At 36.3% G+C, this 58,595-nt stretch overlaps 4 protein-coding genes and 1 long non-coding RNA gene across 5 annotated transcripts; 3 read left to right on the forward strand and 2 right to left on the reverse strand.

The window, feature by feature from the left end:
• LOC109728049 (probable sodium-coupled neutral amino acid transporter 6) lies at nt 600-6,754 on the forward strand. The gene is made up of 5 exons (XM_020258328.1): nt 600-1,061; nt 1,154-1,306; nt 4,116-4,319; nt 4,710-5,193; nt 6,285-6,754. The coding sequence occupies exons 1-5, from the start codon at nt 659-661 to the stop codon at nt 6,430-6,432; spliced, it is 1,392 nt and encodes a 463-aa protein (XP_020113917.1). The 5' UTR covers nt 600-658; the 3' UTR covers nt 6,433-6,754.
• On the forward strand, nt 9,948-14,895 carry LOC109728051. The gene is made up of 3 exons (XR_002220903.1): nt 9,948-10,696; nt 10,889-13,366; nt 14,380-14,895. It is a non-coding gene; the product is annotated as an uncharacterized LOC109728051 (long non-coding RNA).
• Nucleotides 15,419-29,366, reverse strand: LOC109728050 (regulatory-associated protein of TOR 2). The gene is made up of 23 exons (XM_020258329.1): nt 28,632-29,366; nt 26,117-26,219; nt 24,924-25,006; nt 24,676-24,834; nt 24,438-24,554; nt 24,143-24,300; nt 23,864-24,018; nt 23,640-23,784; nt 23,475-23,553; nt 22,874-22,975; nt 22,034-22,117; nt 21,835-21,945; nt 21,296-21,649; nt 20,713-20,902; nt 19,381-19,998; nt 18,746-19,075; nt 18,523-18,643; nt 17,481-17,605; nt 17,254-17,399; nt 17,068-17,169; nt 16,592-16,677; nt 16,422-16,506; nt 15,419-16,185 (listed from the first exon to the last, which is right to left on the reverse strand). Exons 1-23 carry the CDS (start codon nt 28,947-28,949, stop codon nt 15,847-15,849), a joined length of 4,110 nt encoding a protein of 1,369 aa, XP_020113918.1. The 5' UTR covers nt 28,950-29,366; the 3' UTR covers nt 15,419-15,846.
• LOC109728129 (alanine--glyoxylate aminotransferase 2 homolog 3, mitochondrial-like) lies at nt 37,315-42,687 on the reverse strand. Its single transcript, XM_020258459.1, has 9 exons — nt 42,266-42,687; nt 39,701-39,931; nt 39,433-39,603; nt 39,192-39,335; nt 38,834-39,013; nt 38,177-38,402; nt 37,956-38,069; nt 37,662-37,748; nt 37,315-37,565 (listed from the first exon to the last, which is right to left on the reverse strand). The coding sequence occupies exons 1-9, from the start codon at nt 42,476-42,478 to the stop codon at nt 37,522-37,524; spliced, it is 1,410 nt and encodes a 469-aa protein (XP_020114048.1). The 5' UTR covers nt 42,479-42,687; the 3' UTR covers nt 37,315-37,521.
• Nucleotides 51,245-53,352, forward strand: LOC109727821 (protein NUCLEAR FUSION DEFECTIVE 4-like). The gene is made up of 2 exons (XM_020258014.1): nt 51,245-52,511; nt 52,674-53,352. The coding sequence occupies exons 1-2, from the start codon at nt 51,274-51,276 to the stop codon at nt 53,098-53,100; spliced, it is 1,665 nt and encodes a 554-aa protein (XP_020113603.1). The 5' UTR covers nt 51,245-51,273; the 3' UTR covers nt 53,101-53,352.

The raw sequence follows: 58,595 nt of genomic DNA on the forward strand, positions 1-58,595 counted from the left end.
ATAGTTTGTAAGCTATTGTAGGATATTATTTCTGATCTTTCAAATCATGCGTGCTTATTTTCCTGTGAATCGTGCGTTTTGCTGGTACAATTTGGCCACGTATGTCTTATTGTACACGGGACGTCAAGAATGTACAAAAATGCAAAAAGGAATCAAACTCTGACCGTTAATCTAAAATTGTTCTGATCTAACAGCTAATCAGATGCTGCCACGTAGCTTAGTTTGTTACCATTTTCAACAGCGTATTCATCGGTTTGGTGCTCAGCTGCTAAACTAATCCATCATCCGCTGCGCCGCAGCCTTGTTGTTTCCGAGCTGGAACGCTCTACTTCCACAAATAAAACACGACTCGATACATCATTGTACCCTGGCTACATTAACTCTTAACCTGGCCCGTATTCCCGTCCACGTACACGTCAATCATTCCACCGCATTCCCGGTCGTTCCACACTCGCACGTTCCCGTCCGACCGAATTACCGCAACTACCCTCGTCCGTATTCGTTTCGCCGCCCTCGTCCCATCGTATCTTGAGGTTATTTTTGTAATTTCGCGACAAAAGTCTCTTTCGGAGGGGCCGATTTAAGCGATCGGAATCGCCCCCCAAAAACGACGTCTCCTCCCTCCCCGCTCCGCTCGATCGCGTCCGAATCCGTGGAGATGAAGTCGCCGGCGAAGGGCGGCGCCGCCGCCGCCGCCTCCTCCACCGTGACGGATCCGCTCCTCCCGGAATACGCGGCGGAGAGCGGAGGCGGAGGAGGGGCGTCGGTGTCGGGGGCGGTGTTCAACGTGTCGACGAGCATCGTGGGGGCGGGGATCATGTCGATCCCCGCGGCGATGCGGGTGCTCGGGGTGGGGCCCGCCCTAGCCCTCATCGCCGCCGTCGCCTTCCTCTCCGACGCCTCCGTGGAGTTCCTGATGCGCTACACGGGCTGGTCCTCGGGGGCCCCCTCCTACGCCGGGCTCATGGGCGAGGCCTTCGGCCGCGCCGGCGCCGCCGTGCTCAACCTCTGCATCGCCGTCACCACCGCCGGAACCCTAATCGTCTTCCTCATCATCATCGGTACGTACCCTCCCCTCAACCCCCTACTTGAAGATTCGTGCCAGCTGTAATGCAAGCATCACCGTTCGACTGATATGGGGGCCGCGTTGCAGGGGACGTTTTGTCGGGGAGCGTGTCTGGAGGGGAGACGCATGCGGGGGTGCTGCAGGAGTGGTTCGGCGAGCAGTGGTGGAACGGGCGGGAGGTGGCGCTGCTGTTCATCGTCGTGTTCGTTCTGCTTCCCCTCGTGCTCCCCAAACGCGTCGGTGAGTGTCCCTTCCTCTTCGGCTCCGATTTGGTTCATGCGTAACTTACATTAATGATCCTTAAACTAACTATTACATGGATTTTTAGTACCTTGTCCAGTTTCAGTGCGTAAATTCATTTAATAGGGTACTAAAATAAAATAATTTGACGTGATTCGAACTCAAAATTTTCTATTAGGATGTTATGTTAAATTATACGAACCAACCATACCTTTTTTTTAACTTAAGCTGACATATCATATTGTTTAAATATTTTTATATTAATATATTATTTATCATTTTACGTACGTTATTCTAGACAAAAAAAAAGAAAGAAATTGTTTGTTTTTATTATGCTCCACTGATACTTTGAACATTAAAAATGAAAATTTAACTGAACAGTTGGGGGACCATTCTTGTAATTTAGTGGGTCGGATTGAATAGGCATTACTGGAATAAGTTGATAATGGCAAGTGGAGCCATTAATTTCAGATAAACTGGTTGCCTAATGAATGGGTTGCAGTAACCAAATTAACCGAGTGAGAGCTTTGTAAATTAGTACGTCCGCATCATACAATTTGAATAGAAACTCATGCAGTTTTCTAACATCTAATCTAAAATTATTAAACGCCAAATTGAAAATTTCTCGGGTTTTTGCATTTAGGAACCGTTCGGTTTGATGTAATTACAAATACAGTGTAGTTGAGGATACATGCAATTAAAAACACAGCAGTTCTAATTTTATGTATCTTGTTTGGTTTGATATAATAGAAAATGCTGTAATTATAAATAATTTGTTTGGTTGCATGCAGTTGAGAAACAATTTTTAAAATTTTATTATTATATATATATATGATTGTGAGAATACCTCCAATGTGAAAAAAAAAAATATTTTTTAAAAAAAAATAATTAAGGAGATGAGTATACCTTTTGTTTAAAGTTACTCTCTCTCTAACTGTTGCAGTTGGAACTGCGGCCAATTTGGACATAATTTTAACTGCTGTAGTTGGACCTCCTTCTGCAATTTCTACTGCTGCAGTTGAAGTTAAATATGTTAAACCAAACGCTGAATTTGTATTTGTATGCAGTTGCAACAGCAGTACAGTTGTAACTACATGCAACCAAACGGCTCATTATTGGAGAACGTGGCGTGTCGTATGCGTAGCATGCGCATCATATGTGCACGTTAATTAAGATCGTGAGCGAATAGGATGACTGGTAAACAAACAGGCTTGGTCCTGGCAAATTTGGGATTAGAGATGCATCCGGGGTTTGGGGTTGGTGGTTGGTATTCGAGACCCGAGTTCGAATCTTAATTGATTCACATTTCTAGTTAAGTTTATTTTTAAATGAAATAAACGAATCGGGTAAAATGCTACCTTTCTCTCTCTTAAAAATAAAGAGATGCATCCTGGGTCTCGTCCCAGTTAACTTATCCTTCTATTATTGTGCTTTAAAAAAAAATTGCTTCTAATGTCAAGATTTTCCTGACTCTGATATAATACTATCTGAAAAGTTGGAACCTGAACTTCCTAAATTTTTTAGTTCTTTGATAACAATCAACTATTCAGATATTCCATGTAGGAATTCTCATGCGATCATGCGCAACTAAATCTTGTCATCTTACACAAGATTAAGTACATTTATATCTTTTTAAATTGAAATTACAATAATTGTTTTTGGTTTATTCTCGAAAATTACATGTGACTCAAGAAAATTGGCTTATCACGAATTTTATGTCAATATTTGTGGCAAATTTGTTTATTATATAATACATAATTTGCATTTAAGCCGTTTGGAACATGCCTTATTGGAGTGCAACGAAATGCTGTAAGATGTGGAAGCAAATCGGGTACAATCCTGTGCGCAGGAGGAGGAATTCTATACTGTCACACTTACACCACATCATCAATAACAAGCCAATCACATTTCTTCTTTTTAAACAAAAGTACAATAAAAATATTTTTTTACAATCAAGATGGGACATATACTTTTAAAATGAAACATTTGATTGATTTATTATGCCACGTCATCAATATATCTGTTGCATTCTAAAATTTTTCGCGCAAGAGGGTGTAGGGAAACTCCCATAAACAGACGGTGCAGAATTTTCCTATGCACTTTATTGTAAACTTGTGAAACATCCTCCCCGTGTCATCCATTTTAGGACTCGAGTGCAACTTTGTTTTGTGCACGAGCATGAGATGTCAAATGTTTTTCTATTTAAATTTGGCTGGTGATGTCCAGTCCAAATTTGGAAAACGGCTTTTGTGGCGCACAATACATTGTTTCGTTTGTTTCTCGAGCGTTGGTCACATGCCTGCATCTCGTCGGCTAAAAGCATATGAGTCATGACTAACTACAAATAGCAGCAATCTCATGCCGACTATTTCTAACACAAGTGGTGAAGAGTTTAATAATTAGTATTTGAGATTCCGGATTTGAAGCATAGTGCTTCATATTTATCTATGTTTATTTTAAAAATAAAAAAAATAAATAGGTAGCATGTTAACCATTTGAAATAAACCAAGTTACATTGTTATTATCACACGATAAGTTACTGTTTTGACTAGCCCATTGGGCCCAAACTTTTGTGCTCTCTCGCCCTTACTACGGGCCTCCTACTGGGCCGGCCTGGTTACTAAGGCTACCGAATAAAGGCTCTCTCCGGTGCAGGCTCTTTATTCTCTTTGTTTAGTTTACCATGGAATCAGAATCACAATTTTGCATTACTCAATTTTTTAAATTAAGAGAAGAACACAACTCATAGCATAAACAAGCTTTGCATAATTCAATTCTTACCATGTGGTGACATAAAAAAATGTTGCAGACTCACTGAGGTTCACATCGGCGGTATCGATCCTACTCGCGGCGGTGTTTATGTGCATAAGTCTGGGAATAGCTATCTCTGCGCTTATTCACGGCACAGCGAAGATGCCGCGGCTGTTCCCGGATTTCGCAAACTTATCATCCGTCTTTGAGCTATTCACTGCAGTTCCGGTTGTCGTCGTCGCCTTCACTTTCCACTTCAACGGTAAGCCTCATGATCTAACTCTTTAAGTGTGGAATTTGAAACCTGATGGAATTGAACTCATCACTCTTTAGCTAAATATCAAACTGCAGCTTATTCAAACACTAATAGGCTTATTTTGTAACGTTGATATTCCGAAAGCTGGGTTTAATATTTGCCGGAGAAAATACATTATATCTAATTATAGTTTAGAATTTGTTAATTTTCGGATCAGTCAATAATAAAATTGCTTTGGCAAATCAACTAAGCCTTGACACATATCTTATTTTATAAGACATTGGAGGAATAAATTTTTTTATTGAACATGTTGGAAGTGTAGTGAAAACTTATGAACTGTATAGTTAACGTAGTATTCAGGAATGTTAAAACTAACATTGTGAACTCAAATTGCAGTGCACCCGATCCGCGCGGAGTTGGAGAAGGCGTCGGACATGGCGACGGCGGTGCGCGTGTCGCTGCTGCTCTGCTCGGCGCTCTACTCCGCCGTGGGCCTGCTGGGCTACCTCCTCTTCGGCGACGCCACCATGCCCGACGTCCTCTCCAACTTCGACCGCTCTGTCTCCGGCTCTGGCTCCCCCCTCGACCGCGCCCTCAACGACGCCGTCCGCCTCAGCTACGCCCTCCACTTAATCCTCGTCTTCCCCCTCCTCCACTTCTCCCTCCGCCTCAACGTCGATGAGCTGCTCTTCGCGCGCCTGCGGGCTCGCCGGCCTCTCCGGTCGGATAACGTGCGCTTCGCGGCGGTCACCGGGTGCCTGCTGGGGCTTCTCTACGTCGCCGCGGTCGCGATACCGGATGTCTGGGCGCTGTTCCAGTTCTTCGGCTCGACCACCGCCGTCTGCATCTCGTTGATCTTCCCCGGCGCCATTGTGTTGAGGTATAGCATATGAACCTACTCATTCTTTCATTGTGGTGGTAGGAGTATCTGGGACCTGGTTCGTCTCGCTTTTGCTTTTCAGCAGCTGCTGTAGTAACTTTTTTAAAAACTGATTGACAAATAAAATTCAGCGGCCGCTGTAGTAACTTTTTTAAAAACTGATTGACAAATAAAAAATAATCCTACTTTTATTGTAGAGAAAAACTAATAAAAGAATTCAATAAAGTATTTTTCTAAATACCACTGTCCAATTAGGCTTTTTTTTAAGAGAGAGATAAGCATGCTATTCGTTTCGTTTATTTTATTTAAAAATAAGCTTAGCTGGAAATATGAATCAACTAGAATTCGAACTTGAAACCTCAAGTATCAAACATTAAGCTCTTTGCCACTTGCTCTAAAGACAATTGATTGAGAATTGTGTTTCATTTAGGGGTAATTTGGTTTCCTAGTTGAAAAAAATATTTTTCTTCATTAAGGTTTTTAAAAATTAGTTTTATAATTTTTTTATATTTTATGGAAAAGTTTTTTTTATGTTTTCAATTATAGAAAATATATTTTTCATGGATTTTTTTTTTGAAAAATAGCTTTTCATGATTATCCAAAAAATCGAAGGGCCCCTTATCTTCTTTATTCCCAATACTATATATTATGTGGGACGGATTTGGGCCATCAACTCAGCAATGGATAAAGCTTTAGACTTAATACTTCTGTTATGATAGCACCTGAAAAAAAAAAACTTACAGTTGTTAAAAGGACAGATTCTTTTATTTATATGCAATATAATGGGTCCTAATTTTGTAAAAAAAGAATGGGCCGTAATTGTGTAGATCAGGTATTTAGGGCCTGGGCCATGATTGACCAGATTCGTTGAGGCAATACGTCAAATGGGTCAAAAGCGACCTGGTTGGCACGGCCCAGCCCAGTATCTTAGTTAGAGTAGAGCTTCAAGAAGCGCTAATAGCTTTTTCACTAAAATCTCGTCAAAAACCTTCTACTGCGCAAGAAGCTGCAGTTTCGGCAAAAGCTTTAGACATATCGTTTGCCAAACAGACACTTAGATAGCTAACAAAAGGTTCTGATGCATTTTACAGGGACGTACATGGCATAGCCAAAAGAAGAGACAAGGTATTGGCAGCTACTATGATAGCTTTGGCTGTGATAACAAGCTCCATTGCTATTGCCTCCAATATTATTAGCTCCTTTGGGGGCAAAGCTAGTGCCGATCACGCAGCTCAATGAGTCCCTGTAAATGTTCATCCATAGTCAACCCATCCATATATCAGAGTGGTAAGATCGAAGATCGACCAAAAGTCGTTTAGTTACTGTAATGTGATTATTTATTAGTTCCCTTATTGTTGTTAGAGAGATGATGATGAGATGCGTGTTCGAGACACATCTTCGAGTACGAAATGTAGCATGCTTGTGTATCAGATTTAGAGTGACGAGCCATCTTTGTGTATATTAATCTTTTGTTCCTAAATTCTTCTTTTGAATGATGTGAAATTCGGTTCCATTGGCCAACCTGAACATATATATTGGATCTTTATTTCTTTGTGTGATCTCTAAATGCCGTAAATTTGCAGCAAACTCTGATTCACACCTTTTGGATGTATTACAGCAGTGAATTTATTCTGCTTTATTATTACAATTGAATTACTTGCCTACATCCCGACTGAGAAAATGTCTGCTGTTGTTCTGATCAACAATGTGTGTAGTCAATTGCGGGTACGAGATACCATCTCAATATTTCCAACACGTCTCCTTTGCGGGACTAATGACAGAGACCGTCGACAAAGACGTTGCAGGAAAACACAGGCTTAAGAGTTTAATCATTCTTCTGTTCCCTTCTTTCTTTCTTTCTTTTTATCTATCAATTTGAACCACTCCTTGGTGATTCTGCAAAGGTGGGAAAGCTAAATAAGTTGCGTAGAAGTTTCACTTCAAGAGCTTCTACTCACCAACCATGTTACTGTCGAACGAATACTCTATACTGTTTTTCTTCTGTTCAGGAATAATAGGAATGCTTGCCATGTGGATATAGTACTATTTTTCTTCTGGTAAGGAATGAAAGGAACGTTCACCAAATGGATGCTTCCTGAAGTTTTACGTGGATAGTTAAGACTCATTCTATCCAAGTCATTTAGATTTTGCACGATTACTGTTATCATCTTTCTCTTCTTACTATCAACTTTAAATCTGATTGGCTTTACAAATTCATTTTTTGTAGGAGGTTTGAATCATTCTTATTATTGCTTCCAGATATTCCGTTCAACAATATGCAGGTTGACTACTGGTGAGATAGGTAACGAATCTTTTACTACTATAGCTAGCAGCATATTAGCAGTAACTCTCAAATCTGTTAGATCATTAGGCATTCGCAAAGTTAACTTATAAGATGATACATATTTCTTTGCTGAAATGACAGCTTAACAAGAAAATGAGTATTGCTGTACCTGTCGACAGATTTTGAGTATCTCGATACAAATGGATGATGGATCTAACTCATAGGTAAGTCAGAAGTTGTGATAATATCAGGTGCTGCGATGAGTCACGACGTTGAGTAATTGGTACAACATTGTGAGCAGTACGTTTACTGTTTTTATGTATAATTTGTCGCTTACCATCAAGCTATTGCCATAACGGGGCAAACCGCACAACTCATTGAGATTCCAAGCTTGCCTTGTGAAACATTAATCCAAATCAGTGGCCAGGCAAGATGGGGACTATTCACTCACCCACACAATCTCAAGTCTACTTTCTTGCCTAAGGAGGTGTGATATTTCGAGCAACATCTTGGCCGAAAGCCATAGTTGGTTTTCTTTCGATGCTTTTCTCTCAAGGCTAACTTTCCTTCCAACCACTCAGCAACTTAACAAAGATTGCTAGTGTGCCTGTAAGTTGGTGCCCATCACTCGGTAACTTAGTCACGAATTTTAAGAATTCAGGATTACTCTGCATCGTTTAAAAGTTCAATATCTGATAAAAATTTGATAATTTGGAAAGAGTGGAAGCAAGTTTAGTTAACAAAAGTATGTGTTCAACATAAGAACATATAAAAGTAAACCATCTGATGTAATTATCTTATTCCATTTATTATGACAAGTAAAAAAGATTATATTTGATGGAGATATTTCCCTTAAACTGAATATTAGATGAACTTCTTAAATTATCTTCATAATACATAACTAATTCATGGTTTTCTTTATGATTGTTCAACAGTACATTAGTGAATGATTCAGAGAACTATTTGGCCAATCAAAACGGTGTGAATTATTCATGAATTTTTCAATTCTGGCACATAAATGATCTGGTATGCATAAAACCACCATGTATGTACTCTTGAATTTATTTTTTTTCCTCATTCTTGATATTATACATAAATAAATGATTTATGTTAGCTTTCTAAGATCAAATTCTGTCACATTTATGCAGTTGAGTTTATTGAAAGGTTATTGTATGCTGATAAACTATACCTTTCAACTGAAGGCATCTTTACCACAGTATAGATAAAGTAATATGGTGACAACCTCAATTTCCATTAGTGGTCCTAAACTTGGGTTGATATTGTGGTTATTTGTAGGTAGGGCCTTAGAGTCCTTCCGCGTGTCCGGTGGTGGGGGATAGCTTTTAATTGATCGATCGAGATCCATGATTCATTTATTTGACATGGACCACATAAACATTGAGCTAAGGTTGATGGTGGTCCTCAAAACATATATTCACTACTGTTCCTTTTTGTTTTAGTACACAGACGTGGACCGTCCATAATGCAGGTAGTAAGGGGCTTAATGGTTCCTACTCGAGGTCCCAAGTTTGAAGCCTAATTGCTTCATATTTTCAGCTAAGTTTACTTATGGGGGGAAAAAGAATCGAAGCAAGTAGCATGCTATCTTTCTCTCTCTCAATTTTTTTTTAAAAAAGTGGACCTTTGGTGTTTTTTCTTACTTGGTTACATGTTCCAGACTTTGCTTGGATCAAAAACCAGCTCTTGAGCTTCCTTCATCTTCACATTAGATCATTTAAGGTGGAGAGAATGAGTCATGACATTTTAAGGACACAACACTCCTTTGAGGATACTTTTGCATCACGATGTCCTCGTCGCCAATATTGGAGTAGATTCAAGGCTCAAGCCACTTATAATTTTTAATTACTTTTTGCTTGTAATTTTGGAGCTGAGAAGATCCTATTTCTGTTATAAATGAACAAAAAATTGAGAATTGGAGAAGCAGAAATAAAAGAAAGACAGCTATATTGAAAAAAAAAAAAAGAAAAAAAAAAAAAGTGATTTTGATCAAATGATGTTGATTTGTAACTTTGTGCCAGGTTTCTACCTATATCACTTTCCATCAACATTGTAATGCTAGACATCACATAATCTCCCGAAGAGAAAGGGCATCTGAAAAATTCTTTGATTGGCCATTTCAAGAAAGGTTGGACTTTTTAGCGGGTAACATGCTATCTATCTCTCTCAAACAAAAAAAGAAAGATTGGACTTTTTGTTCATGGTAATTCAAATAGAAACAAGCCCCATGTTTTCCATGACCAATACTAATAAATGTGGTGGTTGCAACATACCCATCCCTTAGAATGTAAGAAAACTATAAAAGACAATTGTAACCGATCGTACCTAGCACAGTTAGCTATGAGCTTGATGATTGGTATATGACGTCTTAAGTTCGCAACATTGTTGTTTTACATTTCTAGCTGAGTTCAGTTCTGAAAACTTAAATGAAATGAATAGCATGTTACTTTTCTCACCAAAAAAAAGTGTAAGAAAATTGTAGTAGCTCATATCGGTACAATCATTTTCCTTTGCACAATGCAAATGCTAGGATTTCTTGTCTATATGTATAACAACTCCAATGGCAGGTAATACTCAACAAAATTCTTTACTATTTACCAGCTGTGGCAGGTAGTGAGTAGGAATTTAGGGCACTTTTGTCTTGTAGTCACTGAAACCTAGTTGGTAGAGCCAAACCCTAATCTCTACACATGTCAACCCTCCATGGGAACTATTTTGTTTGCTGCAGTGATCTGATCTATAGGGTTTCAGCAAAATAGTTGGGTGTTATATACAATTGTCACCAGCTGATAAGAGCATCAGAAATGACCCCCTTTGCTTAGTTGTCAGTTGTCAGACCATGGTCCCTGGCACTATCTTGCTGAAAGTGTGGATCCTACCGTCCTCGTTAGGTTGGCATCCTCCTCCTCTTCTGACAGTGTAACCATCAAAATAAAAAAGGAAAAAAAAGGCTTGGTTAAAAGGTGTTAGACGTGTCTCGAATTTTTTAATAAATGAGGTTTTCCCAATCCTATTGAAACTTTCTGCTTCTGTGTGGTTTTACATATGCTTATATCTGATTTTTTACGATACAAGAGAATTTGGTGTACTTAAAGGCCAGGATTTCTGAAAGGTTTAGTTTTCGGGCGATAGATGCTTTTGACCCTACCGTGCTCTTTACTCTGTCTTCGCCCGTAAATGTAGGCTTCAAAGTTTTACGATGTAAGTTAACTTTATACTTTGCTTCCTTCTCGCACTCTCGTTTCTTCTTTATAGTTGTATTTTCACAAACTTAGAATTTAGGGTTGGTCTCTCTCATAACAAAAGATACAAACATGGAAGGAGCAACATAAGGAGAAGATATATATATACATATATAGTGATAAGTGCTCAAAACCGCATCTTTGGTTCCAGGAGGTGCTAGTGCTGGAATAGAGGTGTGCTGTGCAGGATGGAGAAGCAGGGCACGTGCATTTCTATCTAACTTACACCATCTCTTTCTCTCCCTCTCTCTCTCTCTCTCTCTCTCTCTCGCGCGCGCGCGCGCTCGCTCGCTAGAGCGTGCACGCGCAAGGTTACTATGCTAGCTAGTTATTCATGTGCCCATCTTCTCCATCATGCCCACCCCACCTAAGCTGGACAAACCACTGCTGCAATGGAGATCGCAAAATATTACACTCAAGGTAACCTTCTATGAAGCTTGGTGTTCTTAAAGGTTTACCGCGTCGCGGGCCTCAAAACACTACATGGTTCATCATCAAAAGATAAGTCTCTCTCTCTTTCTCTCTTTATCTGCATGGAAATTTCTAAATATTTCACTACCATCTATTGTATGTTACATCTTTTAGCTGTGTTCTTGTTTACATCAGCTTTTATATATACATGTGTTGTTTGATTTCTTAAAGCAAGTATATATTTTGGACTGTTACTCTGCTTAGTTAAAAGAAAAACAAAAGCCAGTGCTTCTTTAAGGTGTTCTTTACTCTTCATGTTGCAGTCTCTATTATCCAATATTTAATAGATTGTGCGAATTGTTTCGATAAGATTTGTTTGTTTTATTACTAGAGATTTCCTCGAACATACACATAAATTGAAAGGATGTGCTTGACATGCATGAAAGAACCAAAAACCAAAGGAATATTTGGTCACATATATATTGTCATGATCCTTGAATTTCTCGGTAACAAACTTTTGATCTCAAGAAGAAACTAGGGCATGTTTGGTCCAAAATGAAAATCAGAATCGGAATAAGATCGGAATGAGAAACGGAATAATAAAATCTCCCAACTTGTTAGGTTCAAACTAGTAATCGAAATCGGAATAGTTGATTCCATTATCACTGTTTAGTTAAGATTATAGTAATAATTTGAACAAATTTAGATTCACAATTTGAACATACATCAAATCTTAAATTCGTGTTCAAATTTGAATTCAAAATTAGGTATTGAATTCACAATGCAAATTCATATTTAAATTGAAATTCAAAAGTAAAATTAAATTCAAACAACAAACTTGAACTAAAATTAAATTTTGACCATAAATTAAAATTTTGACAAAAAATCAGTTTTAATATTTCAATTTGTAATCTAAATTTGAGTTCAAACTTGGATGGGCAATTTGAACTTAAAGTTTGAATTAAATCTGAATTCACGGTTCAAATTCAAATGATATGATTTAAATAAAAATTCAAGTTCAAGTCAAAATTTAAAAACTAGAATTACACGTTAAAAAAAAATCAAATTTATATTTGAGCTTAAGAAATTAAAACTTGAGTTTAAAATTAAATTTATGATCTAAATTTGAACTCATCATAAAAGTCGAATTTAAGTTTAAGTTTCAATTCTATTTGAATTTGATTAATTGGTAGTGGAAAAAATAGGGGGGACTCTTGCAAAGTGTCAGGAATCACGGGAGTCAAAAGAAGAAGAAGAAGAAGAAGAAGAAGAAGCAAATAAGTAAACAAGATGGTACACAAATAACGGCAATTAACGTCAGTGCTCAGACCACAAATCCAAAAAGCTTTGGATATCCCGAAAACCTGAGATACGTTTGTACTTCTTTCTCTGAAAATAATATAATTTCTCATTATTTCTCTCAAACCAGATTGCGCATCATCTCGGAAAGTGATCTCTTGCAATTTAGAGATGGACGTTAGCGAGTTTTGGTTCAGCGAAACCCAAATCAATCCAAAACTCAAGCCTTTTTGATCTAGGTCCTGTGTGAACTTCTTACTCACCTGTGTAAGTCTTAAAAATGGAATACTGTGATTTTTCATAGGCAGGTACATTTCTTGGATACTCAAGCCGGTAAAAATATCAAGATATATGTCTTTGAATTCAACGTTTCGGTTTTATCTCAGTTTCCTTAGAGAGTAATGCTTGTTAAATTACGTGAAATAATCATTTTATTTTTCCAAAAACTTAAACTGCTAAATAACAGTGCTTTTAATATTTACATTCAATGGCTCAATGCTCTCCCCTATGCTTGGGCTCGAAAACTTTTTTTTTAACTGTAAGATGCTAATTTAAATTAAATAAGAGAAGATTAAATAACGCCATGAGTCTGGCGAGACTTGAACTCAGAATCTTTTGTTGTGATATCATGTTGAATTAAGTGAAACAATCTCTTCTTTTTTTTTCCAAAAACTTAAGCTGCCATATTTAATATTTATATTGGGTGATCTACTTCTCTAGCTCAAATGCCATGCACGCATGAAACCAAGCATTTGTGGCAACTGCCATTTTTGATCCAAGAGTAGCGTTATTTGTCTAGCGGGGTAGATTCTATGTATATTTGCACAGCCATTTCAAGCAAAATTTGGTGCCAACAACAGTTGCTGCTATTCGAAGATAAATGTTCGTTATAATTCAAGATCTCCAGTTTTAATTACAGGTAAAAGTAATTTACTTGATTGACAATTTAAATTGGTTAAATTTTTGCAAGAAAAAATATTCAGTGCCATGACCGAGAGGAACGATATTTTTTTTTTTTTTTTAAGCTTCTTATGGAAGTAATATGCTTCTCAAATTTCTCGCACAATACTGTAGTACAAATGTCAACATTATTTTTTACCAAGAAATGAATGCTTTGGGTCTCCTTTAACATTATCGTTATATATTGTCCGCATATTAGCATCTATAATGTAGGGGGGCTTTAATTTTATTCACACTTACACTTCTGTAAATTAATTTGTCAATATATCAATAATATATATAAAAAATATTATGATTGGCCTGCATAAGTTTTTTTTTTTTAAATATTATGATTGGCCTGCATAAGTTTTTTTTTTGTCCCCACATGAAAGAATAGGAGGTGACTTGATAATCGCTTATCCCAGCGAGACGGGGACGGTGATGTTAGTCCTTCTATGTGGGTAGGGATGTCAATGGATATGGATATCCGAAATTTTATCCGAATCCGAACCCGAATGAAACGGATATATCCGATGGATATGGATATAAAAAATAGAAACCCGACGGACATGAATTCGGATATGGATTTTGATTGTACCCGACCTGAACCCGAACCCGATCCGAACCCGAATTTATTTTGTATTATATATAATATATATATAGAAATTTGATGTTATATTTAAATTTGTATTTTAAAAATTTAGATTTAATATAATATATTTTGAACTATTGAAAAAAAAAATAATTGTTTCGGGTTCAAATTTCGGGTTCCGGTTCGGGTTCGGGTTTTGGATTTTTTGTCGGGTTTGGATTTTTAAAAATCCGCCCCGAATCCGACCCGTTGACATCTCTATCTGTGGGTTTTCCAATCGACATCCAATTGGGATACTCATAGACATGTAGGGGCATATGGACATCTGCGCATACAAATGAATTTAATTTCTATAAGTTTATATACTTTTTCTTATGACTTTTTTTTTTTTTTTATTACAGAATTGTACCCAATGTGTGCCCCAGCGAGACGAGGGGATTGTCGTCGGGGTCTGAGGAGTACTGTCCTGAACTGACGAAGTTGCCGTTGATGTCGAATGCGACGGTGCCGTTAACTACGGTGATATATGTATATGTTGGTAACCCCACTAAATTTCAAATTAGAGAATTTATTCTAGTCTGTTGAGTTGAGCTCAGATCAAATTGCAGTCCTACTGTTTTATCCTAGCGTTCGAATTCTACGTTATAAAATTCATATAAATAGTACTGACCATGCAGAGGAGCTGCGAATACACCCCGTTACGAATGCGTTGCTTGGGAAGGAAACTTTTCGCGTGGTTTAGCCACAATTGCTTTATTGCAATTCTTTTGTACGAATCCTGTTACAAATGAAATGCGTAAAAGCTGGCTTGTCCTGAAATATTATTTGGCTTAGAGGCTATATGACTGCAGGTACAGGTAATCCACGAACAAGAACAGTTTGTATAAATTATTCATAATAGTGCATTCCAACATTCATACTTTTTGTTTAGAATGTCGCTATTCTGCTAGCAAGGCAAAAGTAATATAAAATTGAAGTTACACTGCTGCTGACAAGGCACGGGCGCACAAAAAAAAAAAGGAAAAGAAAAAAAAAGTTACAAGATTTTCTGCTAACAAGAGAGAAGATGAACCAAGCATAGCCAATGAAAAGACGAAAGAGATGCAGCAAACAAAACATGCAGCTAACAAGACGGTATCGCCGATCATCTTCCAATGACGGCAACCAGTTTCAGTGACTATTAAGGAAGGATAGAAACACAGGCAAACATAAATACAAACAGTTTGACATAACAGTTTTCGAAATCCTTTTATCAACAACCATACACCAAATCAGAGCCCAATGGAACACACTAAATCTGGGCTATTCGTTTTCAGAGACGACTATACACCAAGTAGGGATCACCTGTATGAGAGTTAAGAAAAGGAAAAAAAAAAAAAAAAAAAAAAAAAAAAAAAAAAAAAGGAAAGAGAAAGAGTAAAAAAAATGTGAGCTCTATAATACACAATGATCTGAGATCAGTAAACTTTTCCAGCAACAATACAAACAAACTCTTGCCCAAGAAGCGACTAGAACTTATGATCTGAACAATCTGGAGCTCTTACAATTGAACGAAGAAGAAAAAAGTACAAGAGAAGAAAATAACCACCCAAATACAAAGAAAACTATTTACATCTTTTTACCTAAGTATAATTATTTTGTAAAAGCCTCCTAGTGATGTGTCGGCAAGAGTGGCAACCTTTCTGCAAGAGAGGCTAATGAATTTTGAGAGACATACAAATTCCACATGCACGCCGGAGGTGCATAGAATCACCAACCACAACGCTGTTATAGCCACGCTAGCTGGGTCATTTTTGGGCTAAGACATTCGAGCTTTTCCCTCCGATATTCCCCCCAAGTGGAACTGATGCTGAAACCTTTTTTACATTTCATCTTACCTGGTAATTATCGTCGGCATGGATTGACACACAAGCATCGGAGGTGCCGATGGCGAGAAGTGCTTTGTATGGATGGAAGGCGAGGCAGCTCACGGACCCAATCCTCTGTGCCATGAAGGTTGGGTAGTATCGAATGAAGTGTAGTTGTTCCCCTTCGAGGCTGAAGACTTTGACTATCTGCTTGGCTGAGCCACTCGCAATAACTGGTGCGTGGCGGTGAACAGCCAATGCTGTGAGAGAGCCCCTGTGGGCTTTGATGGTGAGATATGGCTCGGATTGGTTCCGTATGTCCAGGAACTGGATGTCCCCCGCTTGAGATGCACTAACAATCTTGCATAAGATCGACCATACAGATTGGGTTAGGGCATTTTATTGCCATCATAGAAATGTTCAAATCAATGTCTAAGTGAGATATATTTTCCAGATAAGCAAGTGCTGAAGCAGGACTATGTGTCCAGTAAAAACACCATTCTTGTGCCATTAACACTAGCAGTGACAATAATCTGCAACTATATATAGAAAATGAACAAGGGCATTGATACTCTTCCAAATAAAAAAGGAAGTACCTTGGATGAGTCAAATCCGGGTTGAAAGCCTACTCCTACCACTTTCTCCAATCTCTCAGTATGCGGTCTTGCTCTACAGATAAGCCTGCAAGATATATGAAAGCAGGTTGTATGGAACCAACAAGATAGTGCACTCTGCACAGAAGTTTAATAAGAAATATGATCCTTACATTTCAGGGGTACGGATATCAAATATCCTGATAGAACCATCCATGAAACCAGCTGCGAATTGACCCCCATGGACTTGCGAGGCAGACTGCATAGCAGCAGCAAAAAAGAAAAACCAATAAGAAACCGTAAGTAATTACAAATGCCCTGTGAGAGGAGAACAAACTTGACAATGTAAAACATAGACAGGATACAAGAAAATTAAAATGTGTTTCAAAACCATGAACAATAAAACAGTGGTTGTTTCACTGTACGAGTTCCCCTTTATAAGGAAAAAAAAAAAAGTTGCAGTACTATGTACCAAACATAAGAAAGCAGCAGTTTTAGCAAAATTATTCTGCTTGAACAGCTTGCTAGGTATACAATCTTGTATAAAGAAAGAAATAGTGTGTAACAGCATGTGAAAGATGACCAAATTGTAAGACTGCCCTTGTGCAAGCCTTGTATTATATATGCAAATCTCTTGTTGATTGCTTACCAGTGCGGAGATATTGCAATCTGAGTATGACGAAATGGAGCTTAGCAGCTGTTCCTTTTCTAGATCCCAAAGCTGAATAGATGAGGTATCTCCAGAAGCATACTACAAACAAGCAACAATGAATTTAAGTTCATGTATGAAAGTAATTCAACTGGAACTACAGTACATCACTAAACCAGCTCATACCAAATAACCAGACTGCTGCTGCCATTCCACAACTGCGTTTGTACTGCGAACACCGGACCTATTGCCTTGGATGGAAGAAAATGCCGTTACAAGCTTCTGTTTGCCCTTTCCAGTGTAATTTTTCCACACACGAACATTTCCATCACCTGTAGGAACACAGGCCAGTTTATATCACAATATTGGGCTCATTCATGAGGCAGGTAATTATGAATAGACAAGAAGCATACTTGAACCAACTAGAAGTAAGCTGTCATCAAGCTCATTTACAAGGCATAATTTAGAAATTCCTCTGTCAGATAAATCATGATTGTCGAAACTGTTCAAACATGTACCTTCTTCATAGTTCCACACCCTGCATCATGTTATCATCAACTTTTAGCCGAAAAAACAAGTGATATAAACGGCAGCAACAACCTTTACCAATATAATACAGTAAAGCAAATGACCATCCAAAGTATGAAGGAACTTATTTACAAACATCTTTCAGTTGGAAAAACAAGTGATATACACTTAAGCAACAACTTTTACCAATAAAATACGGCAAAGCAAACAGCCATCAAAAGTATGCAAGAACTTATATATGAGCATCTTTCAGTTGAATATTTGTTAAATAGGTATCAAATCATGTCAAGGCCATAAGAATACATGGCCTCACAAAACAACAGAGAGATACTAAAAGCCTTAGATATACCAAGTTTCAAACATTACATCAAGCTTTAAGAAGTGATCCAGGAAATAAGTGCCTCATTTCAGAAACATCATGGGCTCATAAAGCAACAGAACATACCAAAAGCCTCAGAATATACCATGTTTCAAACATTTTATCAAGCCTTAAGAACCAATGCAAGAAATAAATATATTATTTCAAAGATGGTTCTTGGCCAAAATGTCTCACATAAACCTACAACCATCGCAACCACCTACAGACGCCCCCTCCCGTTGCTGGCCACCACCATTGCCAACTACAAATTTAGAATATCTAAAAGATAGTACGTGATGAATTTTTATATGGTTAATGGAATTTGAATACGCTTTCACAATACAAATTGGCCACCGTAAGATGGGTGGAGTGGATAGAATGAGCAGACTCAGTGCACATCCAAATATATGCACTAACAAGTAGACAAATAGGACGGACATCAGAAAATAAGTAATTTCTGAGACGAAATATAAATAGTGAAATAAAGAAACAATATCTATGATAACTTTGACCAAAACTAAACATATTTTAAGTCAGGAAAAAGAGAATGGTGATTATCATGGCATTACTTGATTCGCTCATTCTCATCTGCAGCAACCACTATAGGTGAAAAGGGTAAAAGCAATATGGCTTTTGTACCCATTTCAAACTTTGTATCCCAGCTAGCAATTTGATTACTTGGTTTGCATGCTGTTCACAAACAAATACAAAAATCTCAGTAAATAAGGGATGAATAGCATGACAAAAGAATATGAGAAATAGTAACAAAATACAAAAAGTTGATTAACTAACTAGAACGCTGGCATTTGGCAATGCAGTCGAAAGCAATTTTTTCTCTTTCCTCTCTCCTAGCCAAGATTTCTTCATTATCATCAGCTGCCGTAAGAAGTGGCCTCGAAAAGTGGCCACAACTCCAGTTGTAGATGGCCGATTGGGGAAGTAAACTGTGTTCTGAATTGCCAGAAGATCCAGCTGAACCTAGAAGTGGAGCAGCCAAGCCTGTCTCAGGAGAATTCAGTTGGTGTGGCCGGAACTCTAAAGAGCATACTCGACGCAATCCTGTCAGGTAATTTTGACGAGGTGGGCTAACAGGAGGCGTTCTAAAAGTCATTGACAAATGACCTGCAAACGACCATTAAGATTACACAGGAAAGTAAGCAATTCCATAGAAAGGCATATTTTTGCATATAGACCTCTGCAAATATGTAAAATAATCCATTACCAGCAAAATTGGTATTTGCATGTGTACCCATACAGATCTTATTTAATTGCGAGTGCCCCTGCCGGTGGTGCCTATGCAAAAAAATGTTGTGTATGCATACGCTGACGGCTTTTAGGGGCATAAGCGTTCAACATTCTAAGGTAGTTGCATGATTTGTATGTATGCAGTTTTATTTGCATGAACATTAGGGATTCAAAGAAGCTACCAGCATTCATGTCAAACCATGAAGATGAACGTGTCAATCCAGCAAAGTTTGCTGATGCAGATGAAGCTGATATCTCTCCTTGGTGTGTAGCTCCCCCACCAAACCTGATAGTTTTAGTAACCACTTTTTCAATGCCTATAATAGAGAGAGTTCTTCGAGCGAGGCCCGCAACTCTTGGAGAAGGGTCTTTTGCCATATTACACATAGCTAAGATAAACTGCAGACATAGCGGACTATCAAGTGGCCTTGATCTAGAATAACTGATGACACCATTGCTTATATTTTCCTTCAATAGGACGCCAGAATCAGAATGTTGAGAAGAATCATCTGATGCTGGAGAACCATGCATAATGCCAGTAGATGCAATTGGGCTACTTGTTGATATTCTTCCATCTCGGCCAGCACCGCTGGTATCACTCCCAACTCTTAGTACAGGACCAATGTGGGAGGAAAGGGTGGTTCCACTCTGCATATACTGGCTAGGATAGCCACTAGTTGGATTACTAATATTAGCCAGCGAAGGTAGCGAGGTCAGTAGAGAGTTTGATTGGGGCTTCCAGTATTCAGCAGCAATAGACTTTAAATGCTTGTTATGACCAAAGGCAAAACGGGCAAGTGCTGTCACACACAAAGAAAAAGGATTGATAATTATCAGTGAAATGAATTCAAGAAGAAAAGAAAGAATAATGCATTGCAATTTTCACTATTATACGAAAATGCTACATCTTCAATAGATAAAGTAAAAGTCTACTTGTATAAACAGTAGATAATAACCTCTTGAAGTTTGATCAGATATGGAAAGTACATGTAGTCATCTTTAAGTAGTTCCATACATGTAAATAAGGTGTATTGTCCAATATTACAATTGAGTTTCAAGAAAATATCGAGAGCAACAACAAGATTTACATGTCACGAAAAAAAAAAAGATACACAGATGCACTTACTTATGAGACGCTAAAGCTCAGGTTTTGCACGAACCTGTCAGTAATTGAAATAGTAAATAGCCATTGTTGTTTTTAAGTTAATAGAAGACTACAGAGTTAAGAGTTTGCAAATATTTAGATGATTCTAGCTGCTGATCATATATTGTCTGACTGTATTTCCATAAGTAGACTCCAACTACCCAAGTAAGCAGTTCTTTCTTATGCAATCGGTGCAAGGGATCACATGAGCAATTAAAAACAATAAGACGAGATTCAGCGATCAATTTCTCATAAAAGCAAAAAAGAAAATATAAACCTGTGCACATTTCTTATGCACAAAAATATCAAAGATAGCTATTACACAGAAACAGTATCAAGCAGTCAGAAATATGTGAATCAACCTGCATACCTGCACAAATCTCAGCTCTAACCAGCGGGCTTCCATCTGAAGTGAATTGCAGAAGGCTCCGGACTATATTTAGCTCAGCCTTTACTTTTTCATCATCATCACAATCCTCCTCACCTCCATGTCCATCTTTAAATGTAACAGATCCAACATCTAAAAGGGTGCCCAGGGCAAAAACAGCAGAAGCTCTCACCTAGCATAAGAACACAAGAAACATTTGTCAAAATTGGCATTAGAAATAAAGGGGTAAAATGTATTGATAGTACCTGCACCATCTGAATATTACAATCTAATCCCTATACTTTTCACTTCATCTCTTAAGTCACTAACATTCTTATATATTGCAACTCCATACTTAGCTGCTGGAAAAAAAAAAAATTCTGACAACATGACTTTTTCTTAAAATGACCTTTTTAGGAACTGGTCATTTTAAAGGAAAATCATAGATCATTTTCGTTAGGAATGGAATTGCACATCAAGATCGTACAGGATTAAAATGTTTAAGTGATAAGTTCAGGGACAGAGACACAATATCAGCACAAGGACCATCCACAACTAAAAAGGTAAGAAACAGAAATTTTCAAACCTCGGGCTGAGGCTCTGACAACAAAGGAAGGATTATCACAGGTGCATCCGCTTGTAAACCTACTAACTGTGCCTCTGGGAAATCCTCCCACAGCTTTCCGAGGCACAGACAAAGCCATTGCAGAAGAAGAGGCTCAGACTGTGGATCATGAGGATTTGCAGGTTGAAGGTGCCTCAAGCAAACGTCTATTAGATTTGCTTGAATACATGCTTCCTGTCCCCTCCGGTGTCCATCTACGATCACTGCTAGAACAAAAGCAGCCATTGCCCGCTGTTCTGGGAAAGCATCCAGGCTGTCAAGAAACCTGATAAAATATGCATGGCCGCCATCTTTCACCAAATCAACCTGACAAGACTAGCATTTCGAAAACAAAAATGACATTAGAATACATATATTTCCATATAAAGTCTGCAGGTTGCAGCTTGTAGATATTTGGACGATAAGAAGAGCAAAAGCAAGACAAAAAAATATTCTTCAAAGGAAGATCACCGCAACAACAGGAAGTATTACTAAACTAAATCAAATGATAAGAGAAGTACCTTATCCAGAGCAAGGATCTTGGTCCAGATGAACACAAGTATTTGGCGCAATTCCATTGCAGTTGTTTGTAGAAGTTTGAGCACATAAGGAAAGATACCAACAGACAAGGCCTAAAACAATGTATTCCAAAATGTCAAAATGCAAAACGAGAAAACAACTTCAATACTAAATTTACACCTAAAACATAATAACATATACCTGATCCACAGCCCAAGGACCCATATCAAGAAACCTTCCAAGAAGAACCAGAGCTCGAAATCGATGAGATTGACTAAGTAAAACCTAGAAGATTTTCCAAATTTCAGTAGTAAAAAAAAAAGACTAATAGCTGAAGAAGAGAATTTTCTTAAAAGCAGAAAGTGCACCCCAAAACATAGGACAGACGAGAAACATAACAAATGTGTATTGTTCTGGTGTTTCAACATTTTCATGTACTCAAAGGTATTCACTAACAGTCAAGCGCTGAGATAAAATATATACTTGCATGACGTAACAAGTACAATCAATGATGTAAGAGCTGTAGCACGGGCTGTGACAAGCACTTGCCACAACAGTACGGCATGGGTGTGCCGTGCTGTGTTGATTTGTGTCGTTCACAAAAATACCTATGTGCCAACATGCCATGGCATGAAATGTTTTTCTTTGACATCAAGATATTCTAATTGATTATTATATATCTTTAGGTCTTTTGCACTTTATTTAATGTAACTGCTTGCCAATTTCAAAGAAAACATGGTTTTGAACCGTGCCATCAACACGAGAGTTTTATCGTGCCAATATCATGTCAACATGGTATGGCACGATGGGCACGGTCCATGCTGATGGGCACTTAAATCCTTACAATAGTCATTGTCTGAATTAGCATCACCATATTCAATGTACTACAGAAACAACAGTTTGGTTAAGGCCAGCATAAAATCCATAGTAGTACAACACTTTCAAGGTAAATAGAACCAGCCAATGACCACACATTCTAAGAAATTTAAGTGCTTGGAAATCAGAGTATATGTAAAACCACATCATTACAGTAAGGCGTACCTGTAGAACTATTGGCAGCTGCTCCGGTGGCTTCTTATGCTCAGAACCATGATCAAGCCACACCTCAAATGCTGTCAATTGCTCAGTGAAGAAGGGGCTTGGCTGCTTGTTATGAAAAAAGGTAAATCATTTAACAGTGTCATAACGAAAAAAATCATGTTCGGTACAAGCCCACTGTCCTAAGCATCAAGAATCTCAGCAGCACACTTCAAGCAGAACTCAGCAACTAATCAGCCTTCACCCCACTCTAAGTGGTTGCTCGACTTCATGAATGATCGAAAGAGATTATATAGGATCAAATTCCTCTCTAATCACTCATTAAAAAGTTAAGTTATGTCCTGCCATAAATTATTGGGGCCAAAGCCAATACAATCGGCCCCAACCATTCAATTTTGGCTTCCTTTTTAGTTTATTAACATCACATATTCTCTTATGAAGCAGCTATGTGAAAAGACGTATACGAAGGTCAAAAATGACATGGCAAGCAGTGATCAGGAAAGATGTAACTACATTTTGTGCACAGAAGAGCATAACTCAAAACATGATTAGCTGTGAAAGAGGATTATATGAATAAACAGTAAACAGTAATAGCAAACAGTACCTGAAACTCAGCATTTGGATCAGCAACCAACTGTGGAAGCTTGGAAAGACAAATTTCAGCTGCCATGTCCCATGCATCCCTGATGCATAAAATTTAAGTGAATAGAAGGAAAAGCATGGAATAGCACAGTAGCAAGCTAAGATGTAACTATGTAATCCTAGGTACCACATATGATGCTGGTGAGTTGAAGGCATTGCTGGATATGATATTGGAGAACAGTTTGCAGCTCGCATAATTCTCTCAGCAAGTAAGAAATTTCGAAAGAGACTAGCAACTAAAAGATCTTGTCTGAAAAGCCTTTGGAACAGATCTGCATAGTTTTCATTTGCATAAGTATACACCAATGAAAACTCAAAGCAAAAAAAAGGTTTCAACAACTATCTTAATACCATGAGGGAGCACATTCCATGCTATTGTGTCAGTTACAGCAGTGAAAATCCAGTTAAGCTCCCCAAGGAGTGTCCTCCGGTCATTTTGGCGACCAGGAATTTGGTCAATTAGAGAGTAATCAAGGGAATCACGAAGCAATGAACGAGAACAGAACCTGAGCAATTAAATATAAAACCATTAGCACTCTGCAGGGGGGACCTTCATGTTGCCCCCAAAACAGCATAATCATTAAAGAATAAAAATCAAATACAAATAAATACTTCAAATAAGAGACTAACCATCGCAATGCCATTTTAATAGGTGTAGTGAGACAGGACGTAAATACATCAGCAGGGTACTCAGCACTCTGCGGAAGAGTTTCGTGTGCGTGGCAGGCAGCAAGCAGAATGCAGTCCTTCGATGAAGATGAGGAGCTAGATGGATTACACTCTAGACGCTAAGAAAAAGAATTGAAACAACATGCAAACGAATATAAATTAGAAGAAAGCAAAGGGAAAATAACACAGCAAACTTCGGGGAAAAAAAAATACACATCAACAATAAAAGACATAGTCAATGAACAGTACAACACACCTCCATAAAAGCGTTGATAATCATTCCCGCAGCTGAGCAGTCAAAGACATATATAGAAGGAGTTTTCAGCCACGAATCAAGATCACTGATTTGTAACGGTATATATTGCGTATAACTCTGTATTCAATAGAAACAAATATTTGTGTATAACTCTGTATTCTGTAGAAACAAATATTTGCTGAAATTTCCAGCAGAGTAAATAATGCAGAAAATATCATGGTAAGATAAACAAGGAAACCTTGTTGAAAACCCAAATTTCTCCATTAGCAGTAGGCTTTGGCACTCCATGCCCATTATAATGAAAGAGGACTCTCTCTGACCTCGCATATTTGCGGCAAGTACTGCAAAGCTTCTTCACATCATCAACAGTTGGATCAAGTTGAAGTTTGTAACGAGCCTGTGGAATTTCATAAGATCGTAGACACAAAAGAAAAGGAGCTTATTGACATAACATGACGAGAATTTAAATATTCAAGTGGTTTTTACCTTAGGCTGCCATCTTTCATATTGAGTATGCAAGGCTTTTCCAATTGTTTCAAGAGCTTTTGGGGGAGCCATAGAGAATGGATCTGATAAAAGATGAAAGAATAAAATAATAATCAAAAGGCAAAAATAGCAAAACTTGAGCATAACGATATAGTCATAGTAATATAATACAAATAAGAAAGAAATTTAAAGTATAACCAATTTTATTTCACCCACAAATAAGTTTGTCTATCACAAAAAAACTTTTTCTGTTAAACTAGCAGTTTAATATACAGTACATTTTCTTTAACCAACACAACTAAAGCTCATATGTAAAGACTTACTTCTTACTGCAGTAGTAATTTGCAATAGTTTGATACTGATCAACAAAAGTGCTATACATGCTGTGGTGAGGAAAGCATAGCAACAAATGAGTTTTAAAGGGTATATATAAGTAAGAGTGCCAAATATTTTTCAAAAAACTGCTACATGTTTGGTAAAAAGAAGTTCCTGAAAAAGCTAGACACAGTTACTGGAGGACTGCTTGATCAAGCACATTATTCCCAAGATTTAGGACTTCTATAAGTTTTCAAACTAAAAGAACTGTAGTCCACAAAGGCATAATAAGATTGTAATTTTATAAATTATCCGCACATGTTAAGCAAGTCTAAACACTGGGTTGACAGTTTTCAAAGCCTAAATAGTACAGATATACTAAGCCAAGAGGATTTCTCCTCTAAAACCACTTACTGGGCAAAATTTGTCTGTGGCAGTTGACATCGTCACAGAGCGCTGATTAAAATTTGATCTTAAATTTACTTTTTTCTATGCAAAAAAAATGAAAGATTTTATCTTTGTTGTCAAAAACAGCAGAAAAGAAATAATAACAAAAGAATGTTTCACAAGACAGAGTTAAAACTCCTGCAGATCATAAAAATCCTTGGAGGTAAGTAAAAGCATGCTCCTTATTATTTACTAATAAAAATGCCAGAGAGTGGAAACAGCAGGCATATATTAAAGGTGTAATTAAAAAGAAAAGAAAAGGTAAATATGAACTTTCCAGCAAGCTATAAATATTTTCACAAAGATACAAGCAACTAGAGAATTGAAAGGCACTAAGAAACAGAATTAGTAATAACAAACCTGAAAACAACAGTAATAAAGTATAGTGTAAGGATATGAAGGAAATATGAGTTACACAAGGCCAAGTTTACCTATCCAGCATTCCATTCTTGCACAGGGAGAAATTTTTATTACATCTGGCGGATCAACACTAATATTTAGACATAACACAAGTGCAACACACCCAGTCTTCATCTGCACTATAAAACTTGTTGTTAAACTACTACAAAACAACAGAATAACATATACAAATGAAGATCATTGTAGGAATCACAGGTGCATTGCCATTAGCTTTGATAAATGACTGAACTAGTCAAAATAAAAAAAGTAATAATAATAAAGAAATATAGAAATAACCGACAGTTACAAACAACTGCAACCTAAGGTACTGAACAAAACCTGACGATATTGAAGCCACAACATGATCAACAAAGCAACAAACTTTATTTGAAAATCACAAGCAGTTCAGCTAATTACAGCTCGAAAAAGTATTGGTGTCTATCCATAAAAGGCAGATAAATTTAGTTCAAGTTCAATTTCAGTTGAATCAGACATCATTTAACTTGAAATTTTTTGCTACAATACCACCTTCCCCAGCAAAAACTGTTCAACATATGCCACGGAAATTAAAAAGATAATTTTCCAGCTTGTACAGCTGAGAGGAATTGAATGATGCCTATATTTGTGTTGGCATGATAGGTTACACCACCTGCCAATTGACAAAAGCCGCACTACGGCAAGGCAACCCCTGACTTAAACAATTTAGTTTTCATTTGGTCTCAATCGTTCATAGTGCAATAGTCGAGTCAATTAAACTATAAATTCATCAATGTAGTTCATTTTTAAGGCAGACTATAAATTCATCAATGTAGTTCATTTTTAAGGCAGGCTATAAATTCATTTTTAATCTACAGATGGATCCACAAGTGAATCAATTTTAACTAAACAAGGACTGGTCGAGTCTGATATGTATCAGTTCACAACTTGAGTCAGTAAAGTATTTCGGCTAATAATCAGTTAGGATTTAGTTGGGTATTATCTTCATAAAGACTACATCTTATGCTTATATATTTACGACTGGTGGTTATCTCTTTGCTGAATTATAATCTACAATAGACACTTTCTAAAAAAGAATTTTTGTCCACAGCCCCTTCTCCTATATTCCCCCCCTTCTCTTGCCTTCTTCTCTCTTCTCCTCCTTTCTCACATTAATTTCAGTTGTGAAGAACTTATAGCACAAACCAAGATCCAATAAATATTTAGTTGAAATTGTTCAACCCTTTCTTAGTAGAAAGAACATCTGCTCCTACAGAAAATTATCTACGAGAAATCACTTATCATCACTAGTGCTAAATGAGGGATCAAGAACTAGCATAATTTTGCCAATTATCCATTTTGTATTAAGAAATTGAGATAAGCCTCTAGCACAAAAGGCCTACAGAAACTAAAACAAGAAAAGAAAGTTATACTCTGAGGGCATTTCTGGGGAAGCAAGGATCACAGAAGAAGGAAAAGGCAATGGGATGAGCTGTCGATAAGAAAAGATCAGTTGGAGGGTATGAGGACTTTATGCAATTAGTCGGAGTAAAAAGGGGCAGGCAATGCTTACGCAGACCAGTGGGGCTTGCTCAGGTGGAGTTGGAAGAGAAATAAGAAAGAATAAGAGTTATAGCTGTGGCAATCTTTGCCACACAGGAGAAAGAAGAGAAAATCTGCTAAGGAAAAACCCCAAACTCAACCCAAAACTCGATTCTTCATAACCTATATACAAACAGGTAAAATAGGCCTTTTTTTCCCATACTTTGAAATATGTAAACTTCAGGGATTTTGCTTAGACAAACCATCCGAAACAAACAAATCACCCCAACTCAAAAAGATTTTGTTCTATCTTAATGTTAGACTTAATATAAATATATATAAAATTCAATAACAAATTTGACAAAAAGAAGATTGCATTGTGAAGCACCAAACGAGGTTCACATCAATCAAATTAAACAAGCTCACATAAGGGCATGATATTTGCATGGACTAACACATTCAACAAATACAGGATTTAAACATATCTTGATTTAGTTTCCAAGTTGCAAATCCTAACTTTAAACGGGAAAAGGTTAAATATACACTTCTATGGACCAAAATTATGCATGTGCCGGCTGATAGAAAATGATTTATGCTGCCGGCATATAAATTACAGCTAGTAAGTAGTACATGAACTCAACCCTGCCCTACAATCTCAACCCAGAAAAACCCATACGAACTCCGTCATATGATGATCATCTTAGAGCGAGGACAGTACTGATTTTAACAATACAGGAACATGTTCGAAGAAAACCGATAATCTATGCCCCGTGTCATCAGATACTAAGAACAAAGCATTAAAGTGACAAGATTAACAACTCTGAAAAATTCATTATTTCCCCTCGCAACGCCTTTTTTTCGTCAAAAATTTTCTCTCCCTTTTTTCTTTTAGTTAAGAGATTCCACTAGTGGGCGAAAACATATTTATTCTGAATTAATTCAAGATTACACGAGCATATCTACAAAAGCACCAAGAAAACAGAAACATGTGCATGGAAGAGAAGCAAGAAGATGATTCCAACCACTTACCCTATCCTTGGGCCGCCACTTCGAGACCAATCCGTTGTCGGGCGGCCCCAACGCCACACAATTCTCGAATCCCTCGTGCCGGGACTCACAAAGGACAACGGTCTGCGGCAAGTAAGCGAAGCTCGCGGCCGCATCCGCCACGGCCGCCGCCGGGAGCCCCGCGGCCTCCGACGGCTCCCTCCGATGCGCGACGGCGGCGGAGACGGAGGAGGATGCGGCGTCGCCGTCCTCCCTACCGGAGAACTCATCCAGGTGGTTAGACACCGACGAAGAAGACGACGGCGAGTACCTCGACGCCATCAGATCTCCCAATGCCATCTAAAACGACTCCAACCCCAACCCCGACCCCCACCCCGAACCCCGATATTCACCTCATCCAGGCCCCGAACACGACGCCATCGCCGCGCCGCGCCTCTCCCGGAATCCCTAGCGAAACCCTAACCCTAGAATCGCCCGAAACCCTGCATCGACGAGGCCGAGCGAAGGGGGAGGCGGCGGGGGCTAGTCGACGAAGCCGCTCGACCAGCGGCTCATGGAGATCCTGCTGAAGAACGCAGCGCAATCCAGCTCTCTGAAACCCTAGAAGGGCCGAGCCCCAAAAACCCTAGAAAAAGGCTTCGCTCGAGGGGAGGAGGGTGGGAGCGAAGGAGGCGGAGGGAAATGGCGGAGCGAAAATAATAATAATAATAATAAAAAAATAAAAAAATAAAACGAAAAGGCGAGCGAGCAAAAAGAAAAACGAATTAATCCGATTAAACAAATTAATAGGATCGCATCGCACACCCCTTCCTTTGCCCTCGAGGAACCCAAAAAAAAAAAAAAAAAAAAAAAAAAAAAAAAACTTTCTAATACTATTATATTTTAGTCTTTATGAAATTATTTTTTATAAAATATTTATTTCATCTTTTCTTATAAGAGGATTCGCTATTATAGTCTAAGCCGAATAATATTTTTTTAAAAAAAACTTTCTATGTATCTTTTATCCAGAAAATCTTTCAAAATACTATATAATTAAGAGCATAAACTCCTTTCGAAAATCTTTTAAATAACAACCAGCTTGAGTTTTACAATTAGTTGTCAAAGAGGATTAATAAAAATTGTCAATTTTGTAACAAAAAAAAAGTTTTTTTCACTAATTAAAAAGTAAAATATAAGATATTTAATAGGAAAGAAGTAAAAGTGTTCAGTAAAAAGATTATGAATCAAATGCCGATAGTGATATTATGCAAAGAAAGTTTATATATCTAACCTAAAAAATTAGAAATTAAATTATTATAGATCGTCCATAAACTCCTTAGCTATTTATATTCGGTTATTATTTTTTCAACTTTTAGTAGTTCTTTTAGCTATTTAAATTTTCTTGGCTTAAATTAAAAGCTCGTTAAAACAAAATATTTTATTAGTTATTAGCCGTTAAATTTTAGCAAAATTTACACTTTCATCCATTAAGAAGAAATTTAAAAAATAATTTATTAAAAAACTATAGCTTTGGGAAAACTTCAAATACTTTTAATGAAAACAACAATATATATATATAACAAAAATATGAGTGTGCCAATCGAATTAAAAAAAAAAAAAGCATAAACTTCAAATACCATTCATGTGGTTTCGTACTTTCTCATCTTATTACCCTATGGTTTAAAATGTATTAACTTAGTATCATGTGTTTTATTTTTTTCTTTTCGCAAGCTCCTCCGTTAACATTTCGTTAAATTATATACAAAAAACTTCAGATACCCTGTCTAAATTTATCGAATATACAGTTTAATATCTTTTAGTTTTAACTTTGTCACTTATTTAACGAAAAAAAAATTGACGAAAAGAGAAAATGAAATCACGGGGTACTAAATTGATACACTTTAAATCACATGATACTAAAGTGAAAAAGTATGAAACCACAAAAATAATATTGGAAGTTTATCCAAAAAAAATAAGGCCAAGGATCTGTTGTAAAATGCCCTCCAGTAAGGGGTGTCCCTGCAAAAAAATTTTCCATTTTGGAATTTACATATTTTTAGGTATTTTTTTCATCTATTTTGTGTTTTATTTATTTATTTATTTATTTATTTTACGGTGGTTGGCGGTAAAAATTAAGGTGAAATTTTGTTTTGGACTTTGGGGCGGATCTGGCCTTGGGACCGTCCGATCAGAAACGGACGGTGATGGAGGTGGGTAGGCGATGGATGACGTGGCATCTGACTCCGCCCGAGTTCGTTGCAGGCCAGCTCAGCAACCTGCAAGCGTCCAATGAGAAATAACTGGAGGCAGCTAATGCCCCTCTCTCTTTTAACCCTCCGTTTTTGCTGTTATTTTCGAAATTGCCCCTCTGTAGGATTCAAATCAACCGTTCGAATTGAGTTTCAGATGGAAAGCGTGGCGTGCGAAAACGAGAAATTTTCCTTAAACCTGGTGTGCCACGTCAGCGGTGCAGCATACATCTTCGCTTTGATTTTTTTTTTTAAAGTTCCATGAGTGTTTCTTACGTCGCTTAACTAATTTTACTTATTACGTGATATATTTATAGCTGGATAAAAATTTTATCGTGATGAATTAGTAATTTCAAAATATACACAACGGATCACAATATTAAACTGGTGGAAGGAGAAGTTGCAAGTTTCGACTGTATAAGAATCAGTAATTTTATCTCATAGTTCACACAAAGACTTAAATTTTTGAATTTTATCGTTATGAAAATATTCTTCATAAATATGAAATTTTCTGTCCGATCCCTAATTCTAAAATATATTGTACTTTAATTTCTATATTTTTAACTTTTATATTTAGGTCCATAAATTCTATTATTTTATTTGAATCAAAATTTATTATTAGAAATAAAAATTATAATATCAACATCAAATGCATGAGTAGCATGTTAACAATAAATTCAAACTCATGTCAATTTTCTAAAATATTAAAATAAAATTTGATTGAAAATAAGGACTAGAATAAAATATGATAAAATTTGAGGGCCAACAAGGCAATAGAGAATTTACATGGTGTTTGCTGACGTGTTACACCCGGTGTAGGAAGGAATTCCATTCAGAAACTAGGCTGGGGGAAATCTCGAAGATCTCCTTTTTTGACGGAAAGAAACATCACGTGCCAAAAATGTGGGCCCCGGTGATTTGGGGCACTGTGATTGGTTGTTTCTTATTTACAAATAAAAAAAAAATAAAAATTAAGAAGTTCTGGAAAAAAAATATATATGGGGAGATCCTAAACTAATTTTACTATTTATTTAAGTGAATAATAATTAATAGTAGAGAATATCTTTTGATTTAGCATCTTACATGCATGTGAAAGATTCTAAATTAGTGTTGTTGTTGTTGTTGTTTTTGAGAATAGTTAGGGCTTTAAGATGTCCAAATTAAAATTTTGGTAAAAATTTGTCATGGCACCTCGACTTTTAGCGTTTCTGATATAGCACCTCAATGTAATTCGTTCAATTGATTGGCTCGGTGAGTTTAATTATCGTAATTACTTTTTAGCAATAAAAACTATTGTTTTAACAATGAATATTACCAATTCTAACAATTTTTTGATTTTGTTAGCTAGAATAACGTAAAAAAAAAGAAGAAAATAGTAGTTGAGAAGGTGTTTTATAATGGAGATGGTCTTAGTACACCTAAAATTTTTAAAAATTATACATGGTGGTGTGTAGTGAAAGTTTTTAACTTAGTACTTCTTTTGGAGGGTTTGAAAATTGTGGACTTCGTGGTCAAGCAATATGCTCGAAAACTATTTGTCGTCGTCCAAAGACTCAAAAACTCGTTGTTTCTTAAGTCGAGCGACAAACGCACTTTGTCTCTTCTTGATATATTAAATTCCCTTGTGGTGTTTATATCACGTTGCTTTAACTCAATTTTATTTCAAAAAGAAAGAGGGAAAAAAGGTTAAAAATTGGAATGAGCGGAATTCGAAAAAATGAAATGAAAAATAACAAAATAGGTAGAACGTCATTGCCTATTTGATCAGAAATCCTGGAATCGTCTTTCTCATTCTTTTGATCCAAATTCAACACCTATTTGTTCGGCGGATCACGATAAATGTGTTTGGTCAGAATTATCACCTCTTCTATGATTTATACTTCTAAAGAAACAAATTGGAGAGATTTTGGTGTGCAACTATAAATCCATAGATGATGCTACGCAGAGAAATTACTAAGTTCGATAATAAAACTACTTAATAAATTAAAAAAAAAATTGCCCCATTAAAAAGTGTCTGAATTAGCCAAAATTTTGCCATTTGCGTCCTCGTGCATACGTAATAGTATTATACTCATGAGTGTGACATAAATAGCCTTAATTTTTATTTAACCTTCATAAACTTCTTATTTACTCTATTAACTATACCTACTAATTAAATGTTTAATCCAATCCATGTCCCTCTCTTAACAAAGACATTGGTGCATGGTTTGCTTATCTAATCAACACAAAAACTAACGCCTTATTAAGTGTGGGTATTTATACGTCAACGCACTCAATTGATTCACTTTATTAGTTCAAAGAAAGATAGCAATGTTATGATTTTTTTTTAGAAAACAGGTGTAAAGTTCATTGATTCTCAATTCACCATAAAATAAGATGGGGTAACCATGTTTAAAATACTCTTAATGATCGAAAGCTTTTCTTAGTTTTCTACCTTAAAAAATGCTCGAGATTTTTATTTGCCAAATGCATAAATGGTGCTTCTTAAATTACTTTTGGTTATTTCTAATATAATCTACCACTTTTTGTAGCAGTATGGAAGCAGCTCCAAAAGCTATGTTAGATGCCCATCGCTTAGAGTAAGAATGGAGCTTGAGTTCATGAGTTCAGGTGTTAGAATGCACCAAGAACACGAGATAAAGATTTAATCACAACATGCAATCGATAGTTTAATTTGAATTAATATACACTTAAAATTGTGTGGTGTTTTTGATATTAGCTTTGTTGCCATGTGGGATGATCCAAGAACGCTTGCAAAACCGGCAATTCGATCCGATTCCGGTTCTCGGATACGTTGGCTATTCGGTTTGTCAGTTTTCGCTGCCCTAATATTTCCAACAAGCTTTAATTTGAAAATCGAGAGATCATGAACAGGTTGTATGCATGTCTGTATATATAAGGAATTTCTGGGGTTCCTCTCTCTCTCTCTCTCTCTTCCCCCTACAGATTTTCACTTTCGCGATAAAATATCGTAAAAAGGAAGGGAAAAAAAAGAAAAAAATCATAACTAGAAGCATCCTAAAGTGGTTAAAACTTAGAGCTTATAAGGTTAGCTTTTGCTCGCGATATGCAAAAAGCAAAAGCTCATCTCATAATTTCAATCCAATTATCTAAGAAAAAAGACTAGAAATACAGATGCACCAGGTGAAGGCAATAATTGTAGAGCATTCGAATGCGGTGTTAGCGAATAAATTAGAGAATCTAACAAAGCTGCTATATGCTTTTCTTTGTGTGAAAATATATAGTACTAGAAATAAAACCCAGTGATTAATTAATTTCTAATCTTTAGCTAACTCAATATGGTCTAGAAACTAATTTGTTAATTACAAGTAGTATATATATGTGTGGTCCAAACCACAGAGTGTTAAGTGGCATTATTTAGCGCACCGAGAACGGTTAACCACATGTCTAAGTCGCCGAAAGTTGTTAACTAACCGAAAAAGGTGAACTGTTAAAGCATGTGAAGCCAAGCACAATATGATTAACCCATCTAGTACATTTAGTTTAGATGATTAATGCAGCGTTAGATCTCCGCGTGAAAAGGAAAATACATAAAAAAATATTTAATCAATACTTCTTCTACGTGTTTCTCGCCAATGAGAACTATGGAGAGTTAGAAAGTTGGGATGAGTTTTCAGTAAATCATTGGCTCTTCTGTAAACTAATGAGAAATTATATAGTCATTTCTTAGTGAAACCCTATTTTCAACTAGAAAAAATTGAAACTTGAATATAATCCTAGCAACAAATGGCTAGCTTTTGTTTCCGCTTTGACTCCAAATGACATAAATATACGGTTTCATTGTTTGGATCTGTTACATTTCCTACGTATATATGTTGTACAGCACTATTCAGATAATGCTTCATCGAACAGCATTACGCTCTGCTGCCGATTCTTACACTCTGTGCTCATGATCATACACAACCCATGTTTTCCACCACATCTAATTAAAGCCTCCCTTTTTTGTGTTGTGATCTGGAGAAGCATTGGATGCATAAGGAGCAATGAACATGTTTTGTGGCTCACATGCTGTGAAAAGTTAATAAAACAGAAGGGCAACTTGGCCAACTAGGTTAAAAACCCCACCACACATGCACTTCTTACTGGATGTGTGGGAAAAAGGAATGGACAAATGGGGAAGGAAACATGTGTGCTTCTCTCATTAGCTGTCATCTACTATGTGAAGTAATATATTGTGAATGACAATTTATGAAGAGCAACTCAACTGTATGTCCTTCTGAAATTGACCCATCAATGATTTTATCAAATTTTACGTACTCCAGCTATATATTTTTCAGCTAAAAAAGTGTGAATTATTTACTGAAAACTACGACCGATAACTCTTTTGGGGTACGTTTGATCCGACAATGTGGTTTCTAGTTTCATAATTCAAAACCTTCTGCGCTGCTGCGCTAATATCATATTAAGTTATGTGAAATAATTACTGGTCTCCAAAAGCTTAAGCAAGTATAGTGCAATGTTTTTGAAACAAAACTTTTTATGTCCTTTATTTTTTTAAGTTTTTAATTTTTAATTTTGTTTTTCTTTTTCACTGCAAATGCCACATGGCTTATTATGATCAGCCAAATTCACCTGTGAGTTCCAGTTGTCACCCATGGCCCCATGAGGCTTTAATGAGACCCTTTGCCTCTTCATCTTAGCCTCAGCAATGTTTATTTTATCTTATTTTTTATTTCATTGTATATATTTTATCTTTTCAAGTTTGTGTGTCATGGACTATTCATAAATGTAACTTATTCACACTTCATAAAAGCATAATAACTCAAAATTGTGTGTGACACTCCATTAATTAATAGTTCCCAATTCATTGATGATAGCATCTTAGTAGGGCACGTAAAAGTTTGGGTCTCAACATGTTTAATTAATATAATAATCATAATATAAGCACTTAATTTCAACCAGTTGGTTAGGTCCATCGAGATCTCGTTTACGTACGTACCATGCAGAAGAAGCGTATTTGTTCCTAAGAAGATATTCAAATTAGTACGTAATGTGTTTTTCGTTTAACAAAAGAGCCGTATACATGAATGAAATACAAAAAAACGTAATTTTTAGATTAGAAAAGACAATCCTAAACTATGAAAATTTTAACACATTTAAGAGATTAACAAAATTAAGCATGTAAGGATTAGAGTAGGTCTGAGGTAGATGATCACTTCAGAAGTGGAGGGTCGCAATATATCTCCAACTCTCTATACCAATTGGATATATATATTTTTTATAAAATTCAGAGTAATTTAAACACCATGAATACATTCTGTTTTATTTTTTTCTAAAATAATTTTATTTTGAGTTAAAGCTCCATACCATTTTTTTTAAAAAAAGGACCTTTGAGTAAATATTTTAGATAAGAAGGGTTAAAAGCTGGGGTTGGGTCAGGGCCCTTCACGTTGAATTCGAGTAAAATAAATGCACATTCGAGGCCATTCCATACGGTGCCCAAAACCTCAAATGATCGCATCGAATCATTCCGTGCCCGATGCCACTTCCAATATCCACCGTCCGATCGCAATAAAACGGCTTAAAATACACAATCTTAACCATCGTGTACTACCACACATCCGCAACGCATGCAAAACCAAAATATAACATATATAAATAAACAGTAGCTTTTTTTTTTTTTTTTTGATTTCGCTAAGAGAAGTTATTTAGAAGCAAGCAAAATTAGTTTTTTTTTGAGAAAAATGCAACATGCTATCGCTTTCGTTTAATTTTTAAAAATAAAATTAGCTGAAAATATAAAATAGTTAGACTTCGAATTGCAAAATTAGTTAATATGAATTAATAAGAGTATCAATGTAGATCTCCAATATGGACAATGTTTAAAGCAACACGTAAATGATAGAGGATATCAATTAGATGTTACATCACTATTTAAAGGTGCTAAAACTGCGAGAGATGAGTTTCAAACAGAACTTGCCAAAAAAGCAAGAAGAGGAAATATGGTTGATTGGGAAGCTGCAGTGTCTATAGTGTTAGGGGTGATCATGAGGAAGAGCATATACAGGTTCCAAGAAGTGGGCGAGATCGCGGCGGAGTGCATGTCCCTCTTCGTGTCGACCGTCCGATTCTCCAGGATGGTTTATCGCCGGCCGATCACGGCCTCGATTCGGGAGCCGGTGATCTTTTGGTTTGAGTAGGGATAGGATTTGATTCAGCTCAGTTCCCTCAATATTGTAGCAACAGGGAGTATATATATATATATATATGCTTAAGAGTTAGTTTCATTGAATAAACACAGCAAAATTATATCCTCTTCGTGAGAAAGTTATTCTACAAAAGTTCTTTTTAAGCAAAGTTTTTTTGAATTGTTGAAATCACTTTCTTTAAGAAAACATTGAACTACTTTGGGGCATATCTCAACTTCTTGTTCTCCTGTACCTTCTTGGATAATAAATTAGTATCTATACGGTGCGAGCCACTAACAATAAGAAAAGCTAGAGCGACAAGAAATGTCCACAAAGTAACACCTGCTATAGAATTGGAACGATTACCGAATCTAATTCAAGATAACTAAGCAAAGTTCACAAGGTTCATGTCATCTCCACAAGTTCAGGGGTTTTCAAAAAGATAATGAGACAACGAGGTGCTGTCTCATAGTAACTTAGAACTCTTATTGCTCCTAAGAACCCCCATAGAAAGCAAATACACAGAGCGTCAGTTCACAGTTTAGATAATGCCATGTCCATCACTTCGGCGAGAAAATCTGTAGCAAAGAAAGTGAGGCATATAAATTAGATAAGTTATCCACAAATGAAAGATACCAAAACTAAGGAACAGGAAATAAGAGAAAGAATTGTACTGGAATCTTCTTTTGTGAAGCATAGTGGCGGCGTTATTCTAAAGACATTCCCATGGAAGCCGCCCTTCCCGACCAAAACACCCATATCTGTTGCAGGAATCAAAGATCATAAGAAGATCATCTATTGGATGGTAGGCAATAATAAACTATTAAAGTTTTATTTGAGCAAACTCGCAACTTTTGGGACCAGTTTTCGGAACGACAGCTCTAATCAAGAAGCAGAAGTTCGGTAGGCAAAACGACCGTTTGGGTCCCAAGATCAGAAGCTCCAATTCGCGCTTAAGCCGGATTTACCTTTCATTTGTTCCATGACATGCAAGATCTCAGCTTTGGCCGGAGTTTTCTTTTCGTGGTCAGTTACTAGCTCAATTCCAAGCATCAAACCTCGTCCCCTCACATCGCCAATAACTGATAGAACACCAAACATGGGAAAATTGAGTAAACCAAGATATGTTTTAACTTTTAACAGAAAAGATACAGAGCTAGATGCATTAGAAATAGAAACAAATACTTACTTTCATGCTTTTCCTGTAGTGCTATTAGTCGATCTTTCAAGTAAGAACCGACGACATGTGCGTTCTCTTGAAGCTTCTCTTTCTCAAGCACTTTAAGAACAGCATGCCCACCAGCAGTGCAAACAGGATTGCCGCCAAATGTATTGAAATAGCTTCTACGAGTCAAAACCTGGGCGATTTCTGGAGTTGTAACAACTGCTCCTATAGGTATCCCATTTCCAATGCCCTGATTACATAGCACTTAAAACCATGAGAAATTTATCATAGAAGAGAGTACTTATCTAATGAATGGACAAAACATGCTAGAGAAGAGAATACGAGTCTCAGCATTAAAAGACTGTTTAGTGAGTTGGAGCTTGACCAGAAGTGTTATTTTAGTATAGCTGATTGAAGAAGCACTAATAGTTGTGCCATTATGTCCCTCTCCTTCCAGAAACAACTTTCCTCTCTAATAAAAGCATAAGCTCCAATTTGGAGTTTTTGTGTTTGAAGCCCAGCATCTCATTTCACTCCCCGATTTAGCAGACGCTAGCAACTTCTCTGTTTGTTAAACGCCTGGCTTGTACTTCTCTAATAGAGAAGCTATACCAGACGTCATACCAAACAGGCACTGACATAACGGCGAGACGCTTACATAATATTCACTCTTGTTTGTACCTTTGCCATGGTTACTATATCTGGCACCACTCCATGGGCCTCAAAGCTCCAGAAATGGCTTCCTGTGCGTGCAAATCCTGCCTGGACTTCGTCGGCTATACAGAGGCCGCCAGCTTTCTTTATTGTGTTGTATACAGCAGGCAGGTAACCTGGCGCTAATTCCAGTATTCCCCCAACTCCCTGCCAAGGTGTAGCATTTCAGTTTCAAAGAATTCTATCTGCAACTTAAATAATTATCTATCAAATTTAAAGAAAGCAAGTTATATCAAAACGAGAGAGTTCTCCTATAATAAACAAAATTTTAACGAATAGTTAAGTAGGTTGGATATGAGAGATTGGCCGTATGGAGGCAATGTACTTGTATAGCTTCTGAAATGAAACCAGCAACTCGCCCAGAAGTTCCAAATTCGATGATTTCTTGAACATCTCTGGCATACTTTTCACCATCTGAGCCAAAAGGACCTCTATATTGATCTGGATTCAGTGCATGGTGCACTCCGCTCTGCAAACAGCAAAACATGTAAAATACCGTAGTTATAAACTTCGAGAGGACCAACTTGTTATGTGCTATGGATAAGGATCATAACTCCCATAAGTACCTGGACAACATTAAATTTCCAGTTGCATTGGGCGGTTGCACCCATCGTTCCAGCTGCATTCCCATGATAAGCATTTCTGAGTGAAATAATATCATGACAACCAGTGTAAAGCCGAGTGATCATCATTGCCAATTCATTTGCTTCAGTTCCCGAATTCGTGAAGAAAACGACCTGCGAACGTGCGACAAACTCGTAAAAAGTTCAACTACATACAAAAAGCCTTACTTTCTAAAGAGAAAAAACATGTGGGAAAAAAAAAGAGAATAACCTTGAGATCACCCGGCAATTTGGAGGCTAACGCCTCTGCAAAATCGGCAATAGCATGGTTGAGGTATACAACAGTGGAATGCTGCAGCCGTTTCGTCTGATTTATAACAGCATCAATGACTTCAGGATGGCAGTGGCCGCAGCAAACGGTGGCAATACCGCCGAAAGCATCGAGATAGCGCCGCCCGTCTTCATCGAACAAGTACTGCATCTTCCCAGCGACGATGTTCAACTGCACAAATGCCACCATTAATCTCATTTTCAAGAATTCACCAGAAACTGCGCTGCCAAATTCTTATCATCTGACGCTATACTTACAAATTTCGAGGTAAAATTGAAAGTAAGGTACAAATGCCCGTTCAAAAAGTAGCATATTCGCTGCTCTTCTGTTAGTGAGAAGAACAAACATTTCGACAGTTTTAAGTTGCCAGATTCGAAAGTGAAAAAAGAAACAGAGCGAAGTTTATATGCACTAGTGAAACAAATATTCAGTGGTTTAAAATTTGACTGTTTTGAATGTTTATGATAAAATAACTCGAGCAACAATTATCTGTTTTCAGAGTCTCTTACAACAAAATTCACGATGATTCGTGTATAAATCTCACGTAATCTACTCCTTTTACAAGAGTGACTTATTCTCCTGTTATCAGCCCATCAGTCTAAGGATTACTTGCTTTAATATATATGCTAAGTATGGAACTATTATTGCTTGACGGTGACATAGAGATCTTTAAAATATGCATTTATCACTCTCTCAAGAACTATACAAGACACAAGGGTTGTGAAACAACCGTTGTACTCTAAGAGCTTAAGCTGTTAGAGAACGGTGTTTAAATATTTTTATATTTAACACTCCCCCTCGCGTCTGGACTCGAGACATTTTTTAGTCGGCCCATAACGTGGGCTTGAATTAAATGGAAGAAAATTAGTATGCTAGGAGCCTGGCGTGACTCGAACTCAGGACCTCCTGCTCTGATACCATGTGAAACAACCGTTGTACTCTAAAAGCTTAAGCTGTTAGAGAATGGTGTTTAAACATTTTTATATTTAACAAGGGTCAGCATACATTAAATTTATAATTACAACTTCGTATAAAAGAAAACAGTATATGAAAGAAAGAGAGATACAGATCCCTAGTATCAGCTGGCGTTAAACAATAATTCCAAAAGTTTGAGCCGGTAAAAATATACAAGTAATTCATCTAAAGCGTATAAACACAGCACTCATGAGTCTCGATTGTGATTCGATCCAATCAACCTTTCGCTACTTTGAACATAACTTGTCCCAATTTGGTCTCTCGCCATTTCGAACGTGATATGGCTCAATCCGGACTCTTGCCACAAGGACAAGATGCTGACCCATTTAAACCAACGCTAATTACTACTCTAAAATCCATAAGGAAAATGGCAAACAGCTGCAATACACACAGCAAATAACCGATTTTTTCTAAAAACCCAAGTTACTGAAGAACAACCTTTTAATCATTTATATATTCAACAATCTCCTGACATATATATATATATATATATATATATATATATATATATATATATATATATATATATATATAGTGCGTCTGGTATGCTTCTGGAAGCTCGGAACGCTCCATGCTTCCAAGTCGTTTTCGATGTTCGGACATTCGAATCGACGATCAGCTCCGTTAGACTTGATCTAGAGTATTTTAAGTATCGAGAAAATAAATTTTGCGATTTTTTAATATCATTTGCCTAGTGATCGAAATAGCTCAAAATCAACGGCTGAAAATAAAAATGTTACAAAATATGATAATATGATATTAAAATTTTAGATCAAAAATATTGATCTTAATTTATATAGTATAAAGAATTTTCTATCAAAATTTCGCGTGATTTGAATATTTCTAAACCATTAAACTTGCAAACGGCTCACCACGGCCATTAAAATTATTGATTTTGAGCCCCTTCAATTACTAGAAAATTATATCGAAAAATTACAAAATTTATTTATAGGTACTTCAAATACTCTAGATCAAGTTTAACGGAGCCGATCGTCGATTCGAAAGTCCCAATATCGAAAACGACTTGGAAGCATGAAAGGCTCCGTTCTTTTAGAAGCATACCAAGCTCACTATAGTATAGTAGCCATGGCCTATATATATATATATATATATATATATATATATATATATATATATATATATATATATATATATATAACAAAAAAACCTTTTTGTTACTTTTATTTACTTAGACATATGTTTTTTTTTTAAAAAAATAATAACTAAAAATCGTCCTCAGACCCACTCCACTGAGCAGCAGAGATTGATCGCATGACAAGCTCCTCCTAGATTCAATCTCGACCGTTGAAAACGACAGCTCGATTGATTGAACGCGTATAAACCGTCCAAATCCCGGACTACACTCGAAACCTCACAATAATTAAACAATAACGAAACAAAATAAACTTAAAAATAAAATAAAATTTACACGACAAAATCCTCACCGAAAATTAGAAAACTCACAAAATTTACTTCTTTTAAAAAATTAAAAATTATGAAAAATTATGTTGACCGTGGGAATATACGTACGGGGTTCTTGTAGAAGTAGAACATGGAGGGGCTGAGGAACTCGGATCGCTTCCGGAGGATCTCGGCCGCTCGTGGCCCATCGTACGGCGGAGGGGCGTAGGCGAACGGGGGCATTTTGGGAAGGATCGCGCCCTCCTCGCGGGCCGCGGCGAGCCCCGAGCGGGCCCGTTTGGGGCCCAGAGTCGAGTAGAGCCTTCGAAAGAGGAGCCTCATTTCGCAAAAAAAAAACAGAAAAAGAAATATAGGCCCTTTTCGGGAAGGGCGATGAAAACGTTTCTCGCTCTAGGGGTTATGGTTGTTCCCAAAAAGGGCTCGGTAATGGAGGAGGGTGAAGGGGAATACTCTTCTCTCTCTTCTCTCTCTCTCTCTCTCTCTCTCCTTTTTTTTTTTTTTTCCCTCCCTTTCTCTCTCTACGATCTGTGTAATGGGGTGGAGAAACAGAGAGGAGCGGAGGGGGTGGTTATAAATGGGAGGAGGAGATCCAGTTCATCAAAAGGAAGCTTTTGTAAAATGACGAAATTGTCCTCATTTGTTGAGATAAGACTACGGGATGAAAATAGAAATTATTAATTTCCATTGTTGTTATTTATTTTATAAGAATATAATTTTTATTTTTATTTTAGGAAAAATTTAAAATTTCTCGTGTGATTTCGCACTTTCTTATTTTCGTACTCTATGGTTTAAAGTGTACGAAGTTAATACTCTATGATTTCGCACTTTTTCACTTTAGTACCATGTGGTTTCAAATGTACCAAGTTAGTACCTTGTGGTTTTATTTGTGTATCAAATTAGTACATTGTGGTTTCAATTTTATCTTTTTATTATCCATTTTGGGGTATCTAATTTAACAAAATATTAAACCACAAGGTACTAAAATGAGAAAGTGCGAAGCAATAGGGTGCTAACTTGATACACTTTAAACCACATGGTATTAAAGTGAAAAAGTGCGAAACTACAGGAGGAATATTTGAAATTTTCCCTTTATTTTATTAAAGAATAATTAAATTTATTTATTAGTTCAATCTAACTTTGAATTTGGGATTGACTCGTTCCAAAATAAACTATTCAAAATTCTTTCACATAAACACCTCCCTCTCATTACTTCATCATCACTCTCCTCTCTCATCATTAAAACCCTCTCTTAAAATTCTAAATTTTTATTTCAATAACTAATCAAATATTTTTGAATAATTCGTTATTTCATTTCTCATTTCTATTCGAATCATGGACCAAACATGCCCTTAGAGCTTATTTGGTTCATCTATTTTAAAATATAAAATCAAATAAAATTTATTGATTCTGATAGTAATTATTTGATTTATAGAAATCAAATTCTAATTTTCATTATAATTTGGAATTAAAATAACCCTATCCATTTATGGCTCAATCCGACTTTTAATTCCACATTAACTCGTTCCAAAATAAATAACTCAAAGCTCTCTCTCATAAACAACTCCCCCGTTTCTTTTTTTTTTCGCTCTTCTTTTTCTTAACCAAAACTTTTTCTTAAAAGTTTAGATGTTCATTTCAATTTTTATTCTAATAATGAACCAAATATTTTTGAATAATTTATCATTCTATTTTTCATTCTAATACCATCCAGTTCTATTTGTCAATATATTCCAATTATAAGCCAAATATACCCTAATTTTTTCATTAGATAGAAATTATTCACTACTTTTCTTCCATAAATTATCATTAAAAAGGAAATTTTGTTCTCTCCAAATATTCTTTTCATAAATAAAACAAAAATGGGACGCTGCTCTGTAGTATTAAATCTCTTGAAGCATTGATTTTAGGCTCCATCTACAATTGTGAAAGTATAATTTTACCATTATATGTTTAATATATATTATATTTTTTTATATATCTTTTTAGATTTTTAGTTAATAATATTAGATAGAGCTCCAAACCCAATTAGTTCTCAACACAAGTAAAATATGACCAATTTGCGTAAAAAAATTTACTAGTTTCGAGCTTTTGCAAAAATAGACCGTTTTTTTGGATTTTACAGATTCGGATCGAATTTTCAGAAAATTAACGAAAATACCTTCTTTTTTTTTTTTTCTCTCTAGCTCTTTTTTTTTCTTTCTCTCCAAAGAAGACGACGGAGCCGTCCAGAGTCTCTGGCCCGCGCGCCCTCACCCTCGCTCGTGCACTCCCCTGCCTTCCTCACCTCCAACTCCGTCAAAGCCACGCCGTGACTCTCTTTTTTTTCTTTTTTTTTTTTTTTCCTCCGACCCTTCATCACCTTCCCAACTCTTTATGATAGTAAAGAGAATAACGCCGAATCCTCTTCCTTTTTTTTTTATCGTTTTTTTTCTCTCTTCGACCCCCTTCCACCACCTCTGCGATCCTCCACAACGGTAACAAAGACAATATCGTGTCCTCTTCCTCCACTTCTATCGGCGTAGGTACCGACGTCGGCACCAGAGAAGAAGGATTCAAAGTGAGCGTGAGTGAGAGTGTAGCTAAAAAAAAATGCAGAAAAAAAAGAGAATAAAATATAAAGAAAACTATTTTTTTCTATGAAAAAAATTAAAGAGAAAAAAAAGAAAATAATAAAATTGCACTGTTTTTAGATAAACGTTACACTGTTTTAAAAAAAACTTATACTATTTGAGAGAAAAATTACACTTTTTTACTCAAGTTGCGTTGTTACAACTTCATTATCTTCTTCTTTCCTTTCTAATTCTTTATTTTTCATATAGAAAAAATATTTTTTATATTTTATATTTTATATATTTTTTATTGGCTCTGCTCTCACCCGCGCTCATTCTAAGTTCTCTTTCTTTGGCACCGGTATCGGTGCCTATGTCGGCGAAATTGGAGGAAGAGGACGTGGAGCGCTGTTCTCGTTACCATCATGAAGAGTGGCGAAGGCGGTGGAGGAGGGCGAAGAGAAAAAAAAGAACGGAAGAAGAAAAGGACAAGAGAAGAAAAAAAGAGAGAAAAAGGATGTGACGCTGGGCTCTTTATTATTGTAAAGAGACTGGGAGGCGGTGGAGGAGGGCTGGAGAAAGGAAAAAAATGGTCATAGCACGGCCTCAGTGGGGTCGGAGGCAAAGGAAGCTGAGGGGTGCGCAAGCGCAGGTGGGGGCACGTGGGACAGAGGCGAGGCTGGACGCCTCTGCCTTCGCCGTCCTCTTCGGAGAGAGAAAAAAAAATTGTGAGAAAAAAAAGAGAGAAAATAGAATAAAGATATTTTTGTTAGTTTTTTAAAAGTTCGATCCGAATCTGTAAAATTTAAAAAGCTGATCTATTTTGCAAAAGCTCGAAACTAGTGAATTTTTATACAAATAGACCTTAAAAATATTAAAAGCAATTACTAAGTGAAAGTTTTAATAGAGTTTGAGCTTACAATATGATCTCAAATGGGCCTGCGTTACGTGGAGGAAATATTAACCCATTACAATTATAATTTACTAAATTAGCTAAAAAATCGTTGTCAATTGACCCTTGTCACAACCAACTTTTTGAGTTTGTCATTTTATTGTGTCCATGTAATGCGGTCCACATTTTTTCTTTTTTGTTTTTATTTTTGTTTTGTTTTCGTATTGGTTAGGTGCATGATGAAAGGGACAAAAGGAAAAAAAAAAAAGAAAAAAAAAAGTAGCATTGTTTTGTAGTTCATTGAGTGACAAAGTGAAAATGATAATAGAACTTTGCCTTGGTGGAAGGGTTGGTGAAGTTGCTATCTTAATGCCTTATTAAAAAATTGGGGTTGGATTAAGAGTACACTAAAAAATTATTATGTGACATTTTATTTTGATAACATATTTTATTTTTAATTATTTAAAAAATATATTGATCTTAGTTTTAAGCAAATTAAAGGAGAGTAATACAATAAAAAAATAAAATGTGCCATCACAATAATTTTTTTGTTTATAGTAGAGCCAAACTCACACCAAAAAAAAAAAAACACCTTTAGTGGAGGAGTTTCCAACAACGTCTCATTAAAAAGTTTCGATCCGCTGTCATATGTAATATGTTAAGATTGTTTTTATCTACAAGCTGTAACCCCTCTTTGGAGTTTATTTTCTTTTCATATTTTAGTAACGAACTTTTAGATGAAGCAAAACTAACGCATGACAGTGAACCAACGAAACATTGTTGAGGTCCTCGATGAAGTTTTATCCATGTAAAAGAGTGATATGTATTGGGTATATATCTATTTAGGGAACTTTTGAGTTAATAGTATCATGCCATAGCTTTTTTGGTTACTAACCAACTATCCTTTAATGCAAAGTGACTCAATTTCCCCAATTGAATGCAATTCCTAGAGAGTGTATCCTTTTCCAACGAAAACGAGATCTAGTATTTTTAGATATAGGTGCCATATTTGTTAATTTGCATTTAATAATATTTTCTCATATTTTTTTACACTAGAAATTAAAGATAAATTTACTTTTAGAATTGTATGGCAAAAAAACTAAAATAATAAACTCTTTAAGACAATACTTTGATGAGTGTGTTAGATCCTAATTAACATAGGGTGTAATATTGAATAGAATTTTCAAATCAAAGATCAAATTTTTAGATAAAAATTGTACGAGTATCGTCCGCAAACTACTAGTTTCTAGTTTGGAGACGATGCCGATGAGCACTATGTGATGAGCGCGCGCCCATCTCTACCCTCTTTCTCTTCATCTGCTACATTCTTTCTCTTTCTCTAAAAAATTTTTCTTTTGTTTTGCTTTCATGACGTAGGTTCACCACGCGACGCCAATTCGCATCGTCCCAAACTAATAGTTTGGAAGCTGTGTCCATCTAATTTTTGGCCATATTTGTCTATTCCTACGAATAGACAAATAGTTTCACTTGTCCAAACAAGTGAGAGTGCGTCCTTTTCATACACGTGGCCCTCAAAACGTGTGCAATGATATCATCCCTAGTTCTTATTTTTATACGATGTGCAGTGATAAGTTGGTACAAATTTTCGGTCCACAGACATGTTGCAAGCACAGTACATTTTGTGAAACTCTGGTAGAGACGACATTTTCAAATAAAAATAATTTGAACTTTTGCTATTGTTAAATTTAGCATAAACATTTTAGGCTTACACTATTTTAAATTCATTATTCAATTTTAAAAATTCTTTCTTTACTTAGAAATAGGGGTGGCAATTCAGTTCGCTGTTTGCGAGCCAGCTCGTGTTTGAGCCTTAAGATCGAATCGCTCATTTGGTAAAACAGTCGAATGCGAGACTAAATTTTTCAGCTCGTTTAATAAACGAGCTGAATACGAGCCACTTTATCTGATTTATTTGCCGGCTCGTACCCTTCTAATTGGAGGCATAAAAGAAAAACAAGTCATTTTTCTTTCTTTCTTTCTTTTTCTCCTTAAGTTGACTTTGTTTTCCTCAATTTTTACTTCTTAAACTCGTTGGAGCTAGTCTGATTCCGTCACATTTTAAACTAGACTCAAGATTATTAAAAGTGCTTATAAATCTAAGATATCTGATAAGATATCCAAGCCAACCAAAACTAACTCAATTAGGTCAAAATTAGGTATTCCCATGAGCCCCAATCTACATATGGTTTTTTTTATATATATATATATAGATTGAGTGTTAAGCTGGGCCAAAGGGATACATAGTGAGTGTTTGACATCTTTATTATCATGATGTAGTAATATATTAATATAACTGTATGCTACTTACTAAATAAAATAGATTAGATTAGATTGGATTAGATTAAGTGGCATGAAATTGCGCATGACACTTTGCGGAGAATCTTATCTGATTGAAGCTGAAGGATCCCAATCATAGCTGACTCATCCATCACAATCATCATTTGACATGGGCCTAATTTGTTTAATTTTCTTGGAAAATGAATACATTATAATTTTTTTTTTTTTTTAGAAAAAGATAACATGTTATCCGCTTTATTTACTTTTGTTAAAAATAAACTTAGCTAAAAGTGTGAATTAACTAGATTTCAAATTTGGAACCTCGAGTACCAACGATCAAATCTTTGTCACTAGTGCTAGGAGCGGTCGATCGGTTAACTTATTCATTGTAGGTTAACTTTGTACACAAAAAATGTATCTTAAACAATAGAAATAGGAAAATGAATATTTAAACCAAAGAAAAATTTGCCTTGGCCATAGCATAATTGCCATTACTAAAACCTCCCGGGAGAGTCTCTCCTACAGAGTTTGTGTGCATAAATCAATTAAAAAATTATATATATACTGTGCGTGCTAACATATCAAGGGCCTTAAACTTTGCACAAATCTTCACGCAGTGTAATGACGAGAATGGGCCTTGCCCAGTTTTTTAACTTGGTTTTGGACTTTAGCCACAGTAAATAAAAGCCTAAAAACTATGTGACGAGTCGCAAATAGCAGTACAAATGGGCTGTGATAACTAGATATCGATCTGACCCGACCCGACCCGAGCCATCCAAATAGTACAAACAATGCCAACAAACTACGGCCCTTTATTTCTAGCTCATGGGCCAACAATAACTACAAGCCCACAAGCAGTTCGTGGGTCCCATCGGCCTACTTTTTGTGGGAGCAAATTTTACGTCTATATAGGGTGACATTTCGGTTCTCAAATTTTATTATTTTATCATAATTTTAAGTCAAAATTTTGTGATCAACATCTACAGTATAAATTAGCTGTCCAAATATATTGTCGCATCAGCGACTCGTCATCATTCAATCAGCTAATAACTGTGGATGCTTTTTGAGTGCCCGGTGTGGATCAGGGCTTTTTTTGACCGAATAATTTGACTTCATTAAAGCTGCGGGCATTAGTAGACGTAGAACAAACTGCTCGATCGGTAGCAATTCGCGCGCACTCCCGGCGAGTGCGGTGGCGGTGATGGATCGGCGCTTTGCGGAGCCGAGCCGCGATGGCGACATGCATGTGACGTGCGTAGTACGTGATCGAGTGGTGTGTGGTGGGCCCCCACGTACGCATGCACGTACACTAGAATCTAGCTACGTCCCCCTCCCCCCCTCCCCTTCTCACCGCCCCATGCGTGGAGGTGAACCTTTGCTCCTGCTGCATGGAGAGAGAGAGAGAGAGAGAGAGAGAGAGAGAGAGATTCTGGACGGAGAAAGATAAGGATTGCTCTTCGGTGGGTGGGTGCATGGGTGAGTGAGAGGTGTAGCAGAACTAGTTCCATGTTTTAACTCGGCTAAAAATATAAAATAGCTAGATTTTTGAACTTAAGAACTCAGATACCAACCATATATCAAGTTTTTAACCAACTACGCTTGGTATATATGTATATATATATGGTCGGTGATATTTTAGTGTTTGCTTTGATCTTTTAATGAAGAACTTGAAGGAAAATTATTTCTCAGAGAAAGTAATGTTATTTATACGTGTGAAAATGAATGCAAGTTTCACAGCTTCTCTATTCGAAAAATTAACTAATTTTTCGCACTAGTTTTATCCCATTTCTTATTTTCTTAATTCTAAACACCCGAAAAAGTTTTCTGGATCGGTTGTGGATAAAAGAAATGAGATTTCGAGCTTTAAAATCAAAAGTTTTAATTTGGTATTTCAGATTCCACTACCGAAGTTTTATAATATTAATCAAATAGCGTTTTCTTAAACAGAAACTATATTCTATAAATAGCAGGGCCAAATTAAAATCCTAAAGATGCGTTTGGTTCGAATTATGCTGGTAGGATTACAGGCAACCCTGTTAGAATTACCGTGTTTGGTTCACCCGGTATGTAATCGGATTGTTAATATAACATCACAAGAATTACACAAAAAATATTAACGTGAGTGGGTGTGTATCTTGCATTACTAAAAGTCAGTAATACTGTATATTATGTAAAATGATAATTTTACCCATTTAACTCCTGAAACCCTTTCAATACGTCATTTTAAAAAAATTAATTTAAAATTTTGAATTGTCAACTTTTAAATTTTAAATTTTGAATTTTAATTTTAAAATTTTAAATTTTAAATTTTTAAACTTCAAATTTAAATTTGAATTTAAATTTTAGATTTTAAATTTCAAATTTAAAATTTAAAATTTAAATTTCAAATTTAATTTAAATTTTTAAATTTCAAATTTTTATTTTTAATTTTTGAATTTTAAATTATTAAATTATTAAATTTTAAATNAAATTTGTATTTTAATTTCTGAATTTTAAATTTAGATTTTTAATTTTTAATTTTATATTTATATTTATTTTTATATTTTAGATTTTAAATTTATAAATTTATATTTATTTTTATATTTATAATTTAAATTTTTAATTTTATATTTATATTTATTTTTATATATCTATTGTTTAAGTCGCCGACTCATAGACTCATAGTTATGTAAAGCCAAACGCCTCTTTAGATGCAAGTTTGGGGCCGGGCTATGCCCAGGCCCAACAGGGTAGTGAAGTATCCTGGGGGCCGGGGGTTTGTTCTCTCTCCTTTTTTTGTCATCTTTCAATTGATTATTATTATTTATTATGTATATGCACCCTTTAAATGCTATGTGCTAGATAGTGCACACCTAGATAGCAATCTTTATGACTCTCGTCATCATGCGTGTTGGATCGAAGTGTGACCACAAAACTATTGTGAGGCTCTCCAAGCTATAGAATCATGACTTGTATTTCTACTCGCTTCGTTTATTTTATTTAAAGTTAAAATATGTTTTTTTTGTACTATACAAAATAATTGATTTATATAAAAGTTTAAGCTACCAAAAAGGGTACAAACGTATGTAGCTAGGGAACAACAACGCAATTTTGTGTGTGAACTCAATCCATTAGAAAGAATATTATATCTAGGAAAATTAATTAGTTACCAACATAGAATTAATGGTTTTACCAAATATTTCATCAGATGCTATTTTTAGCTTTAAAGCAACCAACCACTTTTCCATACTGGCCAACAAGGAACCACATATCCTCATGGTCACAGCCACAACCAAGACCCATCACAATCCACACTCATTGCTATATTGTTACCACACGCACCCCTTCCAATATAAATAAGCAACTCATTCACTCCCCTTTCCCTTAAGATCATCCTCATGACCATGCCTCTTCCTCCTCCTCCCCCTTCTTCTTCTTCTTCTTCGCTCCAATGGCTAAGCTTAGTAGGAACACTGTGGCTTCAATCCATCAACGGCGCGAACTCCGACTTCCCGGTATACTCATCGCAACTCAAAGACCTCAAACACTTCTCTCAAGTCCAACTCAACTTCCTCGCCTTCGCCTCCGATGCGGGGAAACTCTTCGGATGGTCTTCTGGGATCGCTGCAAACCACCTCCCTCTCTGGCTCGTCGCGGTCATCGGCGCCGTTCTCGGGCTCATCGGCTACGGGCTTCAGTTCCTCTTCTTAGAAAACTCTAACCTATCCTACTGGCACCTCTTCATACTCACTTCCCTAGCCGGAAACGGCATATGCTGGATCAACACGGTGTGTTACCTCATATGCATCAAGAACTTCTCTTTCGATTCTAGGGTTGCAGTAGGGATATCCACGAGCTACGTGGGCCTAAGTGCGAAAGTGTACACGGTCGTCGCAGAAGCCGTGTTCTCCCCAAGGGCTAAATCTAAAGCTAAGTCCTACCTCCTCCTCAATGCAGTTACACCAGTTCTAGTCACCACACTAGTCGCGCCGTTTCTTCGAGTCGTCGACGCGAAGCACAAAGAAGGGAAAAGAGATCCTGCTTTCGTCGCGATGTTCGCGATAACGCTAGCAACCGGGGTTTGCGCCGTGGCGGGGAGCATCGGCTCGGCATCGCCAACGGGGTTCTCCTCGAGAGAGCACATGCTGAGCCTGGGCGTGCTCTTGGCTTCTCCTTTAGTAGTTCCCGTGGCTTTTAAGTTGAAAGAGAGCATAAGCGACATATGGGGGGAGAAGAGAGAGAGGAGAGTGCACGGCTTAAGTGTCGATGAGATAGAACTAGGAGGAAGAGAGAGAGACATGGAGGAGGAGGGGAAAAAGGAACAAGAAGAAGAAGAAGAAGAAGAAGAACAACAACAACAAGTGGTTGTGGCTGAGGAGGAGATGATGAGGGGAGGAATAGTCGAAGGGGGAATAGAGGAAGTTGGAGGGGTTAAGATGCTAAAAAGGGTGGAGTTTTGGTTGTACTTTTTGAGCTACATGTTTAGTGGGACTCTAGGGTTGGTGTTCTTAAACAACTTGGGTCAAATAGCCGAGTCGCGTGGGCTCGGTGAGACTTCCACTTTGGTCTCGTTGTCGTCCTCCTTTGGCTTCTTCGGGCGCCTCATTCCCGCTCTCTTGGACTACTCCTCCTCCAAGTAAGAAACTTATTTTTTAATTCCATGCATGCATGCATGCATGCATGTGCTCTAAATATTATCTACTCCTCGCAGTGAGTAGTCGATTTAATTCACTGTAGTCCATATTGCTTGAAAATTCATGTCCTGATGATTTTTTTTTTTTTCCGATCATTTTCTCAGGGCTAAGTACAAGGTATCAAGGTCCTTATCAATGGCAATACTCATGGCTCCAATGGCTGGGTCCTTCTTCTTGCTCCTCAACTCAACCACGATTTTCTTATACCTCTCCACCGCTATCATCGGCGCGTGCACCGGCTCCGTCACATCCATCGCCGTATCCGCCACCTCCGAGCTCTTCGGCAAGAAGCACTTCGGGGTGAACCACAACATTGTTGTCACCAATATCCCCGTTGGGTCCTTTTGCTTTGGCTACTTAGCTGCTTTTCTCTACCAAAAAGGTGCTGTTGGAGGAAGCCATAAGTGCTTCGGGAGTGGATGCTACAACACCACCTTCATTATTTGGGGCTCCACTTGTTCTATAGGAACTGTTCTGTGTACAATACTCTACGTACGGTCTCGGAGACTCACGTTACCTAAGATTATTTAGTTAACATGTTACAGATATACGTACGTATACCGTATAGCTAACTTCAGGTGATACTCCTTTTTTCTGTTTTTTGAATGGGTTTTGAGTGTCACCACTTTACAATCTCAGGTTGTGGAGTTTTTAATTTCATATGTGTTTAGGATAGCTCTCATGTGAACGATGGGTTTCACAAAAACAGTATCAAGTGAAATACTAAATATTTATAATTATGTATATTTTCTTGCTGCAGCAATACACAAAAACAGTTGGTAAGTACATGTTGTTTAACATTTGGATCCTACGTCACTCTTATGCAACCCAAAAAAAAAAAAAAGAAAAAAAAGAAGAAATGATCAATTAACTATGCCTACTTTACTATGCATATGCAAATGAATGTATGGATTGAGTACTCTGATCCAATAATTGCTTGACCATTAAAACAGCTTTTTTGACTTTTTTGAAAAAGTTTTGTTCGATGAATACAAAAAACATAACAAATCTAAAATCCCTACTAATTCGTACTTTTTTTTTTTTGTTGGGAGATTACATATATTTAACAGAGTTCTGCTAAATATTTGATGATTAGATTGAGCATAACTGTTCAATCGTCAAAAACATTAGCTTGTGAATTATATATAACACTTTAAATTATCCCTTAATTTGGGATATATTGCACTGTAACTTATGCGAATATTAATTAATCGGGTGACGCGGTGAACCGGTTTCAGACACTAATCTCTATGCTAGAGCTAACTAATTGCTTGGTTTATAAGAGGTCAATCAATCATTTTTTTTTTCTTTTTTTTTTTAGAAAGAAAGATAATATATATGCTATCTGTTTCGTTTATTTTACTTAGCTGAAAATGCATATGAAATAATTAGGCTTCGAATTTAGAATCTTGAATACTGACTATCATATATTTTGCTACCTGCATGCGCTAGAAACGGTAGGTGTGAACCAAATAATTAATATATTGGCACATCCATCTTTTTCTATAACGAACTTCAAGAGATTAGGTTATGCCACACTAAAAGGACTGAGACAACTAAAGAAAACTACAAATTTTAATTCCAAGCCAACCTCAATTAATTTCATTCCACCAGAGATTTTTAACTTTCCCTTTCCTTAAATCATAATCAAACAGTTATCTATCACTAGTATATACAGTACTTATAGAATGGATTAGATTAATTCGCAGGTTTATGATGAATGGTTAATTTTCAGGAAAAGAACAAATTAACTAATGTCGCTTTTCAACTACAAGACAAAAACATTTATACTAATTAATTGTGGCTATTATTTGGTACTTCTCAATCTAGCTGTTGAATAATAGATTTTTGCATATATATATATAGATCTTAAAACTGGTCGGTTTGATATATGCTTGTGGTCCTTTTATATCAACTTCCCTAGCCACATAATAGTAGCAGTTATCGCCAAGCTAAACCTGGTCCACATAAAATCTACCATTCCTTATTTATTAATTAATCACATCTTTACTTTTATTCCTCACCATTATTAAAGAAAACATATAATTCCAATGTTTTTTAATTAGCCTTGCTTGTCTATTTTCAGTGGCATGCAACAGTATTTAGTTTAGCTTTTTCATGAAAGTTTATATTATGTTTTTTTCTATTGAAGCAGAACGCAAAAGTGTGAGTGACTTTAATATCCAAAACTTTAATTAATTTGGTGTTTTCTATACTACTATAAAACAACAACTTTACAGTGTTTCTTTTAACAATACTAAGGCTTAATTTGGTATTGAGGTAGGCTTAGTTTGGTATTGAGGCCTATCTAACGCTATTAGATAAAATAGAGTTGAGGAAAAAGTATATAGGGATTTGCTTCTGCGTTCTTCGGTGGGACCGCAGAAAATATATCGTAACCGACTCATCGCGATATGCAGAACGCAATATTACGTACGTACGGAAACAAACAAGATATTTTCCAACGTACTTTCTCACCGCACGTAACGCAATCCCCCGCAATCCCAAACAAAGCCTAAGTTGCACTTTATCAAATAATCTTACGTAGTGGAACAGACCAGATTAGTCCTTGAAGTAGTGAAGGAGGAGAAAAATACTGGGTTGATTGGAGAGTCTGCTTCTGAGGTGGTGGACCAGGTCCAGGGGATTTCTTTCCCACTAGCTAGGAGAAAATGACAAGCACTTTTGGGACAATCAAGAGATGGTTAAGATCTAAAGAGAATTTAACTTGGAGCCTTTTCTTCTTGCACATGGGTGGGCATTTTCACTATTAATCAGCCGAAAGCAAAGCGTACTATATGCATTGCAACCATAATTGCTTGGGGGAGCATCTGGTGACAGGAATAATGAGGATGTTGGCTATGATTTAATGCCACAACCAATCAACCAAAATTAGTAACTCCAATTAATAAATTAGATCTAACAATGGTCCAGAAACTTATTGACCTGCTTGACCCTGCTGAAGCTTTTATAGAAGTACTGCATGCATGTACATGCACTAAAGATTAACAGTTTGAGAACATCCAATAAAATTATAGCGAAATTCTTTGACACCATTGTGGGTGTAATGGATATATACTTAATTACTAGTAGTAATCTTGTTTTTGATGTACTTAAATCCACTAAATTTCTCAAGATTTTCTCATGAGCAGCAATTTAGTTATATCTTCGGAAAAAAAATGTGGATATGAAGTAATGGTGCGCCATTAGACTATTTTCATCCTCGCTCACGATGAAGAGGTGCCTCGAAATTTGATCCGTCGACAGTTTCGTTGTGTTATAAATTTTTGGAAAAATAAATTGTGAAGGAAAAATCGATGTTTGTGGTAGGTAGCGGAGGGCTCGGGCCTATAGACACGAATCTGATCCGATAATAAAGAATCCTTATGAAACTTTTTTGATCCAGTGTTTGTAATCTTGTACTATTCTCTTTTTCATAGTAAAGTTCTTTCATTTTTCGCCCGTGATTTTTTATTTTTCTGTAAAAAATTTTTCATATAAAATTTTGTATTTATCTTATTTTTTATTTATGGTTTGTCTACTTTACGTTCATCGTTTTCATTTCTGTTTGTGTGTCGTAACAGTTAACTACGATTTTGTTTGTTGAATTGAACAACTTCTTTCGCTGCGATTTATTTAAAAAATTTCCTGCCTATATATATATTTGTCCTTTTTATATGGTGCTCTTTAACTTTGAATGAGAACATATGAATACCTTCTCTTCCATCCATGACTATATAGGATAGATACTGTGTTATAGGTCATGACATAGAGTATACAAAGATAAAACAAGAACAAACTTGTCTTTTGTACCTCCCATCACACTCTCCATGGACCATTCTTGCAATATCTCCACATCATTGTGTATCCTTTCTCTCACAAAACAATGTATATCATCTCTCAAGAAAAGCTCCAAAGAGTATTGTAGATTTTCTACCCTGAAGAAAAAGAAGGCTATATTGCATAATTTCTACGATGAATTAACTGCGACCGTTGACTGTAATATATGAAAAATATTATTATTTAATAGCTTAAGTTTTTAAAAATTAATGATCATTTATATTGTTAACATGATATTAGTAGAATAGAAGCTTCTGAGTTCAAGTTCAAGTCCTACTAGTTCTTAACTTTATTTAATTTTTTTCTAATTAATTATTTTATCTCTCGGGCTCAAATATAAAGGAAAGCGCTGAAGATATATAACATATTAATTTAATAGTTACTATACATTTTGATGAATAAATATTTGTTTATGCCTAACTTCTTTACATGATTGACGCAACATTACTCGAAAGCGAAAGTTTGAATCCAACAGGATTCGTCATTGACCAAAGTTGTAAAGAAACATTTACGTAAGGCAGAAGAGACACTAATTTATGAAAGTAATTTGCTGAACATTTAACGTATGGTGACCGACCGTTTCTAGAGCAAGTGATAAAGAGCTTCGTGATTGGTACCCGAGATTTCAAGTTCGAATCCTAGTTGATTCACATTTCCAGCTAAGTTTATTTCTAAATGAAATAAACGAAACGGGTAACGTACTATCTATCTCTCAAAAAAATATTCAACTTATGGTGAAATTAGAAATGATGAAATCGAAAGTGGGGGAGGCCAAAAGTGTGAGATTGACACCTAAAAATGGACACTTAATGTGTGAGAAAGAGAGAGAATTAGTAGGAGCCAAACATAGGGGCAGAAGCATTTATTGCCGAGTGAAGCCGCATGAATTAAGGTAAGGATGTGGACAAGTAGGATGTGAAACCCACCGCCTTATATGTCATGCTCACACAAGTATGATGCAATAATTAGAAAATTTTACTCAAAAAATTATTTCCTTTTTTTGGGGGTGAAATTTGACCATTAACATGTGTAATAATTTTTATTAATTAATAGCACATAAAAGTTACATTCTATATAGCAGCTACACTGTATCATTTATACTCATCAATCATACATTTTATGAAAAAGTTATAATAAAAATATTTTTTTCTAAAAATTTTGATGAAAGTATTAATATAATTGGTTGGAAATATCATATAAGTTGTATGACTATCATATTTTAAATTTATTCGCACAGAAGAAATGATACTCCACTTGATTTTATGTTATTTTATTACTATTCAGTGACAAGTGATGTGGGTTCAATGTTCCAAAGAAATGTGTTGATGTTCCTAACTTATGACAATTTTGCCTTATTTTGGATTTTGTGTGTGACATTAATTAACTTTTCTATGATTTATTGGGAAAATTTTCTTTTTCTTATGTCAAAATTATGTCAGGATGATGTCAACGCATGTTAGCTGTTAAGTAGGTCTCAATCAATATATGCCAACGATGCTTAAGTTCTCGATTAGGTCTACAGGTCTTAATCTATATATGCCAACGATGTTTAAGTTTTTAATTAATTAGGCCGGTCTATAGGACAAAAAAAACGAAGAAGAGATAATGATATAACTTAATTATGTTTGGTTAAACTTCAGTAATAAATAATAATCAAGCTCTACGTAGTTTTATATTGGCAATAATATTTTCTTTTAAAAAAATTGTTACCCTGATAGTGCAATTTCGTCATTATTTTTTTAAATTATACTACTCAATGCAGATAAGCATTGTTATAATTGGATAATAAGGTACCAATTAATTTTCTTTCCAAAAAAAAGAAAAAAGAAAATCGATTTGTGTCCGTTGTCGGGAAAATAGGATAACCTATTGTTAAAAGGAAAATAAAAAAAGTCACACAAATATTCACAAATTAAACCAAATTAAACACACCATTTAATCTGAATTTCTTTATTCTTTAAATTTCCTAGTTCAAAAATATTTGCAATTTTGCAAGGCCGGCCCATAGAGCTTTTCCTGGCCCGGCCCAGAAAAGTAAAGCTTCGATTGGGTTTCCATTACTGTGATTCAATTGTGGGCCTAGAAGAGTAAGCCGTGTATATTGGCCCAAAAAAGCCCAATCGAAATATGCTAAATTGGGGCCAATTCAATAGCCCCTTTTTAAAATAGGCCCCTCAACTTTATGC

The sequence above is a fragment of the Ananas comosus genome, linkage group 23 (genome assembly GCF_001540865.1).
Source record: "Ananas comosus cultivar F153 linkage group 23, ASM154086v1, whole genome shotgun sequence".
Taxonomy (NCBI): Eukaryota; Viridiplantae; Streptophyta; class Magnoliopsida; order Poales; family Bromeliaceae; genus Ananas; species Ananas comosus.

Excerpts from the sequence above, each read along its gene's own strand:
- LOC109728049 (XM_020258328.1), top strand. The coding sequence starts at position 659 with ATGAAGTCGCCGGCGAAGGGCGGCGCCGCCGCCGCCGCCTCCTCCACC. Across the intron at positions 4,320-4,709 it reads CTTCACTTTCCACTTCAACG|TGCACCCGATCCGCGCGGAG; the intron begins GTAAGCCTCATG and ends CTCAAATTGCAG. Across the intron at positions 5,194-6,284 it reads CCCGGCGCCATTGTGTTGAG|GGACGTACATGGCATAGCCA; the intron begins GTATAGCATATG and ends TGCATTTTACAG.
- LOC109728050 (XM_020258329.1), bottom strand. The coding sequence starts at position 28,949 with ATGGCATTGGGAGATCTGATGGCGTCGAGGTACTCGCCGTCGTCTTCT. Across the intron at positions 24,835-24,923 it reads ATGAAAGATGGCAGCCTAAG|GCTCGTTACAAACTTCAACT; the intron begins GTAAAAACCACT and ends GAAATTCCACAG. Across the intron at positions 18,644-18,745 it reads TGCCAAATGCCAGCGTTCTA|CATGCAAACCAAGTAATCAA; the intron begins GTTAGTTAATCA and ends GTTTGTGAACAG.
- LOC109728129 (XM_020258459.1), bottom strand. The coding sequence starts at position 42,478 with ATGAGGCTCCTCTTTCGAAGGCTCTACTCGACTCTGGGCCCCAAACGG. Across the intron at positions 39,604-39,700 it reads AATTGCCGGGTGATCTCAAG|GTCGTTTTCTTCACGAATTC; the intron begins GTTATTCTCTTT and ends GCACGTTCGCAG. Across the intron at positions 38,070-38,176 it reads ACTACAGGAAAAGCATGAAA|TTATTGGCGATGTGAGGGGA; the intron begins GTAAGTATTTGT and ends GTGTTCTATCAG.
- LOC109727821 (XM_020258014.1), top strand. The coding sequence starts at position 51,274 with ATGACCATGCCTCTTCCTCCTCCTCCCCCTTCTTCTTCTTCTTCTTCG. Across the intron at positions 52,512-52,673 it reads TTGGACTACTCCTCCTCCAA|GGCTAAGTACAAGGTATCAA; the intron begins GTAAGAAACTTA and ends TCATTTTCTCAG.